Below are 72089 nucleotides of genomic sequence, written 5' to 3'. Positions count from 1 at the left end.
GGCAATTGTTTTTCCTTTTTTATTCCTTCTTGGTTCCAGCTCTACCAATGTTCAGATTATCTAGATGTCTTTTGTTGTTGTTGTTTGTTAATCCTCACCTGAAGATTTTTTTCCATTGATTTTTTTTTTTTTTTTAGAGAGTAGAAGGGAGGGAGGAAAGAGAGATGGAGAAAGAGAGAGATGGAAACATCCATGTGAGGGAGACATAGATTGGTTGTCTCCTGTCTGTGCCCTGACCAGGATCCAGGAGATAGAACCTCCAACCCAGGTACATGCCTTTGACTGGAATTGAACCTTTGACCCTTCAGTGTGCAAGCCAATGCTCTAACCACTTATCAACACCGGCCAGGGCTCCTTTTAAAATTTTAAATTGTCTTTATTTACTTTGTTTTTTACATGTTCTTAAGATGTTAATACAATAGATAAGAATTTATGCTTGTCATAACAATCATAAAATATTTTTATCGTCTTATTACTAGAGACCATATCTTTTATTTACTACCTGTCTTGAACCTAAACACATTTGTGATTTACTAGTAGAACTTTTCTGAAAAGTTAATCTAAATATATTATGTTTAGTCTTATTTTATGGAAATTTGAATCATGTAAATTGGCCAACCAAGTAACATAAAATATTAATAAAATATTTCTTTATGAAATAAGTGAAATAATGTTATCTACGGCATCTAAAAGAACAAAGAATAATTTCAAGGCTGGTCTGGAAGGTGACTTGCCAATTGTGTTTACACTTTTGCCACATGGTGGCGCCACTTCAGTTGATAGAAATGTCAGCCTCCTGGGAACCCAACTACTGTTTATGGGAATTGGGACTTTGTTCTGGGGACTGTGGTGACTGCAGTGTTGTTATTTTTACCATTTGCTGTTATTATAACACAAAAAAAGCAAACAAATATTTAGTTGGTAATACTCTTACTGCTGAAAACAAGTTCTAAAATCAGTTAACTTTGAAATGGAAGTTAGAGGTAATGATAAAATGCTGTGAAGAATTTCCCATAATTGCCATTATACACTATGCATGCCTCTGGAGAACTCTGCAACATATCAGAGGTAATATTGCTGAGAGAAAGGGGAATCATTTTATAATATTGCATAAACAAAAAATGTTAAAACCTTAATGACAAGTGGCGTTTGTTCACATGCACTTTACTAGAAATAGTCTCATCCACTTGCCCTGCATAGATTTTTTTTAGACTGATTGCTTCTCCTCTTAGCTTGGCCTCAAGTGCATGTAATGATTTCCCAAGGCACTCATCTCAATATTTTCTAAGTGATTTAGTCTTAGAATTCCTCTTCAAGATAAGAGTTTCCAAAGTATATGAAACATCAGGTCCTAAAGATATGAAACAGCAAGAGTTATTACTACAATGACAACAGGGTGAATTTGTAAAGAATCTTTAAAAGAAAAGATGGGTGACAAAGTCAATTTTATGAATCCAACAGCTCCTTTAGACATGCAAGTAATATACAAAATCAAATCTTTCAGGATGCTTATTTTTAACATATAGATAACTAAAGATTTACTGAATCTTTAGTTTATGTGTTATGTGCCAATTTAACAAAATCAAAGTGTGCATTGTTAGGGAAAGAGCAGAATATGGCAGTGAATAGAAATTGGTATCTTTATTATCTTAATGCAATACCATCTTTATACAGCAAAGACTTTTCTTGGGACTGATTTGTTTAATGGGAGAGTAACCTTTGTGAAATCATTGGCTACTAAATATCTGGAGTTATTATGGATAACAACAGAAATTGACTTTTTAGAATTTCTTCTCTGTTTTTTTTTTTTGTTGTTGTTCCTTTGCATTGAAATGCATTCTTGACCATCTTCTCTTGATTAAAGGAATAATCAATAGAGATAGTCAAAAGATTTTTTCTCTTATTTAACCCACCTCTATATAGGAGGGCACTAAACCAACTTGTAACACACTGAGCCTTAGATCTGTTTCTTCCCAAAGTGCATTACTGCTGATGCTGTTACTTGGCCAAACTTCTCACCTCTGTTTTTCCTATGTCTACTTAATAAATACATATGTACATATTTATTTACTCTTATCTGTACAATTGCCAGATTAAGTTCATTAAACTGTTTTTTTTATCAGATTTTCATCAAATTTAATGAGATGAATACTACATCAAGACTAAACCCCTTGCCAACCGCTATTTGATCTATAATATGATTTTATCTCATCTATCTAGGAGGAGCAATGCTCTCTCTACGAATAGAAGAGTTGAAAATATTGCCTCTTCAGAAATGTCACAAAGCTAAGGCAAAACAGCTTTAGAGAAACACGAATTTGTTGTTCCACTTGTTTATGCATTCATTGGTTGATCTTTGTATGTGCCCAGACCAGGAATCAAAACCACAACCTTGGCATATTGGGACAATGCTGCAACTCTGGTAGGCACACATGAGCAGAGCAAGGAGGATAGGCTAGGCCAGTGGTCGGCAAACTCATTAGTCAAGAGTGGCAAACCACGGCTTGCAAGCCGCATGTGGCTCGCGAGCCACAGTTTGCCGACCACTGGTTTAGTTCAACAAAAGATAACAGAATTAATGTTGGGTTCCAGGTATTGCATTGACATTAGAAATACAAAACATTGCTGAGGGAAATTAAGGAAGAACCGAACAAATGGGGAGATGTACCATGTTCAAAGGTCAGAGATTCAACATTGCTAAGATGTCATTACCCACCCAACCCCCAAATGATTATTTGATTTAAGGCGATGTAAATAAAAATCCCAGAAGACAGCTTTGTAGAAATTGACACATTAATTCTAAAATTTGTATTGAAATGTAAGGGACTAAAATAGGTCACATGTTGGAAATAATAATAAAGTTGGAAGACATACACTAACTGACTTCACAATTTGTTATAAATTTATAGTAATCAAGACACTGTAGTAATGGTATAAAAATAGGTGAAGAAAAATATCAATGGAACACAATAAAGAATCTAGAAATATATATGGTTATTTGAGCTTTGACAAAGGTGCTAAGGCAATTTCAGGGGAGAAAATGTAGGCTTTTCAACAAATGGTGCTGAAACAATTGGATATCCATGTGCAAATGAATAAACTTTGATTCAAAAATTAACAGGAAGTATATCACTGACCTAAATACAAAACCTAAACCTATAAAATTTCTCAGAGGAAATTTTGTGATCTTGGCTTTCCTAAATATGACACCAATGATGGTGACTACATATTTTTTTAGATACAACACCAAAGGCACAATCCATAAAAGAACAAATTGATAATTGGATTTAATCAAAAGCAAGAACTTTTGCTATTCAAAAGATACTAAGAGAATAAAAAATGAACCATAGACTGGGAAAAATATTTGCAACACTCATATCTAATAAAATACTTCTACCCAGAATATATAAAAAATACTTAAGATGAATACAAGCACTTGAATAGAAATAGTAAAAAGATTTAATAGCCGAAACCAGTTTGGCTCAGTGGATAGAGCGTCGGTCTGCGGACTTGAGGGTCCCGGGTTCAGTTCCGGTCAAGGGCATGTACATTGGTTGCGGGCACATCCCCCGGTGGGGGGTGTGCAGGAGGCGGCTGGTCGATGTCTCTCTCTCATCGATGTTTCTTGCTCTCTATCTCTCTCCCTTCCTCTCTGTGAAAAAATCAATAAAATATATTAAAAAAAAAAAGATTTAATAGACACTTCACCAAAGATTTATGGATGGCAAGTAAGCATAGGAGAAGTTGTTTAATATCATATAAATTAAAACCACATTATGTTGTATTTGTCCCATCAGAAATCCATAAGAAAAAGTACACCTGTTATAAGATCAATACCCTCAGGGAAGCCTTAAAGCTGTGACTTCCCACTAAATATTTATGGTTCACTCCTGTCCTGCCCAAGCATCCTCTTAGAACAGCAAAGTTAAGTCGTAGTGTCACAATCAGGTTTGCTGTGGCATCTCCATCGGTAGACCCAGTATTCTCTAATGTAAATATAGTAAAGCAAAATGAGAGATGGGATGGCAGTAAGGATGCTGTGAAACAATTAGCTTGAAAATTGAAGAAACAAATCTAATGTGAAGATGTTTGTCATTCTAGTTAAGGGGAGAAGGAGCAGGGCTGCCCAAGTCTTAAATTTATGGATGATTAATATCCCTAAACTTAGCAGGATCCCTAAATAAATACAGATATAGCATTACTCAGTATTTTTACTAATCCATTGTGGAGATAAGCTGTTATATTTTGCTCTTGGTGAAATACTTTTCTTTACTTTTAATGCCCTATAGGGCCTATACCATACTTTTTGATTGGCAGGTTGCTGATGTCTTACAGTGAGGTTATATCAATGGTCCCTTAGCCTTCTGACAAATTGTGATCTAGGGGGAGGTGTATGAGAGTACATACATAAAACTAAAGAAGAATCAAAGGGAAAAATAAAAAAGAGAGAAGTTAACAACACAGATAAAACTGCTGGTCTGTGTAATAGACTGGCTAAGCAGGTACTTAAAGCATTTTTTCAAAGAAGGGTCCCCAAAAGAACAATCTGGTAACTAGAAAGAGGCTACATAAATTTCCCCATACATGCATGTTTTGTTTTATTTAAAAAATAACACTTTAATTTGCTCATTGTCATTTTTATTTTGATCTACTTGTGATAAGAAATAATATTTCAAATGTTTATGTTTTTTAATGTTCTTAATCTAGTTAGAAGTTGGTCTTGCAGGGAGTAAGCGGGGAAAAGAAAAAAATGATTGAACATAAAGCAATAAAGTTAAAGTTGTTTTGCAGAGGCAATGGAAAGTGGGGAAAGAAAAAGTTAATATGGTTGATAGAACCTAAAGCAATACATTTAATGGTGGTAGAAATCATTGGGACTTTTTGGCTCAGTAATAGCTGATCTCAGTATTTTCCGCCCCATTAAGATCTTATGCTTGATTTTAATTTAATTGATTGAATCTGATTTATATTTTATCAAATAGTGTATTTCCTTAAAACGGGGATATATGCACAATGAGCACAAAGAGAATAAGTGAAAAGTAAGACTCAGCTATTTCTAGACCCTCAGTTCCCTGCATCTTGGAAAAACTCTGCAATCTCTTTGTATAGCCTGGAAAGTTTTCTCTTTTTATGCTTGAATCTAAATATTTTGGCTATAAGCAGATTGTCCTTTGATTGTTTTCATAATGAATGTAAATGAAATCATTGGTCATGGTGACCCCGAACATGTGACATTTATGCACATCTCATTTTCAGTTTCATTAATAACAGGTAGTGGAGACAATACAAATTGAGTTGGGTAATATGTTTTGTGTCGAATAAACAGTCATTTTGTTTGTTTTTGAACAGTCATTTTTATGTGAACTATATCCTGCCATGAACGTAATTATTCTAGAATGAGGGTTGTTTGTTTCCTTTGAGGCAAAGTGAGAAAAAATATTTTCCAAGCTCCAGCTTGAAGCCCTGCATTTTTAGAGTTGTCTGTTGTTTACTAACAAAAAGCACCCATACAAAGAGAAGACTGTTTATATTCTCCACAGATATTTTTCATAGAGCGCCTTATGCCATATACTTTACTGAACATCATGAAATTCTTCGGAAAAATTAAAACCTAAAAGATTTGTCTGGCCAGTGTGGCTCAGTGGTTGAGAGTCCACCTATGAACCAGGAGGTTATGGTTCAATTTCCAGTCAGGCTCAATCACCAGTGGAGGGCATGCAGGAGGCAGCCAATTTATGATTCTCTCTCATCATTGACTTTTATATCTCTCTCTCCCTCTCCCTTCCTTTTCTAAATCAATAAAAATAAATAAATAAATAAATAAATGATTTATATATCCATGTAAATTTTTATACTCAAATCAAGTTATTAATAAGTATCTTGGCCCAGTCCTTAGACTTCTTCTGTGGCTCCTAATACCATCCATACCCTGATGACTCCAAAATTTATACCTTTATTTTCAAGTTTCCCAGAGGCTCTAGCATCTAACTATCTGCACATCTCTGGTTAGATGTCTAATGATCATTTTAAAATTGACATATCCAAAAGGGACTCTTAATTTTACCTCCTAAATTCCTCTTCCATTTTTTTCCATTTAAATGCATGCCAACGTATGCATCTGGATGCTTAAATCACAACTTTACACTCAACTTTGATTTCATTTTCTTTCTCCTCATGTCAAAAGGCAATCTGGAAATAAAACTCAGCCTTCAAGACATACGTTGAATCTGACTACTTATAAAAACGATATATTTTTTATTGATTACAGAGAGGAAGAGAGAGGGGGAGATAGAAATATCAAGGATGAGAGAGAATCATTTATCGGCTGCCTCCCGACAACCTGGGCATGTGTCTTGACCCAGAATCCAACCGTGACCTCCTGGTTCACAGGCCTACGCTCAACCACTGAGCCACTAACAGTGCAGCGTTCTTGTTGTGTCCCCGCTGTCCCCCATTTGAATAATTGCAATAGCTTAACTGGTTTCTCTGCTTCCACGTTCAATCTCACAGTCTCTTCTTCATCCTGCAGCTCCGGTCACCCTCGCTGCTCAGAACCTCCAAAGCCTCCCATTCATCTCAGACATCTTACAAGGCACTATTAAGATCTGCCCTCCCACAGCTTTCTGACCTCATTTCTCCATCTCTTTGCTCCTCCACACCAGCTGTTTCTAGAACATGCTAAGCATATTTCTACTAAGGACCATTGCACTTGCTAGTTCCTCCTCCTGGAGAGTTCTCCCAGAGATATCTACACGGATTGCTGCCTCACATCTCTGAAATCATGGCTCAAATGTTCTTTTGCCACAGAGTCCTCCCTGAACACTCTATATGAAATGTCAACTTCTCAAGGTCCTTCTTTATCTTCCACCTGCAGCTTGATTTTTAACAGAGCATTATCACCTGACATGATTTTAAACCTATTTGTTGTCTGTTTCCCTCTTCTAGGCTGGAAGATAATCGAGACCAAAACAGGGTTTTTTTTACTCATCTTTCTGTCTGCAATGTGTTGGAGCAGTGGTCGGCAAACTCATTAGTCAACAGAGCCGCATGTGGCTCGTGAGCCGCAGTTTGCTGACCACTGAACTAGCCAATAATACGGAACTCAATAAGCCATTGTGGCACCAGATTCATTCAGATTTGCCAGACACATGTGGGAGACGGTGAGAGGACAGCATCAAGTGTGCCATTAGCAGGAGTTCCTGCAGCCGTCCAGGAACCTCTTCCCCAGCCCTCCCAGGGACAGCTCAGGGTTAGGGAAGAGACACCATTGATAGGTGCCGGTACCACCCTTGCTTAGAAGGTCCATGTCCATAATGTCTGTTGTATTTGTGCCACAAGAAAGCCACACACAAAAAGTACACCCATGATAAGAGCCACAGACCCATGGCTTCCCACTAGATATTTATGGTCTACTTCTGTCCTCCCATGCATCATTTTTGCCAAAACGTTGACTAGTAACATAACTGGCATTTCACATTTTCAGTTTAACAGTGTTGGATGGTTAACCCAAGGTAATTGTCTCATGGGTAGGGAGAAAGATTTATTTTAAAAAAAATTTTGTTTTGTACTGTGATGCCTAATAGGCACTCAACACCCATTTGCTCAATGAACAAATGAATGAATGAACCGATGAATTAATGAGCATGATATAAGGGGAAAGAACTTCAAGACATAGTTAACATAATTAAAACTATAGCCTAAAAATATTTGCAAAACATAACTCTGATAAAGAACTCATGTCTGAAATATATAAACATCTTCTACAAGTCAATAATAAGAAGTCAAAAAACCCAGTTTAAAACAGTCGGTAACAGATTTGCATAGACACTTGACCAAAGCAGGTATACAAATGACAAATAAGCACATGAAAAGATTATTAGCCATGCAAATTTAAACAACAAAGATGTCATTCCACACAATCATTAAAATAGCAAAAATTTAAAAGCCTGACAATTGCAAGTTTTAACGAGCATGTAAAGAAACTATAACACTCATACACTGCTGACAGGAATGCAAAAGAGTACAGGCACTTTGCAACATATTTTGGCAGTTTCTAAATATGTTTTACTTTTTAAATTTTTCATTGATTTCAGAGAGGGAGAGAAAGATAGAAACATCAATGATGAGATAGAACCATGGATGGCCTGAATCCTGCATGGCCTCTACTGGGGATTGAGCCCGAAACCCATCATTGGCCCTGATGGGGAGTCAAATTGTGACTTCCTGATTCATGGGTCAGTGTTCAACCACTTAACTTCACTGGCCTGGTGGCCGTTTCTAATAAACTTAAAAATACATTAACCATATGACCCAATAAGCTTACTCCTAGTCTTCACTTAAGTGATATGAAAATATTTGTCCATACAAACATGTGCAAATCTTTATAGCAGCTTTATAGACAATATTCTTAATAGTTTCAAACTAAAAACTACCCAAATGTTTATCCACTGGTGATTGGATAAACAAATGTGATAAATCCATATAATGGAATATTACTCAGCAATAAAAAAAACTATGGATGGCATTTAATAACCTGCATAAATTTAAAAAATATTATGCAACTGAAAGAAGCCAGATGCACAAGACAACATACTCTAAGATTTCATTTTTATGACATTTTGGAAAAGGTACCATAGTAGTGATAGAAAGCAGATCAATAATTATCAGGGGTTTGGGGTGGTGAGAGAGGACTGACTATGAAGAGGCTCAAGGGAACTCTGGGTCCTGGAAATTCACTGAACATTCACTTATCACTATAAAGCAGACTTTAAGAAGGTAGGGGGAGTAACATGATAAAAGAGCATGTTTCCTTCGTAGGTTATAATTTGCGTATCAAATAATATTATAAAGTAAGCTGTAGTAAACTTTAAATTCTTTAATACTCTGGTCATAGTTTGACCCAAAAATATATACACACACTTTGTAGAAGTGTACTCTTAATCAAATTAAATTTCCAGAAAAAGTTGAAACAATTATTAAAGAATACCATAATAGAGAAAAGTACACCAATCAGAAATGTGCAGATGGATGGCTTTTCAGAAACTAACTGTACTTGTAACCGTGATTACCTCCAAACTCTCCAAGTCACTATGCCTCTGCAGGAGAAAATCACTTTCCTGACTTCTTGCAGCATAGATTCGTTTTGCCTGGTTTTGAATTTCATACAAATAGAATCATCTAATGTGCATTCTTTTGCATACAGCTTCTTTCACTCAATATTATGTTTTTTTATTATTCATTCCTGTGTGCATCTTTAATTTGCTTCTTTTATTGTGTTTATAGTCCACCATGAAAAAAGAACACAATTTATTTATTCATTCTGCTGTTGATGGTCACTGGAGTCGTTTTTAGTTTTGTGCAATTATAAATAGCACCACTAAAAACATTCTTTTCTGTGTCTTTTGGTGGATATGTGCATGAAGCTCTGTTGGGTATGTGTACAATTGCTAGGTTATAAGGTAGGTTCAGTTTCAGTAAATACCACTAAGAGTTCTCAAAATGGTCGTATCAATTTACATTCCTATCAGCAGTGTATAAAAATTCTGCTGTTCCATAGTCTTGCTAAAAATTGTTATTTTCTGCCTCAAAAATGTAGACATTATAATAATACCCTCAACAATAATTTTAAAATTTAGACATTATAGACGAGCTTTATTAAATTGTGGTTTTAATGTGTATTTTTCTGAAACCTAATAAAGCTGAATAGGTATTTTATACTCTTATTGGCCATTTGACTATTATTAGTCATGAAATACAAGTCCAAATTTTTTGTTTATTTTATTTTGGGTTGTATTGCTTATCTCCTTTTTCTAATGTATTGGTTTTAGGAGTTCTGAATAGGAGTCCTTTGTTGTATATATGCACTAAAATATCTTACCCTTCTTTCCATAAGATTTTATGTATCAAAGACTATTCAGAAAACTTTATTTCTCATGTGTTAGAATAATACTCTATGGTTAAAAAGCTCATTACTTGACAGCTATTAGTTCAGCTCTGATATTGGAGTGCAAAACCAGCCATAAACAAACAATATGTAAACAAATGTGTGTCAGGACTTGGCCTCTAGCTGGACAGATTTAGTCAACCGGACAAGGCAAGATAGGGGAAAAAGAGGAGTAAGATGGTAGCTACAATGTCAAATATTTCAGAATACATGAACTATACATGGACCAAATGTCCCAGTTTAAATTTTTTTTCTCTATTCTAGGAAAACACTAGCACCAGGATTGTCAGATTGCATTAAAAAGAAACAAACAACTAATATACTTTACTATAAGGCACAAAAAAGTTGAAAGCAAGAGGACAGAAAGTTATTCCATGGGAACACCAACAAAAAGAAAGCTTGCAGAACTATACTAATAACAGACAATGCAGACTTCAAGGCAAAAATTACTAAAAATAATGAGGGGCATGTCAAATGGCGAAAGACACAGTCCACCAGGAATGTATAACACTCCTAAATTTATAGACGTAAGTCTCCAAACATGTAAAACAAAACTGACAGAAACAAACAAAAAATACAGGTGAAACCAGGGTCATAGAAGAATTTAACATACCCAACTCAGTAACTTATACAACAGAAAAAATAATCAGTAGAGATGTAGAAATGTAGGACAACTGATTAACTCTAAGTGGGCAAAACACACTTGTAGGACATAGCGCTCACCACGTGTATTACACACATTCTTTTCAAGTTCACACGGAACACTTAACATGATCATATATGTATCTGGACTGTAGAGGAAGTCACAACTTTTCCAAGTGTCAAATCACAGCATATTCTCTGCTCACGGTGCAATTAAGTGAGAAATGAATAACAAAAATACAAGGAGAAAAATCCCTAAATACTTAGAAAATAAGTACTGCATTTCCTTTTTTTCCCTTTAGAACCCGTTTTTACCTCATCACCCTTATCTGTATTTTCTGTTTAAGAAGAACAGGTGAAGGCCACCCAGTGGTGGTTCCTACCTATTAGCTGCGGACCAGTCTTCCGAAGAGACCTGCTGACCAGGCACAGGTCCCCTGTGTGCCTACAGACCAGCCTGCGACCCTGGGTTCAGCAGCTGGAGCACCTTTCCAGCTTCTCCAGGGTCTCTGAGGAAGTGGAGAGGAGGCGTGACTTCCTGTGCGTGTTCATGCGGGATCTTGGCTTTCGGGGCCTCATGCACACCTGCGACCCACTGAGCGCGCTCCCTTGTTGTTGCAAGGCATGGCCATGTCCACGTGGGGCAGAGGAGAGGCTGCGTTACACAGAGCAACCATAGGCCGGTTAACGTAAGACGCCTCTGTGAGAGGCTGGTGGCCAGCCCTGGGGCCAGTAACCCTGGGAAGTTGCAGCTCCTGGAAGGCTACCGGGACTGGTTAGTGGAGGTCCCAGGAGTGAAGCCACCAGCTTTGGCTGTGGCTCCCGTGGCAGCAGCAGACGTCACACAGCTCGCTGGGCAGCGCTCCTGGAGGATATGGTACTGACATCAGCCAGGTTTTCAAGAGCAGCAATGGCACGAGCGGCCGCAGAAGCTCTTCCCAGGTTCTCTCTGACTGTATGAGGCAGATGACATCACGTTTCCTTTCGTAATTGTACTGTGCCACTTGGTGGTCCAGGTTAGTGGCACTGTTTCTGCGGCTAGGAATTAGAGGACATCCTCTTCCTTCGCTTGCAGGACATCAAGGGCTCAGGAAATGGTTTCACTTTAAGTTGTGAAGGAAACCCAATGTCATATGAACTCCTCTCTGGGTAGACCAGAAATAGCAATAATTCATTTCTAAATAACCCATGTATCAAAGGTGGGATCAAAATAGAAAATTTAAATACTTAAAAATAAAGGATGGTAAAAATGTAACATCAAAACATGTGGGATTCAGCCAAAGCAGTGGTCAGAGGGATGTTTATAATCTTAAATGCACATATTAGAAGAAAAAAAAATCTGAAGTTTTATCATGTAGGCAGTCATTCAAAAGTTAGCATTAAAAACAGCAAATTAAACTCAAAGAATGTTGAAGGAAGGAAATATATTAGGAACAGAAATTAAAGAAAGTGTAAACATATACCAGAGCAAATCAGTACTACTAATATTGATAAATATCTAGCAAAACTGACCAAGAAGAAAACTATAGCAGATAAAAGTCATCAACAGCAAAATCCCACAGAGATAAAAAATGATATGTATAAATTTATGTCAATAAATTTGAAAACTTAGATGAAATATGTAAACTGTATAGGAGAAAATAGGAAATCTAAATAGATATTTAAATAAAACGGAAACAACAAAAAACTTTCACAAAGAAAATTCCAGGCAGAAGGACTCACTAATAAAATCTTCCAGACATCAAAGTAAGACTCATTAACATCTTAAAGAAAATCTTCCCAAGAAGAGAGAGAAAAAAGAAAACCATCCAGTTAATTTTATGGCCATTGTAACTCTATTTCAAAAACCGGAAACATACAGTCCAATTTATCTCATATACATAGGTGCAGAAATTCTCAATAAAATAACCCAACAAGTTTAAGTTTATTCTAGGAAGGAAAGCAATGTCATTTTAACATCTAAAAATTAATTCCCCATATCAATAGCAAAAAGAGGAAAAATACCATAATCTTGACAGATGCCGAAAAATAATTTGATAAAATCCAATACCTATTTTGTTGTTGTTAATCTTCACCCATGGATATTTTTCCATGGATTTTTAGAGAGTGGAAGGGAGGGGGAGAGACACAGAGAGAGAAACATTGATGTGAGAGAGACACATAGATTAGTTGCCTCCAGAAAGTGGACCAGGGCCAGGGATGTGCCCTTTACCAGAATCAAACCTGAGATTCTTCAGTCCATGGGCTGACTGATGCTTTATCCACTGAGCCAAACTGGCTAGGGCCTCCAATACCTATTTTTGACAAAAAATAAATCCCTTAGGAAACTAGGGTTCACTGGGGACTTTCTTAATGTACAAAAAACAACACTCTTTATGGTAAAATGATAAAAGCTTTCCCCCTATATTGAGAAGGAGAAAACAATGTCTAATATCACCATCCAACACTTTACTGGAGATGGTACCCCAGGCCACCCAGCCAGCTCTCAGAAACTGGCATACTTCAGCACCTAGCAATAGCTCTGGTCGCTGATGTTGCTATTCCTGCACCTACCAGGAACAGCACTCGTCTCTACCGCAGGGCTTGGCTTACACTGACATTGGCCTGTGTCTTTTATTGCCCTGTGTTTTCTATTTGACTTTCTACTTCATGTCAGTTCACCTGTACTACCATCAATTCACTCTTCATGCATTTCACAACCCCACTGAAAAGAAGATTCACACTGTCACATTGGAACACCATTGGACATTATCTTGAAAGGCAGAACATTTGCACACAATACAACCCAGCAATTTTACTCCTAGATATGCCCTGGAGAAAATGTTGTACCTATGGACCAGGGGCAATTAGAAGAAAGTTCTCGGTAGCACAGAGTATGGTGGGTTTTTTCCTACTATAAGTAATAGTTTTTTGGCCTGGCCGGTGTGGCTCAGTGGTTGAGCGTCTATCTATGAACCAGGAGATCACAGTTCGATTCCTGGTTAGGGCACATGCCCAAATTGTGGCTCAATCCCCAGTGTGAGGTATGCAGGAGGCAGTCAATCAATGATTCTCTCTCATCCTTGATGTTTCTATCTCTCTCTTCCTCTCCCTTCCTCTCTGAAATCAATAAAAAAAAAAGTATTGAAAAAAAAGAATAGCTTAAAAAAACAGAATTGATTAATAAATTGTGGAAGATTAATCAATAAAGTGCATTATTATGAAAAAAGTAAAATAACACAAATAAACCATGCTTCGTGTACACACAACTGTTTATTCCTGTATTATTACTTATTACTATACTAGAAGCCCGGTGCACGAAATTCGTGCACAGCGGGGGGTTGTTCATCAGCCCAGCCTGGACCCTCTCCAATCTGGGACTCCTGGAGGGATGTCCGACTGCCCGTTTAGGCGCGATCCTGGTGGGATCGGGCCTAAACGGGCAGTCGGACATCCCTCTCACAATCCAGGACTGCTGGCTCCCAACTGCTTGCCTGCCTGCCTTCCTGATTGCCCCTAACCGCTTCTGCCTGCCAGCCTGATCACCCCCTAACCACTCCGCTGCCAGCCTGGTTGATGCTTAACTGCTCCCCTGCCAGCCTGTTTGCCCCCAACTTCCCTCCTCTGCCAGCCTAGTCACCCCTAACTGCCCTCTCCTGCAGGGTTGATCACCTCCAACTGCCCTCCCTTGCAAGCCTGGTCCCTCTCAACTGCCCTCCCTTGCAGGCCTGGTCACTCACAACTGCCCTCCCTTGCAGGCCGGGTGCCTCCCAACTGCCCTCTCCTGCTGGCCATCTTGTAGTGGCCATCTTGTGTCCACATGGGGGCAGGATCTTTGACCACATGGGGGCAGCTATATTGTGTGTTGCAGTGATGATCAATCTGTATATTACTCTTTTTTAAAAAAATATATATATTTTATTGATCTTTTACAGAGAGGAAGAGAGAGGGATAGAGAGTTAGAAACATCGATGAGAGAGAAACATCGATCAGCTGCCTCCTGCACACCCCCTACTGGGGATGTGCCCGCAACCAAGGTACATGTCCTTGACCGGAATCGAACCTGGGACCCTTGAGTCCGCAGGCCGACGCTCTATCCACTGAGCCAAACCGGTCAGGGCTGTATATTACTCTTTTATTAAACAGGATAGAGGCCTGGTGCATGGGTGGGGGCCAGCAGGTTTGCCCTGAAGGGTGTCACAGATAAGGGTGGGGGTTCCCTTGGGGTGTGGGGCGGCCTGAGCGAGGGGCCTGTGGTGGTTTGCAGGCCGGCCACGCCCCCTGGCAACCCAAGGGGAGGCCCTGGTATCTGGCATTTATTTTCCTTCTACAATTGAAACTTTGTAGCCTTAAGCGGGTGAGCCTGGCCAGGGTGTGCGGAAAGCTTTGCTTCCCCTGTTGCCACCGGCAACCCTGGCCTGCTCTCTCAAGCTCCATTCTGCTGCCATTTGTTTGAATTTGTTTACCTTCTATAATTGAAACTTTGTAGCTTGAGTGGAGGCTTAGGCCTGCAACGGCTATGGAAAGCTTGGCTTCCTCTGTTACCTGGGAAACCTTGCTCTCTGTGGCTGTAGCCATCTTGGATTGGGGTTAATTTGCATACTCGCCCTGATTGGCTGGTGGGCGTGGCTTGGCTGGTGGGCGTGGCTTATGTAGCAGAGTGATGGTTAATTTGCATATTACCATTTTATTAGAGAGGATTATTTTCCATACAAACAACTGTAGACCTACTTTCGCCCCACCCTGTACATGCTTTATATATATATATACACACCAAATTGCCACGTCTTTTATTACTCATGATAATAAATAGAGGATAAAAGTTGTGCAGTGGTAAGCAGAGATTCCTTTGCTATGGAATACAGAGGCACCCACATTACATGATGGCTAATCAGGTGCTTTGTCTTAATTGTATCTAACAGATGAAGCTCATCTAAATGCTTTAAACCGACCAGCTGTTGCTTCTTCCTTCTCTGATAACACACATCCAGAAAAGACAGAAGAAATTTCCAAGAGTTGTTGAGCTCTTGGCAGACCTCTGTGATCAGATGATGTCCTAGGCTTGTAGCCACCCTATGGATGAACTTTCTTTGGGCCGGACATCCAACCCCGCGCCAGGCGGCTGTGCGTCTCTCACCCGCACTGAGCTGAGGAAGCCTGTGGATGTGGCGGGCGTTGTGCGGTGTCTCTAGAAGAGAGAATGCCCTGGGTAGCAGCTGGTTTGGTTTGTCCAGCACACAGAATGAGCTCATCGAGCGAAGATTAAGGTACAAAGTTCTAAACAGACTGCCCCTTTCACCAGAAGGCAATTTGAATCTCAACAGAATGTTTCTTGCATTTTAGAGCTCTCACTCACTTGGAAAACATTTCTTATAAAAGTTTTTCTGGCCTTAAAATTTTATAGTACCTGAAAGCTAGGGTTCACTGATGTAACATTTGTTTTTGTTCCTCGGACCATTCTGGAGAGTTTAATCCACAGCTGCAACTGGTACCTTGCCTTAGTCAAAATTCTACCTTGTCTTTAGGATGAAATTGCTCACATATGTGACTAAGTAAGCTTGAGTCCCAACAGTAATTTATTAAAAATTTAATAGAACTTAGTTTTTGTATAAAAAAACAATTTAGGAAAATCATTTGGCATTGCTTTTGCTCAGCAAATTATTGTGTTAATGATTTTGCATTAGCTAGAAAAAACGCCTTCAAAACAAAGAAGAAAAAGAATTCATTTTTCTTATATTTATGTTTTAATTTTCTTTTTTATACGTACTGAATATTTTGTAGGTTAGTAAAAGCATCTCAGCTATTCATGGAAAAAATAGGTGGCTCAATTAAACAAACCATTATTTGTTTCTGAAAGTCTATACATTCCAACTATTGTAATTAAGAATAAAGAAAAAAAGTCACAGCTTGACCGGTGGGGCTCAGTGGTTGAGCATCAACCCATAATCCAGGTGGTCACAGTTCGATTCCCCGTCAGGGCACATGCCTGGATTTGGGGGCTTGATCCCCAGTGTGGGGCATGCAGGAGGCAGCCTACCAATGATTCTCATCATTGATGTTTCTCTCTCTCTCTCCCTTTCCCCTTCTTCTCTGAAATCAATAAAAAATATATTTTAAAAAAGAAAGAAAAGTCACATAGCTGTTAAAAATGTTCTGGGTAAAGTGAAAATTTTAGGATTTTAGAATCTCAAACTTCTAGATAACTGGTCATTAGAATCAGCTGTACTTATCAATTGGCAAAATATTTTAACCTCAACTGGCTTTACCCAATTATAAATATTTTACAGTTTTGTAGATGACTTAAAATCTGCAGTGTGGATTGTTGCTAAAAGTTGTAGTCACTTTAAAACTTTCTTGGAGATGTGACTTTCAGCTTTTACCTTGCTGATATATCTAGTTTCATCTCTTGCCACTCCCTTTTGTGAATTTAATGCTCCATCTCTACGAACTGACCTATATTTCTGAATTCACCATGCTCTCTCACACTCCCATGCCCTCAGCATGCTCTTCTCTGCCACGGATGCCGCCCCCCCTGTGTGTATTCTGCATACCTGGCAATGTCCTATTATGATTCAAATCTTAACCCAAATACCATTTTCTGTGTGCAGCTGTTAGTGTTATTTCCTTTATAGCAAGTATCATACTCATCCAACATTCAATGCAGGTTTATTGAGCATATGCTGTATCCCTAGCAGTATTTTAGACACGGGGAGAGAGAATTACATAAAAATACCAAAAGTTTCTGCTCTTGTGGAGATGGATTATCCTGCGATTGTTCATTTGCCCTCTGTCTCCCAGTGGTCCTATTAAACTTGAGAGCAGAGGTCTTATCTTTGTGTCCTCGGCACCATGCATAGTGCCTGGCTAATAGCAGGAACTGAACAGCAATTTATGACTAAGAAATAATTTTATACTCGCTTTCAAAGGACAAATTGAACCAAGGAGAAATGGCATAGGTGTCAAATGACAGACTCCTTTTCAAAATGGTTGTTTCAAGTTTTCCTTTGAACATGAAGGTAATGAAATAATCCATTGACCTTATACCCTAAAGCAATCTCTACATGATGTTTCTTTCTTTCTTTGCATTTATATTATTTACCTCTGCTCCTGAGTAATTCAAGTATCATGATGCTATTTCTAGGAAGAAGTGTAACTTCTAATCAGAGGCGGTACCAGGAACATTGTGAGGGAACAGAGATCTCATCTTGCTTGACTTCAAACTCTCTTTTATTCCAGACAAACCCTCTTTTAGAAACCCAGCATACCCTCTGCTCCATAGTTAAACTTGCTTTCAGGGAAGGCTCTGCCATTATGATATTAGGTGATTATTTACATCTGAGTGAGAATATGTGAATATATGAAACTATATTACCCTTTCCACTGAATTTGTATTGATTCTAGTGGACAAATGGAATGCTGTGATTCTAAGAGAATTTTAAGTAATGAGATATATTCTTGATAATAAGTATTCTCCCTACCTCCCTGAAACCATAAAAGATATATGCTTATGGCATATTCTTCTATTTGTTTTTAGTGGTCACCCTTGGCAAATTCAAATATGAGTTGGTAGCTGGTGGTACTTAAAAATAAGGATCTGAAAAAGCATGCTCCATCCTGAAACATACAGACAAACACACATGTAGATTGGAGGTTTGGCCTGTCCTGTGTGGCTCAGTTGAGCATTGTCCCATGCTCCAGGAGGTTGCTGGTTCGATTCCTGGTCAGGGCACATGCCTCGGTTGCCAGCTCGATCCCCAGTAGGGGGTGTGCAGGAGGCAGTAGATCAATGTTTCTCTCTCATAGATGTTTCTGTCTCCCCCTCCCTCTCCCTTCCTCTTTCTTAAATCAATAAAAACAAACAAAACAAGACTGAAAGTTTGGATGGAGTCAGCATGTAGCCACTTGAAGAGAGAGGCTGGGCAGTGGTGGTGAAAATGGCTTCTATAATGCTCTCTTTCTAGGAAGACATACACAGGTTTGATTCTCTGAAAGGATTCTAAATATCTTTAGAGCAGAAAGTGTCTCTCCTTGAACAAAACTACTGTGGGTTTATTGTTTCGAAGTTTTAGACTGTAATGGTTCTATTCAGGGCAGAATTACTTAAAGGAAATGACCATAAAATCCTTTCAGTTTTTTTCCTTACTAATGTAGTTTTAGTTGGTTCAATTCACTGCACTGCAGCTTATGACCAAAACCATTATGGAGCTCCTACCACATAAAATAGTCGCTATTAAAATCCTACCTGTGGAGCTCCTGAGATAACTTTATTTTCTTTCTGTGTTAGAAATATTATTTTATTCTCTGGGTTCTCTATGTCTTACTAGAAACAAGTACACTGCTATCAAATATTGAAAAGTACACAAAAATGTGTCTTGATTCACCTGGTGCTACTGTCTACTACTCATTACATGGGAAGGATTATTTCAGTATCCTTTTATCTTAAAAAGAATTGAAAGTCAACATGTAATTCCGTCATTTATTCAACTAACATATATTGAGCACCCACCATGTATGTGCTAGACTCTTAGTTCTCTTCTGGATATTCAATAGTAAACAAAATAATCACTTTCCTACTCTCTTGGAGCTTATAAGCAGGAGGCAGTTGTATGTAAGAAAAATAAAAACAAACAAAACCTCAAAGAAATAAACACATGTTATAATAAATGCTATGAAGAATATGCAAAAGCAAAAATATTATAGTTGATTCCAATTTATATTGGAATCATGCGAATACAATCAATGAAACCTTTACTTAAAACCCCCAAGTGACTTCCTGTCACATTTAAAATTGTGGACATTCAACCCACGAACCAGGAGGTCATGGTTCGATTCCAAGTCAGGGCACATGCCTGGGGTTCCAAGCTCGATTCTCAATGGAGGGCATGCAGGAGACAACCCATCAATGATTCTCTCTCATCATTGATGTTTCTATCTCTCTCTATCACTCTCTCTTTCTCTCTCTCTCTCTCTCTCTCTCTCTCTCTCTCTCTCTCTCTCCCATCCTCTCTGAAATCAATACAAATGTATTTTTTAAAAAGAAATAAAATAAAATCATGGACATGGACAATAGTGTGGTGATTGGGGTGGGGGAGTCATAGAAGGGATAAATGGTGATGGGAAAATTAAATTAAATTTTTAAAAAAAGGAGAAGAAGAAAAGAGAACCTATAGCTAAGTCTACTTTACCCAGCAAGGCTATCATTTAAAATTGGAGGAGTAATAAAGAGTTTCCCGGACAAGGAAAAGTTAAAGGAGTTTGTTACCACCAAACTAGTATTTCAAGAAATGTTAAAGAACCTGCTTTAAAAATAAATTTAAAAAATCAAATTCAAAGCGTATACTGACACGTTCAAAATACTACATGGTTTTGTAGCCACCTGTCCAAACTCCATTTGCAACCATTTTCTCCCTCACATACTTTATTCACATGGTCTTCTTGCTATTGCTCAGTACTCCAAGCCTGCTTCTGCTTCAGGGCTCAGGCTCTGTGATTTTCTTGGCTCTTCCCCTGATTTTTCATGACTGGCTTCCTGACAGTCAAACCTCAGCACAATAGAATCTCTTCAGAAAGCCTTTCCCTGGTTATCCAATTTAAATAGCCCTTTACTTCCACCTACCTTTTCATCATTACATTACCTGTTTGATCTTCATTGATCTTAGAGCTATTTGACATTCCTGAGTATGGTGTGTGTGTATGGTGTGTCCTTTGTTTACTTGCTTATTTTTGGTTTCTCTCACTGTAAGGGAGGCTTCTTGATACCAAATGTGAGACCACAACAGTGACCCCAGAACCTAGATTAGTGTTTGGCATGTGATAGTTTTTATTTCTTTGTCTAGAACCATCTCTGAGTCAATATGCTAAGTGTAGCCAAACCCAACCCAGGGCTTTCTGTCCAGCTTGAATCAATAACCAGGTAGGAGATTCAGCTGTGATTGATAGCTATAGAGAAATCTTAGCCAATCACATATACACATTTCAAGAAAATAAAATTGAGTGTAGAGTCACAGAACAGTTAAGTCCACTTAGGGGAATTTTTTTTCTAAAACAGCAGAGATATACCTTGGTTGAGACATATGCTCAAATTGTGTTTTTCAAAAAGAACACATATTTTTACTCAAAAACACCTGCAAATGGCCCTTTTTAAAGTTCTAGCGTGTTGTCCCCAGAATAGAGGAAGGAGTTGCGTCATAGCTTCATCTAAAAATACAGGAAGGTATTTTATAAAAAATTCCTGGTGCTCAGCCCTCAGTTAAAACAAAGCATTTCCTCTGAAAAATTACTTCTCCCTTTATGGAATAGTTGATATTAAAAGAAACAACAACAACAACAAATGTTGCATTTTAATTGTAAAGGCATTGGTGTTAGTGGTGGTTTCCTTAACATTACGTAAGAGTAGCTAAATTACACTGCTAACGTTTTACTGGAGTCTCAGCAAACCTGCCATGGGCCTGGAACTTACGGAAATCAAAACAAAGAAACTAATTTTGGAAGAGTGATCCAGTTCCCTCTGATATCCTTACCATTTTACTTGGTCCGCACATTGCATTTTTAGAAGATTGAGGAAGAGATAGTGGGTTAGCATCTACAAAAAGTGAAAACGGCAGTATCCAAATCAAATCAGAATAGAAAATGAAGGAGAAAAAAGTCCCTTATAAATAAAAATCTTTTTTATTTTTATTTTTTTCTTTATTGATTAAAGTATTATATATACCCCATTGTGTCCTTATCCCCTCATTGCCCCCCCCACCCCTCCACACATGCCCTCACCCCCCTGTTGTCTGTGTCCATTGGTTAGGCTTATATGCATGCATACAAGTCCTTTGGTGGATCTCTATAAATTAAAATCTTAATAGATAACTTGCTACATACCTATGACTAACTGGTAGAAGGGGCTTTGGGGACCCTTCTACCAGTTAGTAGGGAAGGTTGAAACTTTTTGAGTCCTCCCTCTTTTAAAAGAGGGAACTAGAAATGTCTATTTGAGGTCATGTGGAGGAAGAGCTCCCACAGGCCCCGGGGCTTAGTTTTCTGTGCTACAGAGAAATCTCTGCCCAACTGGGACAATGCCAGCGGAGGGTCTCAGTGCAGTGGCTCCTGCAAAGAGTACCCTTACTCATTACACAATGTGGCTGCTTGCTTTGTCCTGATCAGTTGTCATTTGGGGGCTGGGTGGACAAGGCTCTGTGACCTCTGTGATGAAGCACCTTTGCATGTGGTCACCTTTGTGGTGACTGGGGAGCTGGAGAGGAGACTGAGGCGGAGTGCTGAAGCATGACAAGATGCTGAAAGGGTTCTCCATGTGACAAATGTGTTTTCAAAGGATTGGGAATTTCAGCAATTGGGCTTATTCTCATAAAATTTTTGTTTATCAAAGACCTTGGTTATATAATGAAAAGAAATAATTTTTCTCACCGCAAGATAGTATGGCATCTGCATTCTAGCTGCGAATGTACTTGAAATAGCTATTTTATTCTTTTTCCTAAATAAGACTTTTCTAGTAACAACTGAGAGTGTATTCAGGGGAAATAAGTTGTAATGTGGATCTTTCTCCTATTTCTCCAGGTAGCATCCATCTCCAATCTATGAATTGACAAGTTTGATCATCTAAAGAGAGGTTAATTGCTAACGATTCTGGTTCATCAAGTTCCATAGGGATGTTGACATTGCCTCTTTCTTCTTCTTCACCATATAGAAGACAAACATGTCATCGACAGACTACTTTTGATTGCTGACTGACAAAGCAGATCTGATATGGGAAATCCTTCTCATGCTTCAATATCTAAAAATTACAAATATAACAGTAATACTCCTCCGTCCAACCCTTAATTGTATACTTGAGCTCCAAAGAAAGTGGAAGCATCAGGTAAATTGATGCAGAGGGAATTCAAACTCAGGTCAGTGAATTGGATGAGACGTGAAGGCCTGACAGGGGCTCTGTGTCGGCAGAGGCTGGAGCTGGACTCCACAATCGACTCAGGGCACCAAGACAAAGAATTCACACAAAGTTGATGCTAGATGTGTGAAACCCACAAATTGCTCTGTAGGATTCTCCCACATCCCAGAGAGCATTGGACTCCCTTGGAAATGAGCTTCTCCCCATGAATAGTTAAAAATGACAAACAGGCAGAAACAAGTGAAATGAAAGAGTCAGAGAATGCATTAAATAGGAGAATTTGGGTGCATAATGTAGATATATAAAAAAGAACAGGTAACTTTGAAAATAAACCAAAAAAAGAATGTTTTGAGAATAGTAAAACTTGCAGAAACTGAAGTTTTAAAAATGCAACTAAAAGAGTGAACAATGTACTCTTTGAATAAAAAAATAGTGAATTGAAAGATTGGTGAAAAAAAGAATAAAATTGAACATAGATTAAGAGATGAAAAATATTTAAAAAGATGCTTAGATCAATAGAGGATAAATTTAAAAATCTACTTATGGTGATAAAATTCCAGGAAAAAAAAAGAAGGAATATTAAACAAGATAATGGCTCAGAACTTCCTAGAATTGAAGATAGTTCTCAGGTTGAAGGAGTACACCAAGATCTCTCAGGAAAGAGAAAAATACATCACACCTAGAAAAACCACAGCAAAATTGCAGAATATCAAATAAGAAGAGAGCTACTTAGTTCACCAGAGAGAAATGCCAGATAAGTTACAAAGGAAGGATAATTAGAAGTTATAAAGGCAACAGATTTCTTAGAAGGTATAATCAATGCCACAAAACAGTGAAATAATAGTTTCAATGTTATTATGTAAAACCATTGTCAATCTAGAATTCTATACAGCCAAACTATAACCTGAGAAAGCAAAATTAAAATATTTTAAACTATTAAAAATTGAAGGGTCATGTTTCCTAGGGATAAATTGGATTATTTCAGGTGTCAATCTGTCATTGGTAGTGACATTCTGATTTGGAAGTTTAAGTGTTGGGAGGTAGATCCTGAATAACAAAAGTGGACAGATATGGATCTGATCGACTGATGCTAACTATCTATTATTCCCTTTTTGATGTGCCTTCCAGAATGAAGAGGTTGAAGGAGCATAAGATGATTTCCCAGGCTCCTTACAGTTAGATTCCAGTAATCATTTAGGCTCAGTCAATCAGATGCACTCACATGAGATCTGGATTTGCTGTTTTTTGCTGCTTCTGTTGGCAAGCCAAGGGATGGAAATTTCTTCCACTTCCTGAAGTGTTAGCAGAGACCCCAGGGACCATGACCTCCTTTTTTGTCCATATTGAGAAGCAGTGTGGAGAGCATCTGTTTTGGGGATGCAGATTGGAGTCATTTGGATGCTGAGATAATAGTAGTAGCAGGATTACAGGGATTTCGTTTGTGGTGTCTTCTTGTGTGTGGTCTTTTCCTCACTGTGGTGACAGATTATACTCGTAGCTATGAAAAGATAGTTCTGAAGCAAGTGACTTCTTTTTTCTTTGTTAATCCTCACCCAAGGATATTTTTTCCATTTTTTTTTTTCTTCAGAGAGTGTGGAAAGGTGTGTGGGGGGTGGGGAGGGGGAGAGAAACATCAATGTGAGAGAGACACATCAATTGGTTGCTTCCTGCACATGCCCAACAGGGGGCAGGGAGCAAACCCAAATGAAAGGTCAATGTGGGTAGCCATCTCAGAGGAAAGGGGATGGGGGAGGGGATATCCAAGCACAGCACCGAGCCAAGGGGACATTGGGTCAATGATGGCAGCACCCAGGAGTTGGAGTGTTATCCTTATATGCAGCCATTGGCTGGAAGCTCTTCTCGTTAGTGGGTCTGGGGGCTGAGCTGGTGGGTGTGGAATGTGGATGAAATGCAGATGTGCGATCAGATGTCTTTGGGACAGTTTCAGTTCCTTATATGGTCTGACTCCTGGTGTCCAGCAAGTTTTTCCTGGTCTTTGTCCTCCTTTGGCAGGAAGCTTACAAATGGCTGTTAAGGATTATATTGCCATATAGTCCTAACACCAAAACTTTTCCCAAAGTTTCAAATATATAAATCCCTAATCCTTCCAAGGCATCTTCTTAGCAGTCCATAAGGAAATTACCTTTCATAATTCTAAGTTAGAAGAATTCTGTTAGTGGACCAGTTCTGTTATTGGTGAGATGACAAGACCTCAGATCTTGTCTTTTTGAAGGAAATATTTAAATCAAGAGACAAAGGGTAGCAAAGTAAGTAAGAATTTATTGGCAGCAGCAAAAATACACTTAGGACAGTGAAACAAGGAAGGGCATAGAAGTGCCAGGAGAGCCTAGGCGGGCTGCTTTGGCTCACTGAGAAGTCAGAGAAAAGGGGGCCTTGGAGACAGGTTCAGGGGGTTAGCTGGGAGGAGTTGCGGCTGCCCATTACTCCCCTGGTTGCAAGTTTCATGGCATCCCTTAGAGCAGTGGTTCTCAACCTTTCTAATGCCGCGACCCTTTAATACAGTTCCTCATGTTGTGGTGACCCCCAACCACAAAATTATTTCCGTTGCTACTTCATAACTGTAATTTTGCTACTGTTATGAATCGTAATGTAAATATCTGTGTTTTCCGATGGTCTTAGGCGACCCTGCTAGCGGTTCTCAACCTGTGGCTCACGAGCCGCAGTTTGCAGACCACTGAGCTAGAGGAAGATAGGTTACCCTGGGGCCAAGGTTCTTGTTTCGCCAGTTCTGCCCCTTGCTGGGCATCCGGGGCTTTCTGCGCTGATGAGTCTCTGTACCTGGCCCATTGTCCTTGCTCTGCTCATGTCTGTCTAACTGCCTATAACGGTTCCAGGAGAACTTGTACTTTTCTCAGGAAATTCTCAGGAGTTATATTTGAGGCACTTGCTGCAGAATTGTACTACTACTATCTCTTTTTAAGGTAATGAAATGAGTAAGTGAAAAAGTGATTTGGCCTGGTACATACGTATTAGGCAGCACCAAGACACTGCTTGGCCCAGATTACCACTTCGCTCCTGAGACACACTGTGGCTTCTGTTATAAGTACAGGGTGTAGTTATATCCTGTAACAACAGGTACCAGGCCTTTTATAGAGGAAATAGACAACACTGGTGCTTTCTATCTAACACGGAGAAATGTGCAGGAGCAGCATTGATCTCTAGGTCAATGTGGTTGAACATTTATGTTTGGGACTTTTATTTCATTTTGTGCCAAGAATGCAGTTACACTGTGCAAAAAAAAAGTATTATTTGTGATATCTGATTTGATCTGTATATTTTAATTAATTTTAAAGCCATTGTCTCTTTTTCTATCTGGGCAAAATTGCAGAGTTTGCCGTGCACACAGATTCTTCTAAAAGCTGAACATTATTTTAGATCTTAAGAATTTTAACATGGAAGTAAATTAGGTATCTTTAATATATTTGTGAAACCTAACTTAATTTACCTTCAAGTTGGGTACAGCATTTTGACATCATTCTCCTCTGGGAGTAAATGTAAACTTTTTTTTTTGGTTTGTTTTACACTAAGCCTAAAAAACCTGGAAGAATGGAAGTAGTGAGTTTGTACAATGGCTACGTAAGTCTTGATTATAATGTGCTTTATCATTAATAGTTATGTAATAGCAATAAAATATGGGTTATATAATAGAATATAAAAAATGTCAACAAGACATTCATGTTTACTATTACTATTACTCACAGTAAGTAAGTACGGCATGAAAATCAATAAGAACGCTTCTTCCTCTGAAAACCACATCACCATCAACACCGCCACAGCCAAAATAACAAGAACACAACCCTTTTCTCTTGCTGCTTCTGACCTGTTGTAATTAACCTACTTAGTAATAACAGGAAAGGAGCAAAGAGAAGGCCAAATATTGTAGGTGTGTTATTTGTGCAGCTTTGCCAGGAAGTTGCGGTTTAATACTCCCCAGGGAGCCACTGGTCCATTCCCCACAGATCGCTTGGGGAAGGTTCCTGACAGGGTGGAGAATAGACGCATGCCCAGTAAAGTCTGGGTGACACAGGGAAGGTACTTGCCTATCAGTCACACCTGGGAACAGGTCATTGGCCAGAGTAGGTGTGGCCACTGCAAGCCTGGGAAGACTTAAGGTATTTAATCTCCTAAACATAGAAGTTTACTCTTGGCTCCTGTCTTTCTTGATTCTCTTGGGACTCTTGTTGCAGGGGGCATGCTCTCTTGGCTCCCCTGCATTTGCCACACGGCCTTCAGCCATGTGTACCCCACACACAATGGACTAGTGGACAGCAACTCGCCTGGTGCTAACTTGTGCTCAATTCTAACAGGGAACAGAAACTCTGGACACGGGCTTTGCTTTTAGCTCTACTGAATCCCCAGCTGCACTTCTAGGACTGGATTAAGGGAAATGGGACCTCGGCAACTCAGGGATGTGATTCCAAGCAAATAAAAGTCACTCATCCTCTCGTGTGAGTCTCAGAAAATTACTTTTTCTCAAGATGTCGTAAGGATTCCACGCCTAGAACCCAGGGGGATGGGGATAGCCCACTTCCATCGATAACACTTCCACTATAGCAGGGGAAACTGAAAGTAGAATATACTTTATACTACCTTTCTTAAGTTGTTGTTTCCTGAAAATTACCAGGCTGCTTGTTTTTGTAAATTGTGTTTCATAAACCTTCAGAATCTGTGGGATAGGAGCTGACTTTCTTTTCTGAAAGGATTATTTCACAGGAAGTCCTCAGTCTAGAGTATATCTCTTTAAATTCTAGTCTAGATTAAAAACAAAACTCTTAGGCTTCCCTTAAAAACAGGCTACAAACACCATACCAAAGGGAAGACCTTAAAATGTTTCAACTTTATGAAATTTATGATATTCAAACTTTTTAAATTAAAATCTTTAATTTCCATAAGATCTGTCAAAGCTTGGAGTTCAAAAGAACCCCTGAAGAGCTTGTGAAGAGCAAGCCCACACCTTTTTCAACTTCCAGATCCTGGATTCAGTAGGTCTGGGATCTGCTTGTGTAGCAAGGACTAAGGTGACTATTAGTCCATATTTCAACACTACACTACCCTAGAAGAGCCGCTATACTTTCTAAATTGCAAGGAGGACAGAGGGTCAGAAAGTACAGATTACATACAAAAGATAGAAAAAGGAAGTTATTAAAAATGAAAAGTTAATGTAAAATAAGATGGAAGAATTGAAATTAAACACAGTGTTTATAAGAATAACTATAAATAGGATAAACACTTGTTACATAACAAGACTCTTATACTGGATCAAAAAGCAAAACTCAACTATATGCTGCTTACAAGCAACTCATTTAAAGTTAAGTAAAAAAAAATGCATTCAAAAGAAAAAAGTGGAACTTTATAAAAAATAGCTTTACCTTCTGTAATGAAGATCTAACTGGAATCTTTCTGAATTAAGTAATATAATATCAGAATTCAAGAAGCAAACCTACAGGAAATACAAAAGAAAATTAATAGAAAAATAATACTTTTGGGAAGCATTAACTGACAGATTAAATTTTTTAAAATAAATATTTGGTTTAAAGGGTACAAAAAAAAAGACAATAAATAATGTTGATTTAATGGGTATATGCTGAATATAAGAACCTGAGAACAGTTTTGACATCTTATTTCAAACTTCCATATAGTATTTACAAAAATTGATCCTATCATAATGCACAAAAACTGCTTCAATAATTTTAATAAATAGAAAGACTATAGATTATATTAATTATATGAAAAATAGAAATTACAAAAACAGAATTTTAAAAACTAACTACCAGGAAAAATTTAAATGTACCCGAAATTATTCTTGTATAAAATAGGGTATTTAAACTAATCATGCCAAATATCTAGAAAATGAAAATAAAAACTCTAGATATCAAAACTTATGTGACTGGTCTAAAACTATATTTATAGAAAAATTAATATTTCTAATCATTTATACTTACTGAAAGACACAGAATAAAATATTTAATTAAGCATTTTCAGATTTAAAAATAAAGAGGATTAAAATGATTGAAACAAATGTAAAAGTTAGATAAATAATAGGATTGATAATAAATATAACCAAGAACTGGTACTTTAAAACAACATTAATAGGAAACCACACAGTAGCATGACCAAATTACTAAAAAAAAAAAAAAAAAAAAGTGCAAAGATATTGAATAGTTGAAAGATGTCAATTAAATTTATGAATTTGGATGCTATCCAATTAAAATGACAACAGATGTGTTGTTGCCATTGTGGTTATTTGCTTGGAACTTGATAGACTTATTCTAAATCATCCTGAAAAGCCAACATGTAAGAATAACCTGGAAGAAAAGAGTAATAATAGTGGACAAGCTAAACGATCTTAAGATACATGACATAGTAATTGTAACTCTGTAGTACTATCACATGAAAAAACAATTACATGATTCAGAGATTGATTCAAGAACCTATCGAGATTTGGCATTCATTAAAAACATTTAGCCCACCTGGCGTGGCTCAGTGGTTGAGCAGTGACCTATGAACCAGAAGGTCACAGTTTGATTCCTGCTCAGGGCACATGCCCAGGTTACAGATTTGATCCCCAGTGTGGGGCATGTAGTAGGCAGCCAATCAATGATTCTTATCATTGATGTTTCTATCTCTCTCTTCCTCTCCCTTCCTCTCTGAAATCAACACAAATACATTAAAAAAAAAAAAAGCATTTTAGAACACTGAAGATGAGCAGAATTATTCAACAAATTATTAGGTGTTTGGGAAAATAATGTAGGTAAATCTTCACCCCCTACTCTAACATTGACTCCATATAAACTAAAAATTTAACTATAAAACATAAAAACAAAAGTGCTAGAAAAAAATCATACAGATTAAAAAATAATTATCTTGAAAATGTGACCAAAATCTGCCTGTTGAAATGGAGTACTTAACACATACCATATAAGAATTAAATGTATGGTAACCACAAACAAAACTAAAATAAAAAATAAACTGGGAAAAATATTTATCAATAATTACACCACAGGCAAAGGGCTTAATTCCTTTAATATATAAAGGAGTCCTATAAATAATAATTTTAAATCTCAAAACCTCCTAGAAAAATTAGTAAGAGTAAACTAGAAGGTCACAAGAAAGGCCTTAATATATGAGGAGTTGATATACTTGATAATCTATCAATTCTGCTCAAAAATTAATATACATTTAGATGCACTGAGATGCTTAGATGCCAGTGTAATCACACTACATCCTATCTAATAAAGAGGGAATATGCTAATTGACCATCACATCCTCACAAAGATGGTGGCGCCCACAGCCAATAAGGAGGGAATATGCTAATTGACTGCCACACCCTCAAAGATGGCAATGCCCATAGCCACAAGATGGCGGCACCCAGTCCCCTCAGCCCTGCTGGGGTGGCAGGCATGCGGCATGGCCGGGCCAGACCCCAGGCGGTTCCGGCCGCTCTGCGTGCCTGCCTCTGGAGTCCCCCAGTCCCTTCAGGGCCAGCCCAAGGTGCAGACAAGTCTCGGATGTCGACTGCCCAGCTGTCCAGGGCTGCCTGAGGCTCAGGTAACCAGGGCTGGCCGAGGCTTGTGCTGCCGGCAGTGGCAGCAGCAGAGGTGTGATGGGGGCGTCACCTTCTCCTGATCGCTGGGTCACCTCCCACCTCTGAGGGCTCCCAGACTGTGAGAGGGGGCAAGCCGGGTTAAGGGACCCCCCGCTCCAGTGCATGAATTTTCATGCACCAGGCCTCTAGTTGGGAAATAATTAAGAAACTGATAAAAACTATTTTGGCAACTATATGGAGAATTTCTTAGCAGGGTTAAAATTTAATTACAACTTTTTGCAGAGCATTATGGTAATAGTTTTCAAATTTTAAAATGTGTATCTATTTTGTGATATAATAACTTCACTATGAATATGACTTGTAAACATAAACAGATAAGTCCATAAAATATATGTGTAAAGATATTAATGGCAGCATTTACTTTTAGTAACAGATACAGGAAATAACCTCTAACACCTTGTGTGTGTGTGTGTGTGTGTGTGTGTGTGTGTGTGTGTGTTATTAAGACAGAAAGAAATTAAGATTGGGGAAGAGAGAATGAAGGAGTCACCATGCTGTCTCAAATAATATGCTATTCTCTTCGTTGGACAAGTAAACTTAGGGGATGATCAGACTGGCAGGCAGAAGCAGTTAGGGGCAATCAGGCAGTCAGGCAGGCGATAAGTCCATAAAATATATGCCTAAGTGCATAAAAATGGACCATTTTGGCCCTGCTGTATTTATCAGAGAATTTTCGGAGTATATTTGAGTGAGTATGAAGTATATCATAAAGCTGGGGCTGCCGAACCCAGTAAAATCACACAAAAAGCTGAGGGCAATTATGTTTTCTTCCTTTAATTTATGATCTTGAAACATCTTTTTAGGAGAAATCCATTCCATAGAGCATTGAAGTTAAGCAATGATTAGGCATTTAGAATTTTTGCAACAGGCATGGAAAAGAGATCCACATTTGCAGTGTAGAGGAGACCTGGAGAAATCCTCTATAAGAAAGTGTATAATACCAAGTTGCTTTTAATCCTCCCCCATAATAAATCGCACAACAATTTACTGTAATATTTTGTGAGACTAAGTTTTATATATACACTAGAGGCCCAGAGCATGAAATTTGTGCACTAGGGGGGAGGGGGCCGGGGGGGGGGGGGAGAAGGGATGTCCCTCAGCCCAGACTGTGTCCTCTCCAATCTGGGACCCCTTGGGGGATGTCTGACTGCTGGTTTAGGCCCGATCACTGTGGGATGGGGCCTAAACCGGCAGTCAGACATCCCTCTCACAATCCAGGACTAATAGTTCCCATTATCCTAACCACTAGCCTGCCTGGCTGCCTGATTGCCCCTAACTGCTTCTGCTTGCCAGTCTGATCATCCTCTAACCGCTCCCCTGCCGGCCTGATTGACACCTAACCATTCCCCTGCCAGCATGATTGACACCTAACTGCTCCCCTGCCAGCCTGATCATCCCCAACTGCCCTCCCCTGCAGGTCTGGTTGCCCCCAACTTCCCTCCCCTGCCGGCCATCTTATGACAATGTGGGCATGGCCATCTTGTGACAACATGGGGGCAGCCATCTTGTGATGGCCATCTTGTTATGACATGGGGCGGCCATCTTGTGATGATGTTGGGGAAGGCCATCTTTTGATGACAAGGGGCGGCCATCTTGTGATAATGTGGGGGTGGCCATCTTGTGACATGAGGGTGTAAGGGTCAATTTGCATATTACCTCTTTATTATATAGGATTTTCTTACCACACATTTAAGAAATAGGTCACATTCCCATACATTTGATGGCCTTATTATCAAGACAGCATGTGTATGTGATTTGAATTTCAGACCTGAGGTCCTCAATAGGAAGTATCACAATTATGATGATGTAAGTGAAGAAACAGAATTATTTAGGATGTTTGTCATTTAAATAAACAGAAAGGAAGAAGATTCCGGACAAAATCTCAGCTTATGAGCATTTTAGACGTGTACAACTTTCCTAGTTCCATTGAATTTGTTTCATGGTAATTTTCCACTAGGCATTTCAGAGCTGAAACAAACATCAGACTCATTTGCTACCCCACTTTGCATTCAACATTTACCTTAGAAAACCGTCATTCTGTACCCAGGAAATAGAACTGAAGACATACCTTCTTTAGCTCAGTGTACCAGTAATGGCAAAACCCATAAGAATCCATATTCAGAATCCACCCAAGTACTGCACATGATTATTTAATAGCCTATTGGGAAACATTTTAGCTTCTTGGTTGCAAAAAAGTCTTCAAAAATAGCAGGGCAAATAGTTCTAGGTCTCTGTGACCCAAAATGTCTAATGAAGTCGAAGAATTATTGAAGCATCTTAGGGAAACCTGAGGCCATGCAGCCTGATGACTTGGAAATTATGTCTCTGCGAGAAACATGTGGCTTCTAGCTTAGTATTTATTCAGCAACATTCATCTACGTTGGTAACACTGGCTGTGAAATTCTTCCATGTCCTGAATATTCTAAGGCAACTGTTCAACTCCAAAAATGAATTTATTTTGTGATGTGTTCAGCTTTTAGAAAATTAAATGATAAAGTAAAAAAGTAATGAAAATCCAATAACAGAAAAGCAGATACCACACTGAGAATTCGATTGGTACATAAGAGATATAAGATAAATAATAATTTTCTATTTCAGATTTCAAATCCATAAATGGCAAAGTATAGTCATTTCAGAGGAGAGATGCAAGGGGGGGGGGGGGGAAGAAAGCCTCCTAACTCCCCCACCCCCCCGCAATTTACATTTTTTGACATGAAGACTATCACAATTAAACCTATACTACCCTCTGGTGGTCAAATTTGAAAATATATTTATTCAGCAGAATTAAATAAATGATTATTTAATATACATTAATAGCTAAAGATAAGGCAGCCAGATGCCTCACTTTATGTGAATATTAATTAGTAGTATTTCAATGAATTTTATGAATATAACACAATTTGTCCATCTATTTTCCTGTTCATGAGTGTGGGATTATTACCAGTTTTCAGTTACTATGGACATTTTTGTACAAAATTTTCTATGGATATATGTATTTATTCCTCTTAGGTATATACCGAGGAATTGTTACAAAATGATCCAGGAGTATGGTTAAGTGGGTAGGCCTTTTTATGAACAAAGTTAAAAAGTTTCTTCCAAACTGTACATTCCTTTGTCTGTTTATAGTAGACATATTTTCATTATAGCCTCAGACACATCATAAGACAATCTCCATAAAATAGTACAAGTTGACCCTCTAACAATACGGATCCATTTATATGCAAATAATTTTTACAGAAATACCTGTACTGCTTTTCATCTGAGGTTGGTACTGTATGAATGTGGAGGTTTGCTATATGCATCAATCTACACCATTGCATATAGGAGAATTGAGCATTCATAGATTTTGGTATTCATAGGGGGAGTCCTAGAATCAAGCCCAAATACAGAAGGACAACTATGTAGTTAAGTTTGGGGAGGAGGGGAGTCAAAATTATACACAGATTTTCATCTGTGTGTAACCCATACCCCCTGCATTGTTTAAGGGTCAATTATATCACCAAACAGTGTATTCAAGAGTTTAAAACTCAAAACCTTTTCATGGTTGAAGAGCTAAATACCATAAAATGGTTTTCTATGTGTGGGATGGTTCATTTTATGTGTCACCTTGCCTGGGCCATTGTGTGCCCAGATATTTAGTTAAACATTATTCTGGGTGTATCTGGATTAGATTAACATTTGAATAGATAGACTGAGTAAAACAGATTGCTCTTCCCAATGTAGTGAATCTTATCTATTCCCCTGAAGGCTGGAAAAGAACATAAAGCCTGAGTAAGAGAGATTCACTCTCTCTCCCTGCCTGTCTTTGAGCTGGGCATGGGCCTTTTCCTGCCTTTGGAGGACCCAGATTTAGACTAAAATTTAGAACATTGCTCTCCTGGTTATTGGGCCTTCAAACTCAGATGGGAATTCACACCATCAACCCTTTTGCTTCTCAGGCTTTTGGACTCAGACTGTAACTATGCCATTGAGTTCTCTTAGGTCTCCAGCTTGCCAACTACAGAACTTGGGACTTCTTAGCCTCCAATATCATATGAGTCAATTATATATAGGAAGGTTACTCCAGCATCAATATAAAAAAATGACAAGTAAATAACAACACACATACTAAAATTCTGTGTTTTATTTTTCACTTTCTTCAGGATCTTTAAAAAGAAGTATAATAGTCTTCTAGAGAGTGTGAACGAAAGAAGCCACCTGCTAACCTGACAAGCTCAGGGGAGGCCTGTGTGGCAGTCTTGAAAACTCAGAGACCTAAAATAACCACCAAAGATGGTCTGAAAATTAAATATTTAACTACAAACAGGTTATGGTGGGCAGTCATTCCTAGGCTGCTATCTTCCCTGACAAAGATCAACTTGGATCTTCTTTACTGAGCCCATTTGCCTTTTTGCCTCTAAGATAACATATCTGTGAGATGTCTGGGTAACTTGTAACTTCCTTCTTTTGCTGGAGCCCCTGGGGCACAACCAAATGTGGTAGGCTCCAGGACAGATGCCTCAAATTCCTTCATTATCATGTTAACTGTCCCTGTACCCACCTAAGTATGTGTCCATCATTTTACTTTTTGTCCAATCCCAGGGGTTTCCCACCGTTTGACTTTATCCAATGAATTTCATGTAGCCCACCTATGTCCCTCCTTTGATGGCAATGTATAAAAATAGATGTAACCCTGCATTCTCCGGAGCATAATCTCAATTCATTGAGGTTCTGCTTCCCGGCATATGTCGACAGTTTGGCTCAAATAAACTCACTAAAATTCTTTACAGGTTTCAATGGTTTTTTTTCATTAACAAGAGACAGTTGGTCTTCAATGTAAAAAAAAATGACGTAAGTTCTCATATGAGGACTTCAGTAGCTAAAAACCAATCAAATTCACTCTGATGTCCCTGTTTGCTAGAAGAATCTTATTGTCAATATCAAGACACTTTAAAAAAAATCCTATTGTTTTTCTTATGTAATTCCTACCTAGTGATGAACATGTGTAAGATAAAAAGTATACAGAGTGGTAATCATAGTAGATTGGACAATGGAGAAGGAAAGATCAGTGAATTTGAAGACAGAGCAATAGATACTATTAAAAATGAAACAGAACAGAACTGAATAAAAAAATGAACAGAGAATCAATGAGATGTGGGGAAAATTCAAATAGTTTAAATTAGAGTTTTGGAGGAAGGAGAAGGGATGAGAAATAAGAGCAAGTTAAGAACCTAAATGAAACTATAAATAATATAGAAGAGCACAAACCAATAAAATAAAAAACAAGGAAACCTAGAGCTAATTTGTTGAATAGATTAAGAAAGTTGATAAATGTTTAATATAATGTTCAGAAAGAGAAGAAACAGATTACCAATGTCAGAAATAAAAAAGTGTACATCAAAACAAAACCTGCAGATATGAAAGGAAGAAAAAAGAAATATTATAAACAGTATTATGCCAATAATTTCTACAATGTCCACAAAATTAGCAAATTCCCTGAAAGACATAAATTAGGAAAGCTCACTCAAGAAGAAATAGATAACTTGTATTACTCCTTATTTGTTTAAAAAAATGAGGCCTATATAGCTTCACTTTTGAATTCTACCAAAACAGTTAAGGAAAACTAATATCAATTTTTAACAAATGTTTTGGAGCAAGTACTACTCTGATATTATTATCCAATATCATTTATGAACACAAAACCAAAACTTTTAAGCAAGATTTTAGAAAATTAAATTCAATAACATGCAGAAAGGTTGATAATACATCATAACTAAGTGCCAAGAAACCACTTAATAAATATTTAATGTGTGAGTCAGTGAATTACTAAGGACCAGTTTTTAAAGAGTCATTGGCTAATAAATTTTGGATTGTAACTTTCAGATGTTCTTCAGGGCACATGGCAAAAAAAAAAAAAGGCTTTTTTTAAATTTTTTAATTTTATTTTATTTATTTTTTCTTTTTTTTTAAGCCCCGCCCTGCCGCGCTTCCCCCGCCCCGGCCGCGCCTCGCCTTTTTTTTTTTAATGCCATGTGCTGTGCTAGGTTTTGAGATACAAAGATGAATAAAACAACTTGCACTCTCAAAGAGCTCAAAATAAATTTGTCACATATATATAAAGCCAATATAATTCTCAAATATTTTTGGAAGAAAGGGAGACAATACAGCCTTTTCTGTTGGAAAAAATATTTGAGGTGAGTTTTATAAATCAAAGCTTTATGGTATAAGTGAAAGGCAGATTTATAAACTCTCTAATTATGTAGGTATGAATGAGTTAGAAACAGTGCTTACAAATACCTTGTTGATAAGAGACAATGGAAGAATGCAGTCAGTGTCTTAAGAGGACCTATGAGGTACTGAAGAAAATCATGAGGAATGCTTTAGGAAGTTAGGTTCTGATTTTCAGCCTATCATCTCCACTTTTGCTCCTTCCAGTTCATTTCCAGTGATCTATTTCATTAGGTCTTGATGGACAATCCCCATTTATAAATGAGAATTTTTGTTCATTTTAATGGGATCTTGTCAGGGAGAATTGTGTTAGAGATTTTATTGCTGGAGAAAAGAGTAATTTTCTGCAGGGTTTGAAGTAAAAACAGATTTGGTCACTGACCTCTTGGAGGAAGTCAAGTGGTTTGAGCCAAAAAAAGAGAGTATGATACACAGTTATTATTATTTTTGGCAAAATTCCATTTGAACAATTAGTTTTAAGCATTTCATTTTTTTCTCCAAAAAAAAATTCTTCATAAAATTGAATAGATAACTTATTTTATTTTCCCTCTCTTCCTCTAGGAGTGGAAGACAGAATATTCTTTTTTATTTTTCTAATAACCTACTTCATTGAAATCTTTTAAATATCAAAGTATAAGTCATAAATGCAAACAATTTATAGTACAAGTGTAATAAGAATCATTAAGAACACTTTTTAAAAATGCATATTCACACGTTCTAGCTCAGAAATTATAATCCATCAGGTCATTGTAGAAAACCCAAGAATATGCACTTTTTTCAACTTGTAGACAATGGAGGTGATCTAATTTGAGCAATTTAATGTTTTACAGTCCCTCAAGACAGAATATCATAGAATGGAGATGGACTCAAAGGGCAGCTAAGAATTATTAACTACACTATTAATTTAAAACAGTGAGTTCCTGGAACATGACACATCACACACTGAAATATAATGATTCCAAATGTTAGTTATTTTTGCTTTAGTTGTTATTTTGAATATACACTAGCAAAAATAATTGAGAATTATAATTGTTTCAGATCAGTAAAAATGTTTTTTTTTCCTTTTTATTAAATTTATCAGGGTGATACTGGTTAACAAATTTATACAGGTTTCAGGTGCCCAATTGTACAACACATAATCTGTGCACAGTAAAAAAAAGTATAAAAATGGCTATAAGATGAAAGAAATCAAACACAAAAGGGTACATACTGATGTTATTCCTTGTACCTTAAACTTTAGAATAGACCAACGTAATCTAGAAAGGCAGAAAACAGATCATCGGTGGCCTGATCTTGGGGGTTAAATACAAGGGGGCATAAGGGAATATTTGGGGTTGCTGGAAATGTTCTGTATCTAGATTGTAGTGGTGTTCACATGCGTGAGCATTTGCTGGAGCTCAGAGCACTGTACACTTAAAATGGGAGCATTCCATTGGATATAAATTACATTTCATTAAAGTTGATTAAAATAGGCTATAAATATATTTCTGAGGTTTTTTTTTTTAATGAGGCTAAGTTTGTTATACAACTTGATTAGGTAGCTCACAGAATCTCCAGCAGGACCACAATATTGGGCTTGGAGGCTACACCGTCAGGAGCAGCACATCCTACCACAAGGACGGCTAGGAGAGTGAGTTTCTGGCTTCTATTTGTAGGAGAGGAAACTCTTGAGTTGGAAAATTTCCCAACTTTGTCTTTTTCATTTGTGTGTGCATGTTTGTTTTGAAATTTTTAAAAGCACTAAAAAGAATAAAGAGCACCCTTAGATGTAATGCTGTAAGAATGTAGATATTTTAGTCACCCCCTAAAGTCATACCTTCACAAATAGTTCATCAGAAAATTTTTCATTTTTATACTTGACTGCGAATGTTTTCCTTCATTCTCACATTTATGAAAAAAAAAAAATCATTTACCCACTCCAGGATGAGTTGAGATCCATTTGCGGTATAATCTCTGTTCTCAGCATAATCTGTCAAGTGTCCAGGAGAGGCCTTCTCTTAATCACTGCTGCCACCTGCTGGTCATGTGGTTGCTAGATTTAAGAAAAAGCAGTGCACAATGCTCCAGTCAAGATGATGCAAAATGCAAATATCATTAATAGGTAGTTTTGTTGACCCTGAATAATAAAGAAGAATGACTGTAATTAAGAACACCTGAATCAAACACACAAAAACACACAGATTCTTAAGACTACTAGGACCTTATAACCATCTTCCTTAGCCACCTACATGTTGGTTTTTTTGTTTGTTTGTTTGTTTGTTTGTTTGTTTTTAAATTTCTCTAAGTAATCATCCAGATTCCCTTGAAAACCCATAAGATCAATGAACTGGGCTGGGAAAGACGGTAGCAGGTTGAAATTCTAGGTAGAAATTTAGAGCTTTACGTGTAAAGCTCTGTTGTAAGAGAAAGCATGATACTTGCCAGGTGCTGAAAGGTCAGTGTGACTAGAGCGATGAGCGTTAGGTAGAGGCAAGGTGAGGTTGGAAGGCTGTGGGCCTGATCATACAGGGACCTAATAGGTCACGTCATGCTTTTGAGTTTTATTTTTCTGAGCAATGGAAACATATTAAAGGAGCAGACACAGCTAGATGTGGTGAAAAGACAGGATTTGCATTTGATAAAGCCCACACTTTTTTTTACAATGGTGAACAGATTGGAGGGGGCCAATAAGATAGATGGAAGGAGACCAATAAGGAGGTGACTACAGTCCTCCTGGGGAGAGATGATAAAGTTCAGATAAATAGACGGAGAACAATCTAAAGGGTTAGGAAGAAACAGACTAAGTCTGGCTTGTCCAGCTATATATGGGTGCACTGGTCACAGAGATGGGAAACACTGAGACTCACCTTCCAATGTAGACAGTCTATGTTTATATTAACAAAGAATATCTTCCTGTGTTAACTAGAAATATTTTGTTTCCTGCAAGTCCTATCTCTTCCCCACAAGAAAAAACTCTCAAACATTGAAAAATAAATCTCTTATATTCCTGAAGCATCTGCTTTCCTGGTCAATATTTTAGTTCCTTTGACCATTTTCTCATATGCAATAGTGTCCAGCTCCCTCTCTATCCTGGCAGTTTCCCTCTGAATGATTGATTGCCAGGTTGTCTATATCCCTCTTTAAATATAGTTCCCATTATCCTAAGGGAACGTTTGAATATCACAAAGTAAAACAGGATTAGTGCCTCTCTAATTTTAGATATATGGTCTAAAATTACATTGAGATCTCCTGAAAGTCAAACCATATAATTCTATTTTTAGCTCTTATCAAGATTTATGCCAATTAATACATAGCCCAAACACAATACAATGCATATTCCTTTTTTTTACAACTTAATAGAGAATTGGATTAGAGTGGATTAATTTGTCTGTTTGATTACCAGAAAGAGGTCTTTGTAAATTGGGTGGGAGCCAGCTGTACTGTCTGATTCACTGTGAGCATCAGCACCATCATAAGTCACTGTAATACAAGCTCTTCAAGTGCAAGACAGCAACACAAAGCCTTGCCAAGTACAGAGCAGCGTGCATGCACGCGCGCGCGCGCGCGCACACATACACACACACACACACACACACACACACACACACACACACACTTTGCATTAAGGCATTAAGTTTCCCTGACATCTTTACTCAATAAATATTTGTTCAAAAAATGAATACACTCAAATGATTGCTAAATTTACTTTAAATTAGACAATGTGATTACTGAAATAAGAAAAAAAAATATGGAGCCTCAATTAACATTTTACAAGTAATTATGTGAATATTTTGGTAAGCTCTCTATTTTATTGTCTCTGTAGACAAAAGAATAATGCTCTCAGGGAATAAAATATTTTTCCCCTTTAAGTTTAAGAATCTGTCTAAACTGCCTAGTCTCCTAAGAGGGAGAGAAAAAAACAACCTGATTATATTTGGGTCATAGTTTTCCTTGGTCAAAGGTAAATGTTAGCTCATAGAAAGATCACACTAACACTCTCCCCAAAGCAAAAAGTTTGGAACTTGGACTTTTGAAACAGCTATTGAGATTTTAAAAATACATCCTCTCATCCTTTATCTGGGGGTAGCTACTGACCTATAAATTGTTGTGGCGATAATCATTGGTATCACATTGGCTAAAAAAGGTGTGTTGCTAAAGATATAGTGAATATTTAATTTAAAATAGCTAAATATAAAATTATACAACAGGCTTCCCAAAGAGGAACAGATATCAGATATAAAAGGACATTAGAAGTGCACAACCTCCAAATGGAGCGCGGATGGCATTAAAACGAAATAAAATCATTAAATTCTTTCACACAAAAAGTGCTTGTGTCTGTTAAGTTCTTACTGCTGTAACTTGTAGACTTTAAAATATGTCTTCAAGCACTGATTCAAGACATAACTGATAGGACCTAAAAGTCAGAAAGATAAATGTTTTGCTTTTGTTTCACTCTAGGATTTTGTGGTGTTTCTAAGAAGAAATAATTTTTTAAAATTCTGATAGGATTTTGGGCTCAGTGTTTAGTTGATAAGTTAAACTCGCTGGCATGTAAAGTATTTGAAACTCCTTTAACTCAATTGTCAAGAGGCAGGTAGGCATCTGCAGTGAATGATAAGTATCACTGGACACCCTTTAAGCTTTGTTTGTAGACAGATTCGTAAGATTTTTTAACTCTAGGAAGGTCAACAAAACTCACTCTTTGCTTTCAGCTTGGCCCTCCCTCTCTTTATTTTCATATACACACTTGGCTAAACTTCAACACTCACTCTCAAATTCCAGAAAGGATTCCGCTGGGATTTTATAGGGATCTCAATGAATGTTACTGGAAAGAACTGCCTAGGAACCATAGTGAGTTGTCCCATCAAGAATACGGTGAGTCTCCCCATTTCTTCTGATTTTCTTTTATGTCCTTTTGCAGTAAAGTAAAAGATTTTAGAAATCTAGCATACTTCTTGTTGATTTTTAAAAATATTTTAATAATCTTTGTAGTTATTAATAGCATTTATTTTATACTTTTTAATTGATAATTAGTGGCATATTGGGACGATATTTATTTTACATTTATACTATATTTCAGCACCTTACTCAATGGTCTTATTGGATCAGAAGATTTTCAGCTGATATTTTTGGAAAACCCTCTTTGACTGCCTTTTAGTATCTTTCAGTGGACTCTGAGGAATTAACACGAGGCTTAATGGTTAGAGATTCTCTCAAGGGAGTTCTTATATCTAGAAAAATATTTTAAATTCAGTATCATTATTAGTGTAGTATTGAGCAAAATAATTTTCAAAAGCTTAAAATAAATCTATTCTTAGTTTGTGTTTCTTTATACCTTAACTGCAAATAAGTTCTGGTCACTAACTCGTGATTTTCTGAGGCTTCAGCATGCTACACTGAATAATAATTCTTAAGTGGAAACCATCCTTTGTGAGGCAGATGAAATATTTGCAGAGATTTATAGCGTGTTACAGGCATAGAATTATTTTTGTGGAAAGCAATTCTAACTAAAATAAATGAGAAACACGTGCATAAAAGTAACTTATGAATCTACAAATGTTTTCAGTTGTCTTGTGTATTTAAAAAAACACACACTAAGCTCATGGTCCAAATATCTTCTAAACATGTGTATTTCATCTGAGAATTTTACTCATATTATCAAATTATGGCTTCCTAAATAAAAACATTTCATTTAGAATGAATGAAATGATTTCTTAAATCTAAAATCAAAGAATCACTTTAAGGATTAGCCAGGGACACAGTTCGATTCATGGTCCTCAGAGATTAGCAGCATCAGATCTTCTTAGACGCAGGAATTACCTGCTATTATGGCTGCATATGAAGACAGAAGCTATGATGTCTACGCTGCCTTACGAGAGTGTCTGGATCACCATCAATTACACTTGAGAGGGAAGAGGTAGTGGTCACTTGTCACCATACTGTTTTCCTGTAAAATTGCTGGTTTTATTTATTTAATTTTTTAATCCTCACCTGAGAATATTTTTTCCACTGATTCTTTAGAGGGAGGGAAAGGGAGAGGAGGGGAGGAAAGAGACACACACATTGATTGGTTGCCTTCTGCATGCACCCCGACCAGGGCCAGGGACAAACCTGCCACCGAGGTACATGCCCTGGGCCAGTAATCGAACCTGTGTCCCTTTGGTCTGCGGGCTGACGCTGTAACTACTGAGGAAAACCGGCCAGGGCTAAAGTTGCTGTTTTTATGTGGAGACCTTTGGAAGGCAGGAGGACCCACATGGATATCTATTGCCAAAATCCATGTGCCTTGGGGATAGTTTAATCTTTGGGATAAAAGGAATCCTTTCTTTGTTAATCAACCATATTTTACACAAAATAAAATTTCCCTCTATCCTATTTTATTGGATTGTTTAACCAAATCTCTTTCAGAAGTCTAAAATCAACCAAAGCATTTTTCTACTGGGGGTTGGGGTGGAGAGAAACATATTTTATACTGATTTTCGTGTTTTTATTATTTTCTTTGGTAGTTAGGGATGAGAACAGATTTTGAACATCTGACCTGTCAACTCAATTCATGTGTTTTCTGCACTGGGTTTAGTAGTTAAATGCAGTTTTCAGAAAATGACATAAATATAGTATTATATACCCTTTATACATGGATCTACCCCTGTTTTCTTGTACATACCTATATTTCTTTAAACATGAAGACACCGCACATTGCAACTACAAATCCTGGACCCTTAAGAAAAATGAACTTTAATTAAATTGGTTATTTTCCTGTGACTATACTCTATGTAAATACAGTAAATTGGAGAGCTGACTTGACACTTGATAATCAAATAACTTTCTATTGTAAAAGCAATGTAACAATATTGACAGGGAAATAATATCAATCCCAACTCATCATTAAGTTAAACTAAGTAGCATTAGGTAAAAATGAAGACAGATATATATATATATACATATATGTGTGTGTGTGTGTGTGTGTGTGTGTATATATATATATATATATATATATATATATATATATATATATTGATTTCAGAGAGAAAGGGAACGGGAGAGAGAGATAGAAACACCAATGATGAGAGAGAATCATTGATCAGCTGCCTCCTGCAGACTCTCTACTAGGGATCGAGCCCACAACCCCAGCATGTGCTCTGACTGGAATCCAACCGTGACCTTCTGGTTCATAGGTGAATGCTCAGCCACTGGGCAACACTGGCTGGGCATTGATTTATTTTATTTTTTTCTTTATGGTTTTTATTTTTATTATTTTGATGATGCTATAACAGTGATGGGCAACCTTTTGAGCTTGATGTTTCAAACTTCGCCAAAAAACTGAGCATAACTCGGGTAGTGTGTCCCTTTGAGGAAAAAACATTATTTCGCGATATTTATAGTTTAAATAACATAAATGTTTCATCCTTGGCATGCGGCCGCCTCAGCGGCCGCGTGTCATCAGAAATGGCACTGACACGCGTGTCAGAGGTTCGCCATCACTGTGCTATAATATTTTGTGCCATAGAATGCTTTTCTTCAATGTGATCTATTTATAATAAAATCTATATATATAAAAGCCTAAAGGACGGTTATGACCGAATGACTGGAATGACCAGCTGACCAGTCACTATGATGCACACTGACCACCAGTGGGCAGATGCTCAATGCAGGAGCTGCCCCCTGGTGGTCAGTGCGCTCCCACAGCCAACCTCTTGTGGCCCTCCCCCTGGATGACCAACCTTCCGGGTTCCCTTCCCCCAGCTGGCTGACCCCCCCCCCCCCCAATAGGCCTTGATCACCGGCCAGGCCAAGAGACCCCACCCATGCACGAATTCGTGCTCTGGGCCTCTAGTATTTTAATAAGCAAGTAGTTTATTTTTTTTCTAGTGAACTAGTTCCTTATGGTACTAGAAGTAGGATTAATAGGAAAAATGAAGAAATTTATAACTTTCTATGACATGAGATAAACTCGTAACTGAAGAAACTAGTATGTGCTTTTGGATAAATAACATGCATATGGAAGCAGCATGTATTTAAAAAATATTTAAAAACTAATACTACTTCACAGTAATCAACTATGTCTAATAAATGCTAAACATAATATTATGAGAAGAGAGAAAAACCATGTAAGAAAAAATAAATAATGGGTTCATGAACGGGAAATAAACATAGGAATAAAATAATATAAAGGATATGAGAAGAGAGGAGATGGGGGAAAGGGATTATTGTACAGTTTGAAAACTTGATATATTAAAGGGTATTATTATTATTTTTACTTGAAAAGGGAAAAAATAGGAATTTGAATTAAACATGGTTTTTGTGGAGAAGGTATATTGTGTTAACATTTTTATGATTCCGTTTTAAGCCTGCACAAACTCTGGAAGTTTCAAATAAACAATTCCAACATGTTTTCCCTCCCCCACTACTCCAACTGTCCACATGGCTGGGTCAACAAAGTCTGACTCCACTCTGGCATGTAAGAGAAGTAATAAAAATACATTACTCTCTGTCAGCATCTGGAAAAACCAACATCAAAAGAGCCAGAGAAATAGGTCAAAGGAACTGTCTGTTATCAATGACGTAAGGTCCTAAACCTCAAAACCCAAACCAAACAAGACACATCTGGGTCCTTTAGGCAATTCTATACTGACTTTGGACAATAGAATAAGGATATAACATTAATGTTATCTTGCTATTTGCTTAAGTATTTTATCCTCTTTAATCAGGAAATGAATTTCCCTTCAGAGTACATGGTGGAAGATAATACCAAAAGGTATCATTGACCTTTGAGACTTTTTGGCTGATGATTTTCTAAATATTTGCTTAGTGCCTAAAGGTTATTGTGACGAGTAATGCGATTGTAGGAAGAAGTGCTTTGCTAAATGCAAGTATAAGTCATAGTGTGTACAGATGCTTTGATTCAGGCAAAGGAGAGCTAAATAGGAAGGGCATTCCTAGATAAGACACACAACTGCTTTGGCAGTTGGGTTGTATATTTTCCTTTTATGCATTTATACAAAATATATTTGTAAATCAGTCTTTCAAAACAAGGTGAGCTTGAGCCATCTTGAGAAGCTCAACTCTCTGAATAAACTTTTAGGCTCAGGGGGAAGGCATGGAGCAGAGATAATAAGCTCTTTCTTGGGCTATGTCGGGCTATATGGGTTTGGTTTTGTTCCCTCCCTCCCTCCCTCCCTCCCTCCCTCCCTCCCTCCCTCCCTTCCATTCTTTCTTTCTTCCCTCCTCCTCCTCCTCCTCCTCCTCCTCCTCCTCCTCCTCCTCCTCCTCCTCCTCCTCCTTCTTGCTTTTTTAATTGAATGTTATTTGCCAATAAGCAATGCAGATACACTTTCAAGGAACTCATAGTCTACTCTCCAATCGATACATCACAATGGAAATATCTGTACCTGGAAAAACAGAACTGCTGGGATTAAAAAATGTACTTTTTAAAAAATATATATTTTTATTGATTTCAGAGAGGAAGGAAGAGGAAGAGAGAGATAGAAACATCAATGATGAGAGAGAATCATTGATCGGCTGCCTCCCGCAAGCCCCCCACTGGGGATGGAGCCCACAACCCGGCATGTGCCCTTGACCGGAATTGAACCTGTGACCTTTCAGTTCGCAGGCCGACACTCTATCCACTGAGCCAAACCGGCCAGGGCAAAAAATGTACTTTTTTGATAAAATAAGAATGACCATATTTATAATTATTAACACTGGGTGATGGGTATATTTGAAATTTTCCATTAGAAAAAGTTAAAGTAAAAAAAAAATCTATTCTGCTAAGCAAATAAAAATTAAAAAGAGTGTGAGATCCTTGAGGGTAGGGACTGAATCTTTTCTGCATGTGGATAAGGTTGTCTTAAATAGAGCAACAAAAGTCAAATCAAGCGAGAACCTCGTGGCAATGGGACCTGTTCCTTTGTCCCCCAGCAACACTGTCCTTCCAGGGAGTAGTCCTCAAGCACCACAGGAAGCTATGCCCACTGGGTGGGATGCCTGTGCTTGGATCAGTGGTTCAAGAATAATCCCTTTGGCTGGCAAGTCTCCGAAGCTAACATGACCACTCCCACTGGCCCCTCTGCCCACACTCCATCTACCTCAGCAATTCATTTCCTCTGACCTAGGCTTTAATGGTCCGCTGTACATCTTCACCATAATTTAATACAAGAAACAGTGTTTGGAAAACCATCTCTCTTTCGAAATATTCTTTTGTAAAGAATATTACTCAACGTTGTTTAATGTTCCTTGCAAAAGGCCCCATATGATAAATTCTGTTTAAAAGGTAATGCTAGAAGATAAGTTGTCTTTTCTGAGAAAATGTTATCAGTTAAAAATAATTAGCTACCTCATTATATTACCCACTTTTACACGTGCAAAGCAAAACTTAATTTTTAGTTGCATAAATATTTACCTTTTGTGCTACTTGCTTCATTTCTCATTTTTATTATAGTTTTGATATTCGATTTGTGTTTGTATTTCTATTTGTCTTGTGTGGCTTGATTGTATCTATGTGTTGTTTTTGTTTTGTTTTTATTATCCCCACCCAAAGATTTTTTTTTCCATTGTTTTTTTTTTTAGAGAGAGTGGAGGGAAGGTGAGGAGAGGGAGAGAGAGAGATCGATATGAGAGAGAGACACACTGATTAGTTACCTCCCACGCATCCAGGGCCAGGGATCAAGTGAGCCTGCAACCCAGGTATGTGTCCTTGACCTGGAATCAAACCTGAGAACCTTCAGTCCAAGGGCCGATGCTCTAACCACTTAGCAAACCGGCCAGGGTGTATCTGTATCTTTTATATGAAATTGCTTCCAGTACTTTTTAGAGAACCCACATTTGTTCAAGAATATAATATTTATATCTCTAGTCAAGGAGAATATCATACTGTATACTTTTCCATGCAAATTTACTTGCCCATTATATTTTCCCATATTATATAACATTAAATATCCTTGATATGATGAGAAACAAACCCCTTTGTGGAAAGACTTTGGGTTCTTTGCCATTCTAATATGAAGACTTAAACCTAAAAAAATTCCTTATAACATATTCGATTTCGATAACATTTTCCCTCAGCAAAGATTATGAATGTCACAATGTGGGTTCTTTAAATTAAAAGAAAAGACTAATTTGTTTGAATTTAGTTGCACTTTAAAGCTAACTGTTTTGTGAACATAATAGAATTGTCAAAAATATACTGTTTAAAATCCAGAATTTATATTAAAATTTAAGGATGTTTCAAACTTTAATGCAATGTGTTTTAGATTAGACAATATGTTTTTAAAAATTAGTTTTCTAGGTTTGCCCAGGTGTGCTGATGAAATGTTTCAGGAAAATTTTATGATGATGATTTAAAAGCAGGGGCTGCTGTGTGAATATATGTCAGTCCTATTACCATAATGAACCCAAAACAAACTCTAAATTAGATTCTATGCTGATGGCATAAAGTAGCACTGTGTACTGGAAACTCTGAATGGAGAAGCCTTGAGATTTCCACTTGTTTTCTCACTCCAACAATGCTGAGTGGTTGCCTCAATTTTCTTATCTTCAAAATGGGGACAATCTTATTTATACTTGTCCTTTCTATGTCAAAGGAAGTATTTTTGTTTTTCTGTTACCTACCTGTAGTCTACATAATTGGCACCTAAAAAAAGTCAGATGAAGCAAATTGCATTATGTATGCCATGATGAATGGCATTATCCAGACACAGTACTTTGCTTTAGCGCTTTCTGAAAGCCTTCCTTAAAAATATTGAAGTTCCATATGAAGAGGAGTAGGAAATGCTTTCTGTTTCACAAAGTTGTCATGTGATTCACGTGTGATAATACCAAAGCATTTTTACATTTATAAGCTGTTATATAGAGGAGGATATTGTTATAAATAGCAAGTTATAATGTATCCAAAATGACAGTAGGTAAAATGACCCGACAAACACTGCAAAGATATAAAAAAAATGAACAAATCTGCTAAAGTGAAGTTACCCAATGTTCCCCTAGCAATCACGGACATGAGATAGACTCGTTATCAGTTTATCTACATCAGGGGTGGGGCCCGGAAAATTGTTTGGTTTGGCCCTGTCAAGGCATTAGGGGTGGGTTAATTAAATGTTTGACCAAATATAGCAGGCTAATTTTTAAATTGATAATTTTGTTTGGCTCCTTAAATGATATTATAAATATCCAAATGGCCCTGGCAGAAAAAATGTTCCCCACCCCTAATCTACATGAATCTCTATTATACGAATTGTCCACCTAAAAAAATCAAACTTCATAACAGTCTTAGTGATTCACTAAGAATACTTCAGAAAAATTAGATTTACATTTGAAAAACAAAAATGTGGAGAAACAGTTTAGCTACTCACAGCAGTGACTATGGGAAAACTGACCACAGTGCTGAGAGAGTGATTAGTGATGAACCAGCAGCAGGTGGCTGTTGCCCACAGTATTCCTAACAGAAATCCTGAAACACACCCGAACATCACACATTTACAAGACACGTTCCCCTCCTGAAAAATTCATGCTCTAGAGTTAGCAGGAATATTAAAGTACACATACCAATGCATTCCTATACACACTGTTGGCCAACTTGGATTTTTGAGCTATGCTTTATGATCATTTTGGAAACCAACTGATTGCTCTTGACTGCTGTGGGTATCATTATCAATCCTCTCAACTTACTGACATGACATAAAGTACCCAAAGTAGTAACTGAGTAAAGATTGGGTATTGGATCTGAACATGCTCTGCAATCACCATTCACTCTAAACCATGAACATAACAATATGTGAAATTCTGAATGTTGCTTGTAGCTAAGGGAAAAAAACTTAGAATTTATATGAAAACACCAGCTAAAAATTTCATGATAATTTAACTAAGCCTTCTACCATTTTTATGGTCTAGTGCCGTGGTTGGCAAACTGCGGTTTGCAAGCCACATGTGGCTCTTTGGCCCCTTGAGTGTGGCTCTTCCACAAAATACCACGGCCTGGGCAAGTCTATTTTGAAGAAGTGATGTTAGAAGAAGTTTAAGTTTAAAAAATTGGGCTCTCAAAATAAATTTCAATCGTTGTACTGTTGATATTTGGCTTTGTTGACTAATGAGTTTGCCGACCACTGGTCTAGTGGTATAGTAACACACTTGGGCTTAAATCAATCAGGCACTCAAAAAAAAAAAAAAATGAGTCTCTGACATACGGTTTTATTTTGTTCTATAAAATTTATAAAATTTTACTTGTGGACATTTATTCCAAATTGATTGTAGAAAAATCATAAGTAAGAAATTATACATGTATATTTTTTACCATCAAGGCCTAATGGATTAAGTCCAAAAGCATGTGCATTTAACACGCTTTTTGAGCTCTCAAACAATTTCTCCTTACTTTTTAGAAAAAAAAATGTTTGCTTTTCCAAGTGACTACAGATTCCTATTCATTGATACTTTTAAAAATCAAAGTCATAGGACTCCTCTGACTTTTAATGGGAATCCTTAGATAGTAGAGAAGAAATAATAAAGTCTGATGGTCAAGTTGTTTTGGCATAGGAAATGATGTTAGATGCATTGTTCAAATTTTAAGTTCTATAATAATGACTAACATTTTACATTCAGTTTCATGGCTTATAAATCCTTCATAGTTGGTGGTGAACTGGGCTAAAGCAATAAGGGAATGAAAACACACACACACACACACATACACACACACACACACACACAGAATGTCTTGACTTCCAGAAGATGATTATTTATATTAAACGAGAGGCCCGGTGCACAGATTCGTGCACCGGTGGGGTTCTTTGGCCTGGCCTGCAGGGATCAGGCTGAAACCAGCTCTCCGATATCCCCCAAGGAGTCCCAGATTGTGAGAGGGCACAGGCCAGGCCAAGGGACCCCTCTGGTGTATAAATCTGTGCACCAGTTCTCTAGTATGCATATAAGATCTTTGGTTAATCTCTTTCCGCCTTCCTCCCTATCCCCTTCCCTCTGAGATTCATCAGCCTGTTCCGTGTTTCCATGCTTGTGGTTTCTGCTCCTGTGTTGAGCATCTTCCCCTGGTGGTCAGTGCATATCATAGCTACCGGCTGATCAGCCGGTCACTTAGGCTTTTATATGTATAGATGAGTAGAGAATGGCATTTTTGTGGAGTGAGAAGATTTTCTGTAGTAAATATTCTTACCTGGCAAGACTGCTTCAGGATATAGTTTAGGATTATTTTTCATGGCTATACAGTAAGCCAGAAAGTAGATGGTACTTGTAAGAAAGATGCCACTGGCGTGTGCAAAAACATAGTCTAAATCTGAAAATAGATTATAAAGCTCTCAAGTATATCATTTTAGTTATTTCAAGTGTAGAGTTCTAAAACAAAACAAACTCACCAAAATGAACCTTAAACATAAAGGCACCATTAATTATATTTTATCACCCTAGTTTTCTGCATCCTCTTTATATAGAGTTACTAGAGGCCCGGTGCACGAAATTTGTGCACTTGGGGGGCATGTCCCTCAGCCTAGCCTGCACCCTCTTGCAGTCTGGAAGCCCTCGGGGGATGTCTGACAGTTGGACATCCTTAGTGCTGCCACGGAGGTGGGAGAGGCTCCCACCACCACTGCTGCGCTCACCAGCCGTGCGCCCAGCTTCTGACTGAGCGGCGCTTCCCATGGGAGTGCACTGACCACCAGGGGTCAGCTCCTGCGTTGAGCGTCTGCCCTCTGGTGGTCAGTGCGCATCATAGCAACCAGTCGTTTGGATGATTTGCATATTAGCCTTTTATTATATAGGATAATTAACATATCTAAAACCAGAAAATAGTACATACTAAATTAGTTACTATAATCAAATCTAAAAGGCTCATTTTTGTGATCATCTTTGGAAAGCTAAATAAGCAGCACCATGCGAATACAATGTTAATATCTCCTTTTTAAGAATAGTATTTAGACCTAATTTTTCTAATGGCTGCAGTCATTGTAGCAAATTTCCAGTAGGCTGTAGTGGGAGGGGGTGTGTGAAAATTTGGGGGGACTGCTAACTTCATATGGTCTAGTGATCAATCTGGAGACCAGTATCGCTGTTGCAGATGACATCTATATAGAAGAATATTAGGAAGTTACCCCAAAGAGAGTTTTATTCAATTGCTTATTATAAACCTAATTACACTAGGGATTTGACACATGATGGACTGAGAAACCCCAACTCCACTGACTGTTTAAGAGGATGGTACTTTGGCCATAAAGATGAGTGTGCTACAGGTCCCGGCTGGGAAGGCCACATTGGTCTCAATGGTTCTCTCAACTAAAATTCTGACTTAAGATAAATGGTCACATTTAGGGAGGAAAGTTTAAAGATCAAAGAGTTTGTCTATTCTTCAGAAATATTAAGTCCTACTTATGGATCACATAAGAACACCACGCCCACCCACCTATGCACTACCAAAAATGGCAGCATATCATAACAATGAAAAGCACAGGCCGCTGGGTGGTACTCCTCTATCCAATACTTGCTAACTTTGAGACTTGGGTAAATTACCTAATCTTTTTCTGTCTTAATTTTTCAATTATAAAACAAGAATAATTAACAGGCCCTAGCTGGTTTGGCTCAGTGGATAGAGCGTCGGCCTGGGGACTGAAGGGACCCAGGTTTGATTCTGGTCAAGGGCACATGCCTGGGGTTGTGGGCTTGATCCCCAGTGTGGGTTGTGCAGGAGGCAGCTGATCGATGTTTCTCTTTCATCACTGATGTTTCTGTCTCTCTCTCTCTCTATCCCTCTCCCTTCCTCTCTAAAATCAATAAAAATATATTTTAAAAAAAGAATAATTAACTGTTCAACCAGTAATGCTGTTATAATGGAATTCAACCAGTAACATTGCTACAAATGAGTTATCATTGTAATGTGCTTAGAACAGTGCCTAGCAGAGCATGCACTACTTATGTGTTTGTTAAATAAATAAAATAAAAATTATGCCCACCCCCTAGAATTATTTTTTAATAAGCTGTGTTCCTTTCAGACTATATTTGAGCTGTCATAAGAAAGATCCCCGAGAACTGACTGCACTGTTTATGAAAAGAAATTGTCAAGGACATTGTTTATTATGTCCCAGTACCAAGGACAACTGTACTCCTGAACAATTAGTTGTTTTTATCTAGTGTTCGCCAAATCGTGGGACCGATCTGATTTCCATGTGGCTATAAGAAATCTTAGAGCCAGACTTGTGGTTCATTTCTCTCAAGTGCACAAGTGTAGTACAGTTTTTAGATTAATTTCTGGTTCCATTATATTTTTTCACTCTTGTTTTTCTTTCTCTTTTAATTTATCCTATGTGTTATTCTATCTTTAATAGTTTTTATCCTTTAAAAATGCAAAGAGTAAAAATATGAGAAGTATTTGTATCAAATCTAAAAGAAAAGGGAGAAGTTAAAGGTTTGAATACTGTTCATGGGGCTGAATATAAAAATGAACAAAGCAACTATGGTTACCTATTCTAAGTCTATCTGCTCATCTAAAGTTAAAATCCTAGCCTTTCCATCAATCTTTCCCCATGACTTTGGTCCTCCAAACTTCTCCCTTATTTGAACATCGACCATATTATTTTTCTGTACCATCCAATTTAGAACTTTATTACCCATGATCTCATTCTTTTATCATTTCATGGGTGTAAGCCATGTTCCAACACCTTTTCATCTCCTTTTGAGCCTCCACAAGGCTATTGCACGCAGTGTTGAATTTATGCCTAAGAAATTAATTCTATCACTAGAAGCAGATTATTAGGGAGCATTATGTTGGGCCTTTCAATGTACCACTCTGTGCTTAGAAAGTAATATCCTCTGATTAAATAGGCTCTACTGTGACCTTTAGGAAGCTTATACTTAGACCTTTACTTGATTTTAAAGTACTATATACTGGATTTTAGGTTTTTGTTTTTTTTAAGAGAACACATATTTTCTCACATATCATCTAACAGAAAGTAATCTCCAAAGCTTAGTGTAAAGCTGGAAACCATGTGTTAAGATCCAAGGAGTTGAATGCTGACCAGAGTAAAGTTGATTATATTTATATTTTAAAGATCACATGAAAATACTCACAGTCCTTTACTACTTTTAATCTTTAATGCCTTTCTAATTCACCACTTGCAATAAAAAAGTAAGATCAAATGTATGTACCAGTATTTACTATGATCGCATTCTTTTTTAATTAAATTTATTGGGGTGACATTGCTTAATAAAATTATGTAGGTTTCAGGTGTACAGTTGGATAATACACCATCTCAATATTGTATTGTGGGACAAATATGTGACACCTTAATCAATAAGGAAATTAAAAAAAAATATTGTACTGTGTGCTCACCACCCCAAGTCAAGCCTCCTTCCATCACCATTTATCCCTCTTTACCCTGTTCTATCTGTCCTCACCATTCCCCCCCTTTCCCTCTGGTAAGCACCATACTGTAGTCTGGTGTTTTGTTGTTGTTGTTGGTTTTTGTTGTTGTTTTGCTTAATCCCTTTATCTTTCTTAAGTAGAAAATCAGGTATTAAGTTTATTGATAAAGTAAAATAACTTTTTACTCTTACCATACTGGCTTGCCCCTGCATATATACTATCATTTCTTTTGCTGTGGTCCTTGATATAAATGATTGGCACAAATGTGGATCCATAGAGTATTCCAGATATCACTGCAAAACTGCAGCCCCTTAAAAAAACAAATAATTACTATTAATCTTGGTTGAAAGCAATATTTCTGACAAACACACAAATGGAATAATAAATTAAAGCATGCTTCAAAATGCAAATCACAAGCAATTATGCAGAAATGGCCCATCTATCTCAAGCTCTATGGCTGGGCAGAAGTCAAGGAAGTACCCTGCAGTGTCAGAATGCCATCAGGACAAAGAGTGCAGCTTAGGTCTTCCACTGTCTAATTCTGGAGATGCATGATTTACAGAAATTATATTTGGATTATCATTATAATTGTCATTGCATAGTTCAGAAGATTGCCATCATATTATACAGTCTCCATAAATAAACTTGGCTCTTAAATTAAGTTATGAAGTATTTGTGGACTGACACTATGCCCTCTGCTTTAAAAAACAAAACAAAACAAAACAAAACACTGTATCATATCCAGCACAGGGCTAAGGCATACTAAGTACTAAACCCAGGTTTGTTCAAAACAACTATGGAGATCCACCAATTTGCCTGTGTCTTATTGACTGTGGCATGGTCAAGAGGAAGTGCTAATTTAATAAAACAATCTAGATAGTCAAGGTAAAACATTGCTTGTTGTAAGAAGGAAATGTTTCTTTTCAAGCACTGGAGTTATGTTGACTCCTCAGACTTGATAGTTACATGAAGCAAGTGTTTCCAATGATTTTGGGGGTAGGTGACTAGTATTTTTGAAGAATCCCTTTAACTTAATACAAAAGGACAATGGCATGAAACAGGAAAGAGTTTTGGGCAAAAACCATCCTTTCCAAACTGAAAAAGAAATTCTTAAAGTCTATTTTAATAGAGCTTTAAGGAATACAAAATTGTAGAAACTCAGAGGGCCAACTCAGCAATGAGCTCTGTTCAAATTAGAAATCCTATGTCATGGTGAAGCCTGGACCACACAGTCCTGGAGGCGTGTCCCCAACACAGACCAGGCTAATAGACCAGGTCTGTCTAATTGTGTGACAACTAAACGTATTTTTTCTGAACAAACATTTCCTTAATCAAGGAGATGCTTTGTGAAAAAAATATTTTGTTTGAGAGATCTGTTTTATTGTGAAACAAAAAGAGCAACGTATTTAATTCTTCCAAAGCTTGTTTATGTCTTTCATTTGTTCTATTTATTTAAATGTTTACTGAACATTTTCTATACACCAGGCACTACCTCTTTCTCATCGTGAGGATATTGTATATGCTCACCGAAGAAATGCTTTATATTCTTGAGGCAAAAGAAGATGTCACCACATAAAGTCCAAAACAGTCATCAGTTGTAAAATGCAAGCAGTATGCTATTACATAGTTTCATAATTCTTTGTCAGCTCCTAAAACTCTAAACTATAGGGGCTGATGTTGAGCCTAAATCTTTCAGTTCTTATGAAGTCATTTGGGGGAGGAGGGTAGGGCCTATATAGAAACAAAATGTTCTACCACATCTGACAGGGAATATCTTGGGATTACAAACCTAACAACAGTAGAGAGATTTCCTGTGGAAGGTGCACATCCTGAGCAAGGCAGTACTAGGGAAGTGAGTTGCCTAATTCAGCTGGGATTGCTGTTAGCATGCTGTGGCCTATACGACCTCTTTTACTTTCGGTACAAAAGTCTTGCAAAACGAGATTCCTTTTTATCAGCTACTTTTTGGCTAAGGATACTGCAGTGGCTTAGCAATTCCTTGAAGCACTGAGACAAAGGACCTCTGCATCTAAAAATTCAGCAGGGGACAAGAGAGTCTCTAAAAAAGTGAGCTTGTGTTACCATTTTCTTCTTGAACTCAGTCCATGACCACTTCACTCTGGTGATCTTTGCTTTAATCAAATAGAAAACAGAATACTAGACCCTCTTCTTACACCATTCAGGACTGCACTGGAGAAAGTTTATCCACCCAGGAGGAACCAGGACAGGGATCTTGAGTTTTGTTGGTCACCTATTAAAAACAGAGGCACAAACCAAAACAAGAACAGCAGTTACTTGATAATCACATTGGTCACAAAAAGATATTCAGTGTTTTTCTCTACTCAAACATACTTCAAAGTATGAACATTTTATACTATGTGTTCTCTTTCCTGTGGATATCCCTAGACTCAAATGTTTCTGATTCTGATCCTCTTTTAATTCGGAACCGGTGTGTGGGTAATTGGTAAGTTGTCCGTGTATATATATATTTTTTACAGTTTTAACATATGTCAATTTTGAGACACCTATCAAAATTAACAAAAGTTATTATTGCTTGTTTCATTTGCATATTTTAATAATCTGCTAAATTAAAACCAAGGAAAACTCAAAGATCCTCTACTATGGACTGCCTTAAGTCAATAGGCATTTTTTTATTCAAAAATTTTTAATACTGTAATTAGTTAATAAGACATTTCCAGCCATGTTTCAAAATTAGACTAATATTCTAAGTCCGAAAAAATTATGAGCAAATTCATAGAATTTCTACTATTGTAATCATCCTTGCCTCTTAGCTGAAGTTTCTTGATGTTATACTCCTGCTTTTGTAAGAGATAAGAAACTAGATTTGCAATCTTTGCCCTGTGCTAAGTCACATTTTCCTTTGGCCATAACTAAGGAGCTCATGGTGTGTGCTTGCATACTAACCGATTATGCTGTTTATACACCTTTAAACTTGGTTTACTTGTGTCCTTCCATTTTGCCTAGAAAAACCTTGCCTACTATGTATCTATTACCAAGTTGCATTTATGTTATTTTATATTTTTGTTCCTTTGCTGGAAGGGTGGTTGGTTAGGAGATATATCTGGATCCCTAAAGTGGGCAAGGAATACCAGACATCTTCTCTCACCCCCAACTCCTTCATTCTCGTGAAAACATTTCCCTGATTAGAGATGCTTCTGGATTAATAAATCTCTTTCTCTTACACTTAGCTAATTTTATTTAACTTTAGTGTCAGTTTAACTGAGATTTCAGTCACCTTAAGCTGATAAGAGTTTTGGTAAGAGAAGAAGAGAGAGAGAAGATAGGACTGATTTTGAAGTAAGGAGTAGAGGCAGCACCTTCCGGGGAGGCAGTACCTCAGTGCAGGTGAGAAACGGCAGACTCAGAGGGCACTTATTATGCACCAGGCACTGCCTGTAGAATAGATTCTTGGAATAGGAAGGACTAGAGTTGGGGCTCACAGCAATGCGGGGTTACCCTGAAATCACTTCTGCATAAGTAGTCCTGGCACTTCTGCTGTGTCAGATCTCTTCTAAATGTCACTCCTGTTTAATCTAGATTTGCTATTCCAGGTTAATTTAGGTTCATCAAAGTCAAACAGTCACTCCTTGCATATTTTCTGTCTTTGTCCTTTGAGTGGAACAAGATATGGCAGAAACAAGAAATAGGATGAAAATTAAGTTCAATGCCTTGACCTACACTTTCATTGGCTTCCTCTGACCTATGCCCCCTGGCCTCCCTGGGCCTACTTTAAAACCTCCCTCCTCCTTCTTTCTAAAGTAACTTCCATATTTCTCTATAATACTCAGGGTTCTCCTATTGTAGAAATCCTTAAGTCATCCCAAAATGTGGGCTTGTATGGTATATATACACATCTTCTAGTAGCAATCTACTGTTAACAAAAATAAATAGGCTCATGTGTTTGCTGGGAAGCTTTCCTGGGGAAATATTGCTACATAGACTTAGTTGTAATAAATAAGATATCTTAGATAGCCCTGACTGGAAAAAACAAAACAAAACACGAAAAACACCCCCTTCTCATTTTTGTTTCAAATCGATGCATTTTCCTTTTATCTTAACTTTATGTTTCAAATAAAGTTGTCTCTCATGCTAGACTTACATGCTCCGTCATTAATGATGTGGTGTCCATAGAACACGTGTTCTTTGGTATTTCACTTTTGATGAAGAGACATATGAAAGTACTGTAAGGAAAATACATTTTAGTGATATGTATCATGAACCCTGGTTCAGTTAAAACACAGCTTAAATAAAATTCTAATGGCATGATGATTACTTTCAAACTGCCTCTTCAGCGGTCCTGCCATTTCTCCAGGACTGCCATGCTCTTTGGTGTCTCTCATGGTCCTTAACGGCAACAGGTTAAAAGCTAAACTCATAGGCTTTCCCCCTAAATCAGATCTTTCTCTTGATTTTCTTGTTTCAGTCCATGGCTCCATCTTTCTTTTCATTCCTGCTTAACCCTGGAATTACATGGTAAAATAATACAAATAAAAAAATACCTTGAAATAATATTTTTTTACTATTATATTGACACCCCCTCCCCAAATTTTAATAACATCTTGCTAGGAACCAAGATCAACAGTAATTAATATAAATGCAAGAAGTCCATCAGAAGGCTGACCTGGGCTCCTTTTTAATTCACAGGGTGAATTTGCATTTTATTACCTACTGCTGACTCAATGGCCTAAAGCAAACTCCCCCCTAACCTGATAATCTTACTGTTTACTAAACAATCACCTTTGATATGTCTGTTTGCATTCCTAAAAGGCAATTGTGTATTCTAGTAAATAAAAGCAGATGGGAACTGAGACTCAGTGGAACTTGACTACTACAGTTAAGTTTTCTCTGGCTTCCCCCCATAATTTCAAAATTATTATTTCTTGTCTTGTGTTTTAATTTGCGCGTCAGCTCTTTCTCCAAGCCTTTGAACCCGAAAGCCATGCTGGCCATGGCTTTTCACAACATCTCAGTTGGAAACAGGTAACCCTGATTGGGAGTGCAGAACTGTGCATCTCCCATGGAGGAGACAGAGGCCATCTACCAAAGCCACAGGTGTGTCCACTCCTGATGTAAACAATAAAGTATAAGAACAATTTACATAGCATTTACATTGTATTAGGTATTATGTGTAATCTAGAAACTATTTAAAGTATATGGGAGGGTTGTGTTATATAAGGGACTTGAGTATCTGTGATTTTGATATCTGCAGGGGGTCCTGAAACCAGTGCCCCATGATACTGAGGGACAACTATGCAGGGAGAAAGATGTACTAGGAAGAAGGGTTGAAGCTAACACTGTGGAGGATATGCCAGATTAAGGAGACAAATTTATTCTGAATCCAATAGGGAACCTGAAGAAGTTCTTAAATAAAAGAGTGATGACCATATTTGATAGCACATACAACCAAGTCAAACTGGCAAAAGGAAAGAATGGAATTAGGGAAATTAAATGTGAGGTATATAGATGGGTAGGTAGTAAGGACCCAAAGTAATGGAAAACCTGTGAAATATTCAGACATTTATAACATTAGGTAAAGGGTGGTGTATAAAATGAAAGAAAAAAAATGAAGGTGAGAGGTTTTGATTTTGAAAGATTGTGGCTAATACCTTTTACAAAAAGAGGGCATTGAGGAAGAGGAGCCAGGTTGCAGGGAAGGGTAAAATGAGAAAAGTAATTCTGATTGGAAAATGCTGAAGGCAAAGAGAAAGGAACTAATAGTCTAGTGTTTGTAGAGTGCTGAATTAGCAGAGTCCCCATGCACAATTGCAATTAATTTCACTTCAGATTGAGTAGGAGAAGCCTGGGAGGCAGCTATGTAGAGATGTCTAATCTGGTCTATAGATAGATGTAAGGACTGTGGCTCTGAAGAAAGGTAATGGCTAAAAACAAAGATTTGGGTTTCCTCACAACACAACTCTCCTGAGAAGACCAATTAAGTGAGAAGCGGGAAGAATGGAGAATAGACCCCGGGAGAATCCAGAGCATTAATTTTAATTGAAAAGAAAATCTGCTTTTGTATGAACTCTGACTCCTGGATCATCATTAAGACATGTTTAAGAGAGTATCCTGCCCTAACTGGTTTGGCTCAGTGGATAGAGCGTCGGCCTGTGGACTGAAGGGTCCCAGGTTTGATTCCAGTCAAGGGCATGTACCTCAGTTGCGGGCATATCCACAGTGGGTTTGTGCATGAGGCAGCTGATCGATGTTTCTCTCCCATTGATACTTCTAACTATCCCTCTCCCTTCCTCTCTGTTAAAAAAAAAAAAATTAACTTAAAAAAAAAAAAGAGAGAGTGTTCTGGACACTGTTTCTTGGTGTCAGCTCCACTCCCACCCCTATAGATTCTCTCCTGAATATGAGGCGTAGAAGACTGAAATCTACATTTTCTCAAACTGTATTGGCAGCTAGGTTTTGCCAATGGAAGGCAGATGCACAAGATTAAAAGGTGGGGGACACCATTTGGTTTTAGTGATGGCTCCAGAAATTTCAGCAGCAGCGGTAGGTTGCTCAGGGCAGAGGCAGCTGTTCAGCAGTGCTGACCAGATGTGTGCTCTGGGTGTACGATGGTACCACCTTCCTCCTCCGGCTCCACTGGGCCTTATAACACTTTGTAAACAATCCCATGTTAAATCCTCTGCTGTTTAAAATACCTAGAGCACTACTAGTTGTAAAGACTGACTGATACTTGAGGGAAGCCACTGCTTGCCAATACTGTCAGTGCACCAAGGAAACACGGAAGGCCAATGGACCTTGGGTGTTAGCAGGGCTGATGCTAAGCACCATTGAGATAGTTGTGGCTCAAGGTAATTCCCCAACCTGATAATCCTTTTACTGTTTACCAAACTTTACCTTTGATATGCCTGTATGCTTTGCTAGAGGGCAAGATGTGTATCTAAAACTGAATAAAAAGCAGACAGGACCCAGTATGGGGGGGGGGGTTGCCTCTTCAAGAAAGAGGTCTTCACCTGGCCCCTCATGCCTTCTAAATTCATATTTCTTGTATAGCATTTTCACTTGTGCGTCGGCTTCTCCTTCAGATCCTGAACCCTGCTGCGAAAGTTGCGGCAGATACTCACCTTAGATATGATATAGGACAAATTAAGGCTAGAAATGACCTACCCAATCCTTTAAAAACTGGATTGTGTGGAGAAGAGAAGCAATAATTTCAATTAAAAAAAAAAAAAAGAAAAGCAACATCCTAAACCAATGTAACCTTATTCCAAGTTTTTTTATACTGACCATGAAACTCCAAGCTTATTCAATGAATGCCCTTCAAAACAAACTGATTTAATTAAGTTAAAATAATGAACTGAAAGGTCCCAGAAATTCCTCTCAGTAAAGAAGCATAGAAGGGAGCACCACAGAAAAAGCTCATCGCATTTTCCTGCCTCAGACAAGCTTCAAACCAAGCTACATGAGTCCCTGGGTACACCAATTAGCTTACCATAGAGTTGGACAACACATGTCCAAAGGGGAAACAACAAATAAGCATGAAAGTTGTTAATAAAAATAATGACTATTACGATAAAAATTACCCAATATATAGAGCAATGTGTCTAGCACCATACAAAGCACTCAACATATTTTATTTCATTTAATTCTTAAAATATATTACAAGGTTGGTGCAATTATTATCCCAAATTTATCCCCAGAGGAAGAAACCAAAGCTTGGAAAAAATAAGTGATTTTTCCAATATCACACAGGTAGAGGTGGTAGAACATGAATAATTTTTAATTTTAGAGAATGTGCACTATCTACAGAAAAAAAGAAATATGGAGAAAAACAATGCCTGATGGATCGGATAAATGGCCTTATTTACCATTAAAACTAAAGCATGCTAACATTACAATTTTCGGGTGCAAAGGAACTGTTTTTGAGAGAGATATTCAAAGCTGTATGAATTATATGGAATTCATAAAATTGCCTCCAACCAAAAATGTCAGGAATCTGCTATTTTAGAAGAATCTGTGTTATTTCTTCTCCTATTGGCCTGGAACCACTCTCTAAGGCAACATTTCAATGACAAAGAGATTGTTCCTGAGTGTAGCTGGGGAAAAGCTATCATTGCAGGAGGAAGGGAAATATAGCATTCTTTCCCTGAAGAATAAAAAAAGCACTAAAATCTTCCCAGGCAGGGCTATCCATTATGTGAAGCACTGACAGGGAATATAAATGGCATCTAGAGAGGAAAGAGGACTGCATTTAAGGTGACCTAATTTCTGTTAGAGTTCTATTGACTGAACACTGCCATATAGAGATTCCAAGTCATTTTCATCCTCATTCATACAGAATGTACAACTAGGCACAGATACATCTAAAAGTGTTTAAATGGGTGTATGTTTGCATAGGCCAGTGGTCGGCAAACTCATTAGTCAACAGAGCCAAATATCAACAGTACAACGATTGAAATTTATTTTGAGAGCCAAATTTTTTAAACTTAAACTATATAGGTAGGTACATTGTTATTAACTTAATTAGGATGCTCCTAAGCTGGCCTTTGCTAAAAACTCACGGGGCCAAAGAGTCGCATGTGGCTCGCGAGCCGCGGTTTGCCGACCACTGGCATAGGTGATAGAGTTGGTTACCTAACCGGGTTAAGAAGAGTTGAGTGAAGTGACAGGGAAGTGGACACTGGGTGGCGCAGAGTAAGTGAGTAATAATAAGAGAGAATCAGCGGTTCTTCTGGGGGCCTCAGGATGCCAGCATAACATTTACTTACAGGGCATTTGTTAGTTTGCAAACTACTTCAATTCTAATTTTTAACCAATGTACTATGATTTTTAAAATATTGCAGATAATGAGAGTGAGCTTGAAAGAAGCTAAGTGACTTCCCCAGGGTCTCAAGGCTTTTTGAGAGCTAGGGCTTGGCCCCCTGGCCTCAGAGCTGGCATTTTTTTGTCCTCCCAAGCCACGTCTGTCAGTGTAAATGAAGAATCTGAGGGAAGGCATGTCAATGTATGAAATGCGGCTTTAAAAAAATATAAACAAGCCAGGATCTTTAACAAGTACTCTAAATGTTTAAAAGAAGAGATAAATCATTAGAAATAGCTATGTACCTGACCACTGATAGCCCAGCGCCCAAGTCATTTAGCAGTGGTTTTGCTACTTCTTCTGCATCCATTCCAAACCAGCCAAACCTGGAAATTGAGAAAGTCACATCAACGTCAATGCTGTTGAAAATGTGTTCATCAGAGTGATTAAGGGCTTGCACTCAGGGACAGATTCCTGGATTCAAATCATAGGTTCCTCACTTAATGGGACTTGGATAACGTATCTTCACTGTGCCTCAATTTCCCATCTTTAAATGAGGGCAATTATACCCACCTTATAGGTTTCTTATGAAGATTAAATGAGTTAATATATGTAAAAGTATTTGTGAATGTCCCTTTCTTACTAAGACTAAGAAAGAAGAAAGACAAAAAATGAGTTGAGTGGATAACTGAATGCTAATTGGTTGGTGGCAATTAAGCATAACATTTGAAACAGACTTGTAAATAACTGCAAGTTCTTTTTATTTTCATGCCTTGACATTGTAGTGGTCATTACCAACAATCACTGTGAAACATCTAGGGGAGAGAGAAAAGGAGGCAAGAAGAAAAGAGAAAACAGTACATGTAAAAAGCAGGGTAGGAAATGGGGAGAGGACAAAAAAGAATGTATTGGAGGCTAGTGTGTTTTGTTATTGTTGAAGTTGTTGTAGTGCTTAAGTGGGAAGACCAGATCAAAAAGTAAGGCCAGAGTAATAGCCTCCATTTTATTAATTTTACCAAACTCTACTTTAATGTTAATCTCAATGCTGACCAAGAGCAGTGCAGTGCGGCCCACGAGAACTTTCTGGGATCAGGGGCCTGTTCTATAGCTGTACTGTACAAGTGGGGAGCTTCTAGGCCAGTGATGGGCAACCTTTTGAGCTTGGTGTATCAAACTTCGCCAAAAAACTGAGCATAACTCGGGTAGTGTGTCACTTTGAGGAAAAAACTAACTCCAAGACTCTAGTCGCAAATGTTTCATCCTCAGGAGCAGCAAATGTTTCATCCTCGGCATGCGGCCGCGTGTCATCAGAAATGGCTACACGTGTCAGTGCTGACACGCGTGTCATAGGTTCGCCATCACTGTTCTAGGCAGATAGGGCTATTGAGCATCTGCAATGTGGCTAGTACAACTGAGGAAATGAATGCTTAATTTTTCCCAATTTTAATTAAATTAAATTTATAGTTTTAGCTTTTTATTATTTGTTTTTTTAATTGAATTATGTGCAGTTCTAAGATACATCATCTATGTGTATTACACTGTGTTTACCACCCAAAGTCAAATCTTCTTCCTTCACCGTATATTTGACCCTCTGTACCCTTGACTACTTCCCAACCCCTTCCCATTGGTAAGCACCATACTGTTGTAACTTTAAATATAAATGGCCACATATGGCCTGTGGCAACTATATTGAACAGCCTAGCTTTAGAACTGGGCTTGGCAAACTCTTCGTTAAAGAAGCAGAGAGTTAATATGTTAGGCTTTGCGGGCCAGATGGTACCTTGCAACTACTCAACTCTGTCATTGTAGTCTAAAACAGCCACAGACAACACTTAAATGGATCGGTTTGGCTGTGTTCCAATAACACTTTCTTTACAAAAATGTCTGGGAAGCTGGGCCCTAGTCTGTTGTCCCTGGCCCAGACTCTAGAGGGAAGAATATATGCTTTAGAACTAGAAGACCTGCGCTGAATCTGGCTTATTAGCTCTGTGACCTTCAGCAAGTTACTCAACTACTTTGTGTATCAGCTCTCTTATAAGATAGTGTTTACCTCATATATTTGTGACAATGAGCCATGAATGATGCATACATACAACATGTCATATAACAAATTGTCACACAATAGAAAGGGAACATAAATATCAGTTCCCTTTCTCTCTCTCTAGTGTCCCCCCCCCCCCCCCCCGAGAGATAATTTTTTTACTATATATTGATCAAATATTTAGATCACTTCTTTAGAACTTTGGGTAAATAATAATTAAAGGCAGCATATTTTATGCATATATCTTGGCTATAATCTTTAATATAGTAAGAATCATGTTATTCCTTTCAGCTAGACCAATCACTAACACTAGCCTTGCATAGAGTGTATGAGCTCAGAGAATCTTAGTTGAAATAATTAGCTTTGTGTTACCTTGAGTTTGTCCAACCAGTTAAGGCATTAAATGATCCCCAGATTAAGAGTCCAAGACCTAAACCAATGGTTTTCATCCCTGGGACAATAGCAATGTTCCCTGTAGATGTAACACACAGAAGAAAGGTTTTATTTTTTCAATTCAGAAAATACATTTATAAATTGAATTAATTTTTATTTTAACTTCAATGGAAACTTATGGGATTTGGACATATTTAGTAAAGCACAATTCCTCATTTTTAAAAATAAAATAACCACATTTTTTTTTTTTGCATTTAAACCCATGATTATGATTGCTAAAAGAATGAGGCTTAGAGCAAAATCAAACAAAAAAATATTGAATAGCTCCTTGTCTAACTGCACTAATACTCTTCAACCTTAACTTAGGTCTCTGTTCTGACTTTTTGCAACAACAATCAACAATTAAACCAGTGGTGACCATCCTCTTAGACTTGAACCAGAGCCAACCACTGATAGAAGTCGTTGGCCCTCTATGATCCTAGACCTTGCTCTTTCATCCTCACTATCTTGCTTCATTCATTGCTTTGTCCTCTTGAAGATCACTTAGGGCCAAATCCATGATCATTTTAAGTAGTTCTTAGCCCCTCAGCAGTCTGGCTTCACTCTAGCAATATTTTCTTGAAAGCTTTCCTCTCTTGACTTCTAAGTTGCTCTCATTTCCTGATTCCCTCCTGTTCTTCTCTTTAGTGCATTCGCTCAAGATTTAGGTTCCTGCTAAATATTTCCCCTAAAATACATTTCCACCTCTTGCTATATTCTACTTTGGGTAGTCGGCTAATTTCATGATTTCAGCTAGCAACTAGAGAGACATACTCTCAGCTATATAGGTCTATCCTGGACCTTCTCTACAGTTTTATGCTTCAAACTGTCAATAAGAGATCTCCAACCAGATGTTCCCCACTGTGGAAACAGCAGGGACTTCAAACTCAGGCGGTCCCACGCTGAACTCATAATTTCCCCTTTCAAACATGTTTCCCCCCCCCCATTATCCTCATCCTTGTCATTGATACCACCACCTTCCTAATCACCTGTGATAAAATCCCGACATCACCATAGGCTCTTTCATTTTGTCTACTACCCATATCAAATCAGTTACTAGGACCTATAGCATCCACACCTGCAAATATATAAAATTAGACCATTCTCCTATTGACTCCCAGTGGAACCTACTGGGTGAGTATAAATACTATGGGGTGGTTATCAAGTTCTGCAGGATAAATGGATGCATTCGGTGTTCTCCTATCCCAATTAGATATACTAAACAGAATCACATTAAGGTATAAGTGAGGGATAATAATTTAAATTCTAGTAGAAATTTAAAAGTTAACGTTTTTGTCCTCCAACTCATAAACTTCATTAAATCATTTATTCTGCAGATATTCAAATTAAGTGAGAACCCGATACATTTTTAACATTTTAAAATTTATTTGCTTTTAATAAAATTACCTCTAAAAATCCTTGATACTTGAAATTCTCTTAGCTAGAAAATTAGAAAGCTCTCCAGAGGTGTACTTATACATTCTTGATTGGCCAAGCAAAGGCATAAATTCTAGTTATATAATTTCAGGCATTGATAAGGCAACAGAGCGAAGCTTTTGTTTTTTTCCTGCCAGTGCTTTTGAAATTATAATGTATCTGTGCTTGGCTACTTTAAAAGACAAGTCCTGCCCTCACCAGCTTGGCTCAGTGGATAAAGTGTCTGCTTGTGGACTGAAGGGTTCTGGGTTCGATTCCAGTCAAGGGCACATGCCCCAGTTACCCTTGCGGGCTGGATCCCCAATAGGGGGCATGCAGGAGGCAGCCAATCAATGATTCTCTCTCATCACTAATATTTCTATCTCTTTCTCCCTCTCCCTGCTTCTCTGAAATCAATAAAAATATGTTTTTAAAAAAGACAAGTCCTAAAAATGATATTAGTAGAGACTATTATTTAATAAATATTTTCTGATAAACATGCTAGAGAAAGATAGGCGAGATCATGTAAACTCATATATGAGTTACACTTGAACAGACAGAGAACAATTGGTAATAATTTTGCTATAATTATCTATCAGGGACTAAGAACGAGGAGAAATGCACCAAAACTATTTATGGAGCATCTGAATGAAAGAAATTAAATTGTCAATTTCTAGTATCTATGACTAAGAATTACTCAGAATTACTATTTGTGCTGTTCTCTTCTATGAACCAGAGTTATTATGAGCATAGTATAAATTGATTTAAGTATTAAATGATAAATTATATCATACTTTACCAGTTGCCCAAATGCAGCCCCCCACCATTGCAAAAGGCCAGAAATTAGGGCAATGTGATATCAGATTGGCCACCAAGGCAACCAACCATCTAGCAGCACAGAGTACCCACTGGAGAAACATTCCTGGAAATAAAAGAAATTGGTGTCAGTGGTTCAAACTGATTTGAGTAAATTAAGGCTTAGGGATACCAATGGGATATTATTATAGGAATGGCCACAATTTACTGAATGCCTATATGCCAGGAACTTTGCACATTTAATATAATTCTTACAATTATTGTCCATCATAATTAACCCTGGTTCAAAGACAGAGAAAATGAATCTGAAATGAAGCAACTTGTACAAACAGCTAGAAGTTTGTAGAACTAGAATTTAAACCTAGGTTGTTTGACTCTAAAGCTTACTAAGCAGTGCATTTCTGCTTAACACCCCTTCCCACCTATTAGACAAATCAAATCTCTTCTACCAGAGTATTGGCAAGACTGAGTCTCTATATTTTTATCAGAGGCCACACCTAGTGCTGTCCACCACCAAAAACATGGCATTAGGGACTTTAGTACAGCAGTGATTTAAACCTTTGAGGATCATTTATGTCACTGTTGGGATTAAAATAAAGTCATTTATGGTCACATGTAGACCTTGTGCATTTAGAGTTGAATGCCTATGATGAGTCAGACATCACAAACCTGAGAATTAGCCTTGTAGGTCAGGGCTACTCTCCTTTCTACGCTCTGGGTTGCCATTTGCCAGTTATCGGAACAGTGCATGGTGATGTGGGTAAATCTGTACCTTTCTGAGGCTTCTGCATCAAGGTTTAGAGATTAAAAGGATAAAGAAAAAGTCAACCTTGGAAGAAATACTAAGCCAGTGATAACACAATGTATCACTTCTGACTCTAACTTTGGAAGATTTTGCCTGTGGAGGAAAGAGAAAAAATGGCTGTTAACCTCGCAGGCCAAAAAAATGTAGGATCGTAAAGATGAAAGGGAACATCATTTTACAAGTTCTTCATTTTATAAGTGAGAAACGGAGAACAGAAGAGCTGATGAAACTTGCCCAGGATCACGCAATTGTGAAATACCTAAAACCTAGGTCCTCTGTCCCTCAGTATGCTTTTTGTTCCTCTTTTAGTAGTTTCCATTCCTATCCTAACTCCAAAGGAAAAGAAAGGCTGCGGAGGGGAAAGATTTGTAATTTTATGGTCTGAGTTGTGACAAGACATAAAGAATCTGGGAGATAACGCATCTGCTTTCTAACAGGTGTTCACCATAACTTCTCCAATTCCTTCTTCTGGCTTTAATATAAAAGGCAGGTAGATAAAAACAACTGTTACTTCTTCCCTAAAATTCACATTATAGCCAGGTCTACTATAATGTGACATTACATTCCTAAAAATCACTGCACTATGCAAAATCATGCAGTAGAAACCACAGAGCTAATGGGGAAATTGGGGTTAGGGTATAACACAAAAACATCATCAACAACAGAGTAGAAAAAAAAAGATAGGAACCTGATAAAAATGATAGTACAGTTTTACACTGGGTACGTGGTTAAGAAATTCATAAATGCTACCATCAATGTGGCTCTTTAACTTTAAAAGACCTGAAGTTTGCTTATGGAAGTGGACATCGGGAAGTGTTACAGCTTGTAAGTTAGTGTGAAGTGGGTGGATGGAGTGTTCTAACATTAGATGAGGATGGTTGTAGTGCTGGGGGAGCTGGGGGATGTTTAAGGGGTGTGTGTGAGCGCGTTACTATGCATCTTTACCCATCTAGATGCAATGTTCTATGTTCACCTTGTTTTGTCAGAGTAAAAATTGCACATAAGCAAACACAAAATTCATGCTATGTTCAAATTGTTCTCTATTCTCTCAATTGCTTTGGAAATTTGTGTTTTCAAAACCCGTGTTATTCGTAGAATGGACTTCTTCTTTTGTAAACATAACAGATATGGCTAAAAAGCTTTCCTGACAGCTTTACCATGAAACACAATCTTAAGGTTGTCTTATACTAACTAACTCTCAGATAAACTGGCTTGGCATTATTAAGTGATTTAGTTTAAGCTTTATTCATTTGGTGCCAGGATAAACAAAATTTATTTTTGTAGCCATCATTTTTTAAAAGACCCAAATAGAGAACTTTGTATTTAAAAAGAATTTAAGGTTAACAACGAAGGAAAAATAGTTACCATCACCAGTATAATATTTTTTAAGTGGTACATAGTTTGAGCCAAACAAAAGGATGGCTACAGAAGAGGAGATGAAACCAAGGGTTAGTTCTGTTCCATTGTTGCTCATGGTTATAGTTCTGCCTGAGAGTGAACTGGTTCACTTTAGACTTGATGCAATTTTCAAGAGCTTCTGAAATAAAAGATATAAAAATTAAACAATGAAGAAGTTGTGAATCTGTGAACAAATTTTGATCAATAGATGATATTCATTGAGTTTTTTAAAAAGTATGCACAGATTCCTTCTTCCAGATATAGAGTTAGGATATTATGAAATTAGATATTATAATATGTTCATACTCCGTGGTCATTTATTCATTTTTTGAAATAAAAATAACTTTTGATCTCTAATCTACAATTTAAAAAACAACTGTCTTCAGAGCTTGAAAGCTTCACTTCTAAGATTTAGATACAGTTTTATTACATTATAAAAAATTCTTCTGTGTAGGTAGATGGGTATAATAAACAAATTGTAGACCAGGACTCTATTTACTTCAACTGGTTGTTGTGATAATCAAATGAGAGAGAAGTGTGAAGACTTTCAGAACTACTAGTGCCTTCACAAACAAAAGCCTGTTATATTTCCGACATGAGCTTCTAGGCATGCATAGGTTGAATCACTATTACATACTCAGGATCCGCTACAGATAAATGCACTTTTCTTCATCAGTAGTACCCCCACAGTGTCTAGTAACTTAAATAGTTCATAAATCCTTATATCTTTATGACTTAAAATAAAACTGAACAGATAGAATAATCTTCTAAAGATCTCTTCAAGAATTTCCTAAATCTCAAGATTTAGGTCCTTGAAGAATCACTCCTCAGGAATATCCGCACGTATATGTTAAGCAGTGGTGTGTTGTACAATATTATCAGTCGGTCCAGGACAATGTGAGGCAGCTAGGCAGCTCTCTGTATAATGTGGTAGCCACTAGCCACATATGAATAACTAAATTTCATTAAAGGAATTAAAATTAAGTTTACAAAATTTCAGTTCTTCAGTCATGTTAACCACATTCTCAGTAGCCACATATAGCCAGTAGCTACTACATAGGACAGTGTAGATATGAAACATTCTCTCATTGAAGAAAGTTCTATTGGATAACATTGCTAAGCTTACTAAAAAAGTTCTGGTCCTCACATGAAGAAAAGACCCCAAAACATAAAGAGCCAAGAATCAGGCATTTTTCATACGGTACATTTGGAAAAGGCTAATAAACATAATTCATCTTTTTAGTTGTACAAGCTACATGAGGGGAAAAGAATAACACAAAAGAGTCATTTTATCACAGGAGGAAACCAGAGTCTTCCCCCAATGCCATCTTGAGTTTATATGTGGTACTGTTACAGAATTTACCAGGTGACCAAAAAATACGTGGGAGTACCGGAGGCACAGGAAAAAAACATTTATTTTCAGATGTTGCACATGTACTAGTACAGGACTCAGGGGAGACTGTTTCTCTCCAAATCCTGACCAAGCCAATATGGAGGAAGCTTTCCCTTCATACCCTTTGGTTTCTTTGTCCCCCAAATACGGGATGGGCCTTCCGGACCTTTTGCGGGCTTTGCAAAATCCCCGTGTGTTGGGTGGGGGCTGTGAGACCACATCTAAAGGCCTGGCCTGGTGCCAGCGCTGATAACTCCGTCATGGTTTGTGGCCTCTCTAAAATGGGAGTAGTACTTACGTAAACAGGTCTTGCAGGACCAGATAATTAAAGAAGGGGCAATGACTAGACTATAGGCTAACAAGAATGTGCATTAGGTTACTGGCACAGATTCAGATTGCTAGCCCCCTCAAAATGTCTCATTTTCCCCATCAGTACATTGAATTTTTGGTTCACTTCACCATGTAAGCTGTCTGAAATGGAATCGAGGATAATCCAGTCCTTTTCCCCCCTCCAAATGTAATGTTATAGCAATAACTTCTTGTGGATATGTATTGAATAAAGTACATCTGAAACCACCTTCCTTGTTATTTTACAACTAGAGGCCCAGCACACGAAATTCGTGCATGGCTACGGTCCCTAGGCCTGGCCTGTGATCAGGGCGATCTTCCTGGGCTGCAGGCAGCCGGCCCTGCCCCCCACCACCACCCACCTCCAGCTCCCCATTCACCATTGGGCGATCAAAGCCTGCTGGCTGTGGGGGAGGGACTGAGAGGTGGTCATTGCGCCTCACAGCGACTGGTCGAGCAGTCGTTCTGCTTGTTCCGCCGTTCGGTCGATTTTCATATTACTCTTTTATATATATAGATGATGAACATTTACATTAAAGGTGTTGCATTTTTCCAGGTATTGCTTCTTACATGTTCGCACAGAGACAAATATACAGCTACCTATAATACATGTTCTTTGGCATTATTATGGATAATTTAAATGAAAACAAGGATAACTTCTAAATTTCTGAATGAATTTTAGTAAGGAAAATAGCCATTTGAAATTGTGTGTGCTTTCTTAAAACAACAACAAAAACAAACACTGCTGGTAAGACAGCATCCTCCATGGGGATGAAGTTGAGGAAGATTTAAATTCTGACAGAATAACACTATTCCAATAAAAAAATAGTTTTAATGTTAGGCAAAAATAAAGTTTCACCCCTGCAATGGCTTATATGGGCTACTGCTCAAGGTTCAAGCAGAGGTGAACTTTTGCTAAGATAAAACAGTTATAAGAGGTCACAGGTGTAGGAGGTGCCTGGGAAGAATGTCATGGGACTAAAAAGATACAAGATTAGGTGTTGGCTAAGAAGCCACTTTTTTATTTTAATTAAAATAAGCAAAGTG

At 37.8% G+C, this 72089-nt stretch overlaps 1 protein-coding gene across 1 annotated transcript; it reads right to left on the bottom strand.

Moving 5' to 3' along the window:
• Positions 1-38329: 38329 nt before the first annotated feature.
• Positions 38330-69377, bottom strand: TMEM144 (transmembrane protein 144; the record flags this gene model as incomplete). The annotated part of the gene is given in 12 exon segments (XM_079770655.1): positions 38330-38407; positions 42938-42988; positions 48618-48715; positions 50426-50545; positions 53812-53930; positions 55795-55799; positions 55803-55871; positions 57741-57822; positions 62699-62779; positions 64807-64906; positions 67082-67204; positions 69269-69377. Coding segments are annotated over 12 exon segments (1035 nt in total).
• Positions 69378-72089: the final 2712 nt, after the last annotated feature.

The sequence above is a fragment of the Cnephaeus nilssonii genome (genome assembly GCF_951640355.1).
Source record: "Cnephaeus nilssonii genome assembly, chromosome: 5".
Taxonomy (NCBI): domain Eukaryota; kingdom Metazoa; phylum Chordata; class Mammalia; order Chiroptera; family Vespertilionidae; genus Cnephaeus; species Cnephaeus nilssonii.
Note: the sequence above shows the minus strand (reverse complement) of the source record. Positions and strands in the feature narration are given on the sequence as shown.